Here is a 72089-nt window from a genome sequence, read left to right as displayed (position 1 = left end):
CTATGCATGTCAATCAATTTATGTGTTTAAACCTAAACTAAGCATGTGAATTTGAAAGAAATGATAGAGGGAGAGTATGCAAAAAACAATTTAAGGACATGATTAGGTGAATAATGAAAGAAACAAAACTCACATTCATAAAAAAATCAAAAGAAACAAGAGCATGTTTATGAAAAGAAAACAAGAACAGAATGAAATTATGAAGGAAGGAAACAAGGTAAAAAAATACCTGCATGAATATGTTCTTCAAGAGGGGAGTGTTTTAGAGGTCAAAGAAGATGAACCTCTTTGAGATCTAAAATAGTATCACTTAAAAAAAAGAAATTCCTAAAGTAGAGCTTCCAAAATTTCATTAACGTAAGGGAAAAGAGGGTGCTGAATTCTGAGTTTTCTCCTCTATTTATAGAGGTGTGTTTGCTTAAAAATAAGTTAAAGTTGCTTATAAAATTAGCAGATACGAATTAGGTCAGGTTTTATCCCTAAAAAATTGAATTTGATAGGCCTAAACCTGAGTTAATTATTGGGCTTAATTCATTACCTATGCCAATTGGCACTGTGGAAGTGCCGATTGGCCCACAGTGCCAATTGGCACTCCTCGTTGCATGACCCAATTTCATCTTTTAGTTCATTTTGAACTCTTTTTTTTTTTTTGGCATTTTCTAGGCCGGGAATTGTATTTGGACGTTTTTAAAATTTGTGTTCCTAATAAAATCCATTTTAACTTGATAATTAAATCTTTAGAAAATAATTATCTGAAAGATAAACAATTAAATCTTTAGAAGATAATTACTCTAAAGGCCTAATGATAAACAATTATGATATTATCAGATTATCCATTTTATTCCTATGCTACCAAACTTATTTTTAATCAAAATCAACAACCAATCACATAAATTATTTAATTGATTTTAATTATTTACTTATCAAAATTAATTTCAATTAATCACACGTGATCAGTATCACCCAACTGAATGCATGAAGATCATGAAAACTTGATCTTGTGATATCTTTCAATCTAACAGTCCGATTTGAGAATCGGGCATATCGTCGGGATCATTAGAATCTCAAGATCATTTTTATAATATGAGATGAATAATTTAATGCATGAAATGCAATTCTGATATATATATATATATATATATATATATTTTTTAAGAAAGTGCAATTATGATTTTTTGGTTACTTAGAATGATCATTTTGGTCATGTCCCAATATTAAATAATGGGTATAAAATTGAGTGTCTGTAGTCATATTACATTTCTATGGATACACCAGTAGTCATTTTCATTGAAAAAGCTAATTTAATGCACTAGTCACTTTGGTTAAAACAAGCGATGACGGACACAAATAATCACGAATTTGACCGAAATGAGTGACAAAAGATAGTTAAGCACAAAAGGTAGGAATAGTCAAATACATGATAAGATGTTGTTCACGATGTGTGATTTGGTAAGAAAGAAGAAAATTAAAAGTATAGAAGAGGAGATGATGGTTGTTAGGGCTTATCGATCAATGATGGTGAAAAAGATCAGTAATAATAATAATAATAATAAATAAATAAATAAAAGAAGAAGAAGACATATAACCATTTAGGCACATGCACTTTGCTTGGGTTAGATTGTTCAAATTTATCTTACGCTTCACCGCCTACTTGGTCAAAACTTCTCGGGACCTTTTGGTTGGATCAGGTTGGATGGCCTATGTTAGATTTAGTGGTTATTGCTCACCCTTAAAGTTGATGTTGCAAGCTTTTCAACAGTACCTAGCCTCATTCAAGCAAATCCAAGCTGGAGTCCAAGCCTCAAAATGAAGGTGAAAAGATTAATAGGAAAATTGAATTTCTATGTTTAAGCTTTTAGGGTTTGAAGAGTTTAAATTTAATAAGAATGTGGTGCAAGAGCAATCGCATCAAAGCTTGCAAAATGGAAAAAATGGTTAATTTTACACATTTTAACCAAAAAAACACCGGCATCAGTGCTTGCAAAAGTGTGTATATATCCAAAAGTGCTACAGTAATTATGCATATATACACGGTTACTGCAGCTTTCTATATATTATTTTAATATTTTTTCTCTCCCCTCTCATTCTCTCTCTTCCCCTGACTCTCTCTCTTCAAGCCATAATCTCTGCAACTGATAACCTAGCACCGCCAACCACACAGACCTAGAACTGCCACCCACATCACCTCAACCCAGCACCGCCAACCACCACCACCACCACCACAACCCAGCATCGTCTACACCACCACCACAACATGGACACACCATAATATCAACCAAAATCAAACAAACCCACACATGGACACACCACAAAATCAACCAAAAATTAAACACACCCACACACGGACACACCAATAGAGACAGAGAGAGCATTTTTGTGAACTTGTGGCTGTGGGTTGGTGCTTGGGTTGATTGGAATGGTGCTTGTGGATCGTGGATTGGTGCTAGTGGATCAATGTGGATCGTTGCTTGTGACCGTGAGGGAGGGAGGGAGAGGCGATTTCAACCAAGACGGGGAGAGGGAGAGGTGAGCTTCATCATAGAGGCGGTGGTGTGAATGGAGAGAGAGAGAGAGAGAGAGAGAGAGAGAGAGAGAGAGAGAGAGAGAGAGAGTTTCAGATGGGTTAAAAAGGGAGAGTTGATAAATAATAATAAAAAGTGAGGAAAATATTATTTAAATAAAATAGATGATAGAATAGACAAACTAATGTAAGTGTTTTGTAAAAATATGTGTAAAATAGAAAAAATATGTTTTTTTTTTTACAAAATTGACAGAAATTTTACATTCACTGATGTGGATGCTCTAAAAGCCCTTGTTTACACTCTCCAATAATAGGTTGCCACATTAAAATTTTGTGAATAAGAAAATAGGAATTGAAACACATAATCCCACTCTCTTTTTATATCCTATCACTATCAGGAAAATTAGGCCCAAATCAACTGAAAACTTTTTAATGAGGTACCAACTTTTTCAGGTCATAACTTTTTATCATCAATCCAAATGATTTCATTAGAAATTAGATTTCAAGGGCTCTACAACAACACTAAAATCGCCCAAAATAGAGGCTGCAGGAAGAGCTGTGAACGAATTATTCAAAGTTGAGGGAAAAATTAGTCAAAAAAGCTCGAAGCTGGCCTTTTGTGCAGGAAAAATACAATGTTGATCACACGCATCACTTTGTTTTTGTACTCAAGTTTAGGCATTACTAGGACTCTTTTCGTTTGGAGGTGGTGTTAAGAAAGCATTGTTTTGCACTTAATTAGTGTTAGCGGTTTGTGATTGCCCTTAATTAGAGTTTTGGTAGAGGCGATAAAAGAGTTTCATTCAAGCAATTGATCCAATTCAATCCAAGGTGGAAATTCATTAATGTGGTCTCAATTGGGTATATTTGAGGCTTTAGTTTTGTGAAAGTTTCGACAGTGACACTTATTTTCTGTTGCTGCTTTTGGATATATCATATATGTATAAGGTCACTCAAATCACGTGAATCTTCTATCGCCCTTTGAGATTGTTTTATTCTAGTCTTTACAATTTATGTCAACCAAGAGATATCAATTATTCAAGAAGAATTTCTCCATTGATAACTTATCAAACAACATATTTAAGTACATCAAACCCCATGTTCCATTACACACCTAAACAAACTTTTGCCAATTGATTAATGATAGTGAAGAAATAAATTATTTCCAATAGGAAAACAATAACTCTCAGTTAATGGAGTCATATTTTATCCAAGGCCATGATAGTGCTGAGATTCATGGGGCTCATGTAGTCAGTAGAGCCGGTCAGGATCTGCTGAACAATAACTCTGTTCGCCTTTTCAGATGGATGGAATGGATCCCAAAATGCATACAAGTCTCGGTTGGGGCACAAGTTGGAGAGTGATGTGCATAGTCCAATGCCGTTGTAAGGTCCTTGTCCACAACAAGCTATCCTTGAAGAACTAAACCCTGCCCAACCACAACATGCTCATGTTATGTCTTATTTTTTTACCAACAAATAATCCTACAATATCCATTGTATAGAAAATGTTCTTTGAGATAGGAAAATATTCTATCATTTGTGAAATTTTATTGTGTCCCTAACTTTATTGTTTGTGGTTATAATTAAGACAACGCAAATAAATAGTTAGACATTGAACCCAACATACCAAACGCTTGAGGGTTAGAAATGAAGTCAGTGTGCGTTTGTTGTGTATTAGCAGCAATGAACACATCTCTGCCAATTTTGTTATTCAGATCTCGTATCATTTGATTGAGTTGTGGGTTATACAAGGCAGCGGCTCTTTGGAGTTCAGCTGAGCATCCACCATTTGTATTTCGCATGGCTAATTCTGCCGGAACACAACCCAGTGGTCCGGTACCTGTCACAAGAACCCTACGTGCTCCAAGATCATATAGCTTCTGCAATGAGATCAAAAACATTGAAGGAAGCATTAATCATTTGGCAAGTGAATTTGCCTTTTTTTGGGGCGAATGAAAATGTATTTGGTATTTACTAGTAACTAGTGCATTTTTTTTTTCATACTTAGATTTTCTCTCAAATTTTTTATTCCAATTAAAGTTTATTGTCAAAAAATTTAAGATATTTTCATTATTTATTTTAAATTATTTTAATAATTTATTTTATATATATATATATATATTTGTTTTGAAAAGAACTCAATCTTTGGGCGTTTGGTAGATATATAATATAGAATAATTTTTGTTATTTCACACTTACTATCTATTTTAGTATTCAATTTTAATTAAAATCATTAAAATTTTATTCGACGTATGATTTTTATTTTATTAATACACTAACTGCTAAGGTATGACAACACTGATTTTCTCTAAAAAATGTATCACCCCAATGTCTAATTGTTCATGCACGAAAGAAAAACAGAAAACAAACGCACACTGCTTTTGGCCTGAGCAACCAGATGTCTCTACTTGGAGATGTTTTTTTTTTCTATCTTTAATTTTATTGGTTACTTTTTTCAGACTAGCTAGCGGTGCATTGCATGTAGAGCCAAACAAAAGCACAGTAAAGTTAATGGTAAATTACCTGTAAAAGTTTTTTGTATTCTGAGATGAGATACTTGACATAATCCGGAAGTCGGTATTGGCGAGACCTTGCAGAAAAGGGCACCAAGTAGTAGTTGTTTACAAAATCATTGCCACCGACAGTGATGAGGACAAGCGCTTCTTTCACTAGTCTCTTTGCTTGGTCACTTCCAATAAGATTACTTACTCTTTGCTGGTATTCTTGAAAGTATTCCAATTGTCTATACATTCTTATTATGTTTAGCTGCAAAAAAAATACAATTATATATAGGCCATTTCTTAGATTAGCCTTTGCATTTTGATAGTGCTTTCAAGTTTTTGAAAGAAAAAAAACTAATTGTTCGGGAGAGGCATATGATACAATTAATGTACGTATTAGAAATTCAGTATTTGTCATGAACCATGACATATATGGAGTAGTTTTATAAAATAGTGAGACATTAAAATAAAAGGCATTATCCAAACGAATTATAGAAAGATTAATTATGTGGTTGCAAACTAGAAAAATTAATTGTGTTAGAGAAAATTCGCATAGTAGGTTTAGCATCGTTGACATTATTTTTATCGTACACTAATAATATCAGATTGCGCCAATGATCATAAAAAGGAGAAAAAATGTGTGTTCCTAAACTTGTTGGTTAAACTTAAGATGGCCATTGATCACTTACAAACTGAATTCCAGTGTCATTGAGGATTCCAATGCCCGCTGAAGCAAAGTTGGCACCAACAAGGAGCTTTTGTCCTGTGAGCTCAGGACTCAAGTATGGCAATGTGGGCTCAGAGCCGAGCTGCTGACCTAAAAAAGCAAGCAATTCACTAAATACATATTTATATACATATTGATAGTCATGCACGTACAAAGTAGACTAGAGAGTAACTTCAAATAATGATTTGATAATTATTAAAGCAATAATGCAGATTGAAACCCAACTGATAAGGTCAGGGATGTTAAGGCCATTGGAGAAACGCCCTGTAGGACGATGAGTTGGATAATCAATGCCATAAGGAGGTGAATCGGCACGGGCAGTTGTAGCCAGGTAATTGTTGTTGCCATTGTCAACAAGTGAATCGCCAAAGACGAAGAAAGCCCTGGCATCTGTTGTGTGAACAATGTTTCCTATTGCTAATGCAAGACCCAAAATCATCCAAGAAATGAAAGTGGATGAGGCTTCCATTGTTGTGGTTTGAGTAACTGTTTAGAACTGCTTTTTGCTTTGTACTAAGAACTCCGTGTAGTTGGTGTAAGACTGGGGATGATCTAGGGTGTTTTATAGCTTGTGGATTCTAGTTACATTGTATGGATTGGACCCCCAAAAATAAAGCAGGGAGGACAGTGATAATTGTGTTAGCTAGGGGAACAGTTTCTACCAGCTTTGAAATTAATCAATGTCATGAAATATAGATATGCTGAAGACAGCTTTTGGTTCAAAATCTTTAATTCTTGCATGATTTCACTTACAATCTAATCTAAGAATTGAATCATGACAGTTGTATATTATTGAAACTTTAAACTTACAATTTGAATTTGTATTGCATTTTAAACAAAACTATATTTATAGAATATAAATTTTGGTGTTTAAGATAATCCTATACAACTTGGCCATTAGTAACTAAATAATTGATAACTTTGATAATTATCGATAAATTTTTAAATAACCAATACCTTGAAAATTAATAAATATATTTTGTTTTTCTATCTAGCATTTCAAAAGAAAAAAAAAATATTTTGGATAAAAATAAGTATTTAATTTTCTAAAATTAACTTGTATAGTTATTTTAAGGGAAAGAAGTGAAAATTTTATTTTGATTGGAAATTAAAGTCCCGTAACTTTTGAGAATTGAGATGTTTATAAGAATTGTAATTCTTGAAACGCTCAAAAACTCATGAAATGAACAACTACATTTGGACTTTTAAGAATTAACAATTGTTAGGGTCAATAGATTGATTTTTGGCAAAATATGAACAAATCCTTGAGTCTTGTTAAGTCTATAATGTGTTTTTTTTTAAGTCCAAGTCGACCAATTAAAGACATCAAGCTCAACACGTCCTTGATTAATTGAGACAAGATCAACTGCAAGCTCCATAGTAGTTGATCATTAAAGAATTGCAGATTATTTTTTACTATGATGCAATTTGTATTATGGTGGTTGTAAAAGTGGGTTTTGTAACCCTAATTAGAGAACTTAAATAAAAGCACAACCTTTCATAAGGTTGTAGAGGTAGAAACTCTAAGGGATTTAGAGGGGGGAAAAAAATGCCTAAAGCCTGTAGCCTCCACCTATTCAACCTGTGTTTTTAGAAGCAAACTAAGAACCATCATTAACGGTGCTTTAATGCTATAGTGCATATCAAATCTTAAGCCACAGAGTCTAGTAATTCCTACTGTAAGTAACAATACTAGGATCTGGATATTGTTGTATTATGTACTTCCATTTTATTATTGTAAATTCTTTTGTTGGGTGGTTATCGGTAAACCCCTAGAGGGTTTTATTGTCAAAGTTTCATTTTGCAACCATATCGCATGTGTCTTTTATTTTTATGCCACTTACTCTTTGCAATATGGTTCTATGCATAGTTAACCCAATTAGAACTCAGCAGTATAATTGATTAATTAATCAAGTTGGCATAAATTGAGTTAAAATCAATCAAATAGCGACTAAATTTCCTATCACTAATTTTTAGTGGAAATATAATTTAGAGTACGTACACCATCCATTTAATCCAGATTGCATGGTTAATTAATCCTAAATGGAGAACGCCGAAATATCCTAGTCTTTCAACATCGATCAGAATGAACCAAAATCCATGCATGTGAGAAGGTTCAATAAGGACCGGTTCACATCAACGTATCAAATTCTAAACGTGAGCCCTGATCTTTAAAGGGAAAAGAAAATTCCTGATCCAAAACTCAGTACGACTCAAGGTTACCGTGTCTTTCAAAAAGCAAGAATCACTACTTCTTCTCTTTTTGTTGATAGTGATATTAATTATATTGTATAAATTAGTTAGGAATTTTGTGCAACATTTTTTTGGTATAAGTTAAGAGAATTTCATTTCAAAACGATTTCTTTTTTCGTGTAACATTGTGAAAATAGGGTTTATAGTCTCAAGTCATTTTAAATATTAAATAATATAACACTACATACAGATATCGAGGTTTTATATTAATATTTAGTTTAAACCATTTTGGACTAATTAAAGATTTTAATGAAATTTTTTCTACTGCTAGTGACTAAATATTTCATTGATATGATGTAGGGTCAGCCGCACAATTAATAGAAAGCTTTGAATCCTTTGATTAAAAAAAAGAAGAAAAAGAAACCCCATAGGTCAACTTTTAGGTTAGCTTTCAATTAAAACATTGTCATGAAAGGAAGAAGCTACGAGGCCATTTTTCTCTTGTGCCATGTGATATGCATAAATGGGATGGGCTTGTTGGATGGAGCTGCACACTAATTTACTCTCACCGCTCAAACCCATGACAAATTGGAACAATGAATTATTGGCCCTTTTGAACACTTTTACCAAAAAAACTGTCTTTTTTATTTTTTTTTATATTTAAAGAATTCACATTAGTTTTTGCAAAAATTTTCTTCTATTTTATTATAATTTTTTTTAACACAATCACATCAAATTATCTATTTTACATTATATTCAATAAAATATTTATTTTTTATTTAATTTTTTACTATTGTTTGTCCATTTTTTTCTGTTGGTTTCCCTTTGTGAGAGAGAAAAAGATAAATGAAAAAAAATATTGATATATATGCACATAAACAGTAGTTATGTTTATTTACATAATTACTGTGGCTAGAGATAAAATTCTATTTTGTACAATTTTGTATAAACTAATGTGGATAATTTTTAAAGTTAAATGTGCAAATTTTACTTCTTAAATTATTGTGCATTGAGTTTCAGTTAACTCAATTGGTAAAAATTTTAATGGTTGAATAAGAGATTTTGAATTCAATTTCTGTCTATGCCAAAAATTGATTAATGCTTGATCTGATTGGTGTATTAGTTTGATAATAAAGAGTTATCATCAAGAGTGGATATCATAGGTTGAAAACTATCTAAAAAATAATTATTATTATGCATTGTTTCCCTCAAAAAAAAAAAAAAAAATTATGCATTGACTCTATAGTGTATAGCCAATTTGCTTTTTTTTTTTTTTTGCAGAATAAATGCTCAGTACTATTAGTCGGTGAGAAGGAATGAATGCTATATACCTAAGTTTGCGGTGTGACTTGAAGCACTGCCAAAACTGATAGCATATATCTTTGCTAATTTCCTACTATCTACTCTCAGAACTGAAAATCTACTATATATTAGACTGGTATTTATTAGGTTCTATTTTTAGTTCGGCATTGGATTTGGTTTTATTTTTCTATTTTTAATTTGGAATTGGATTTGGGTGTTTTTTTTTTTGTCAATACAAATAAGAGAACAAATAACAAAATACTCAAAAATAAAATTTAAATAATACATAAAATTTTAAATTTACTTTACAAAATCTAAAGTTTACTAATAATATCATCACTATAAAAGAACAAAAATACTAAATGTCGTGGACCACGTCAAGTGTGTGATAGTAACGTGTAAAAATTGATATGATGAGATCCAAGAGTGAGATTGAGAAGCAGAAACAAAGATAATGACATTACAAATGTTGAGGTTTAGGGGCTGTTTGGATTTTTTTTTGGTCATCACTCATCACTCCTCACTCAATTTTCGTCACTCATCACTTAAAATACCCTGATTTCCCCAAACCCACCCAAATGGCACTCATCACTCAGTTATGCCGTTACTTTTTGTTTCCAAAAAAAAAAAAACTAAAAAGTCAAGATATGCGACTGAACAGTGAGAGATATGCAGCTGAACTTTGTTTCAAAAAAAAAAAAAAAAACCCAAAAGTCAAGCATTGCGGTTGATCAGTGAGAGAGTTGTGAGTTTAATTACGAAAATACCATTGGAAACTGAAAATACCTAAAATATGTTTTCAGTTTCCATAACTCATAACTTAAAAATCAGAGAATTGAGCAATTGAAACAAAAACTAGAAACAAAAGGTGTTTTCAGTTTCCATAACTCATAACTCAAAAATCAGAGAATTAAGTAATGGAAACAAAAACTAGAAACAAAATCCAAACGGACTTCTCAGTCATGGGTCTCACTATTTTTGAGTTATGAGTTATAAAAACAGCAAATTCAAATAGCCCCTTAGTTTTAAGGTTTTTTTTTTTTTTTTTTTTTTTCAAATTTAATAATGGTTAGGCATACTAAACTATTAGGCTAGCGTATCAAAGAAATCACACTTTGTGAATGTGATGTGAATTGTCAATTGTGAATTGTCCCATTTAGCCATTTTGTCTGACTTTATTTATATAAAAAATTCCCTAAATAAACGGGTCAACCCAGTTGACCCGTGGGCTGATCCGACCTAACCTAGAAATTAATTGGGTTGGGTTGGTTTGTTTTTATTCCAGGTAAAAAATTCTTGGGTTGTGTTGGGTATTTTTCATCTGGTTTGGATCAGATAAATAAGTTTAATTTGCCAAATCTAAGTATATTACTTACACTTAAATTTTTGGGTGTATTTCAGTGTACAATTGTTCTCTTTTCTTTTTTATTTATTTTTGAAGTCTACAACGTCTTCATTTTACATACATGTTATGCATATGAGCAAATGATAAAGGCATATTTTACATAAAAGGCGTATTTTACACATAGATTATATGCATATATATGAGCAAATGATATCTATAAGGGTACTAATTGCACATTCTTGTTAATTTATATAATCTGTATGTTAAATGTGGATATTGTTCGTGAAATTGGGAACATTTGTGTATACAGAGTGCATGTTAATAAGTAGGTAAGAATATTTTTCCCATATATGTGAGATGTGAGATAGAAGTGTTACACAAAAGATGACGGAATTATTCTCCAAAAGTAGGGACAAACAAAACTTGGTTCTTGATTTAACAAGTTGGTATGTTCAGAATCTTCAGATAGTTGTCGGTAACAGATTGTATACGTATATAAAGCTTAACGTAGCAGGAGAAACATTTCAGCAAGCAAATTAAAACCCCACTAAATAGGTGAGTATTGTATCTTCTAGCAATCTTCTGGTTCCTTGTTTCTCTCTTTGCTGGTAGGGTTTCTTTTAAATGTAACAATATTATGCAAACTTGAATTTTCAGGCTCTTCAATTTACGACTGGGCTTTACAATAATGAATTTTGCAACCCTATCATAATTACTTATATCACAGAAAGTACAAGGGGTATGGGTTCTTTCTGGTGGGCAAGTAAATGCTCACATGAAACTTGCTAAGTAAAACTGGCTTGCTAATAAAATTTGTGGCTTAAAAGTGCAACCATTCATCATTTTCATTTTGTATAGGTTCTAATATAATGCTCATGGCTTGCACAGTTCCAACCGGATTTTTTAAAGAACATCAAATGCCATTAAATCTACTGCCACATGCACTGTCCAAATGTTTAAACACATACAAATGGGAAATTACCAGAGTTCATCAAGAATTTTTTTTGTGAAGGTGATAAATGACTAATTATCACAAATGTAGATCCAGATGTGAGAAATTGTTGAATTAATAATTTATTCCTGCACTTATCCAATCCGTAGGCTCCAATGCTGCTTCTTTTTCCCCTCATGTGTATTCCAAGTATGTATCTTCCAACTCCGAAAATACCAATTTTCCAAATAGCAAGGTTGAAATAATATTTTTTCACAACTGCATTACCAAAAGTAACAAGTTTTAATTGAAATAAAATTATTTTTACATGTATTCATTATTAACATTTTTTTTTCTTTTGTTTTTAATGTATCGTTTACAATATGTTATATCAATAGCTATGAAAAAAAGTTCACATTATTTTCTGAAAGTTTGAGGTGGTAAATTTATCTATTTTTAATAGTCTCTTCAAATTCTAAAAGTACGTAATGAATACAAACCTTTGACTAAAAAAAAATAAAAGACAAAATAATCACCTACGGGTTTTCAACTATCTCAAATGTAATGTTGTTAACGTGACATGAGTGAATTTTGTCAATTTTATGTGTTTGTTATGTCACATAGGGCTAGTTTGGATGGAATGGAAGTAGAGTGATTTGGCCGGAAATTAGCCCTCCATCCAAACTAGCCAATAGGTGCATTACAGAAGTTGAACCCTTGCGACCTTTATTTGGTTGGGAATACATCTTCTTACCACTTCTAATCATACAGTGAGGTAACATACTCATGCACATCCTAATTTCTTTGATATATGGTATTTTTGGTAATTTATTTGCTAAATATGTGACAAAAAAAAAACACAGTTTTTGATAGCTTTTATGCTAAATATGTTACAAAAAGATAAAAATTAGCATTTTAAAAAAATAATTTTATTTATATATATATACATTTTTTTTAAAGCATATGCAAAAAAAAAAAAAACATAAAAAAGCTTTTTGTGAAATGCACATCTGATCATATCATGGATTTCATAAACTTCATCAATTTGAATTCTAATTTTCCTCCAAATATAAGTACAAAAAATAAAACCCAACATTTTTATCTAGCATGAGATTAGCAGTTAGCACAACTTTGATAATTACTGGAACCCAATATTAAACTTTTCATTGGTTTTAATTACTGAACCACACTATGTTACACAAAAGATGGGCCTAAAATGAATTAATTATTTGGTCAATGGGTTAATTAAGATTTGTAATTGTGACGTTCTGTTTTTCTTTTCTTCTTTTGTAGAATTATTAAACTAGTGAACCATTGAATTTAATTATTAGACATTAAACTTAAAAATAATGTATTATCCAAATATGTTTTTTTACTTGAAGTGTCTTTGTTATTTGTATTGAAAGAATGATTATAAACATGTTATAAAATACGTTCATGTTTCTTTCTTTTTATTATGTGAGAATTAATGTGAATCAGAAGGGATTGGCCTGACCTATATGAGTAAGATTCTTAAGAATAGTAATCCATTATAGACCTCCATACCCAATTTCTTACCTGACTTGTTCACCATGAAGAATTTGCAAGGGGTTTTCCTAGAGACATAAAAACATTTTAATTTTGTAACTTATGCAAATTTTAAAAATTGGTATGTACTCTCTCTCTCTCTCTCTCTCTCTCTCCTAGGTTAGCTAATAATGGGTACAACAAGAGAAGGCCTATTTGTGGTGGTATAACAATGGCTTGGGGGAGGTTGATAGGTTCCACTTGATGAAACTTGCCATGAACAAGACGTCAAAATGAAGCGCAAGATATTGTTTGTATCGATTGGAAATTAATTCCTGTTTCAAAAGCAGATGGAGAGGAGTCTTTTCTTATTATTCGATACATCACACTCTTCTCTTAGAAGTGGCAAGGGAGTGACTTTTATGTTTTTTATTGTTTGTATCAACTGAATACTAAATCCTGTTTCGAAAGCAAATTGAGAATTACTTAACATACGATACATCACATTCTTTCAAGTGGAAAGGGATTGGCTTTTATGTTTTAGAACAGAAAAGATTAGTGCTAAACTAAACATATCACAATTATGAATTTCCAAAACAAGTTTTCATAGCATTAACCAACCCTTGATCGATAATAGCAGCGGCATTAATGATCCAAATGCTAGTTCTTATCTTTGTTTTCCAATCGGCTTCAGTGTTTGGTACATCCGATTCCTGTCTTCCCATCAAAGTCATCATTAATACTAAGTAAACTACTTTCCTACCAATTTTAATACCTATCAACGTAGTGTCTCTTCATTATGATCATGACAACTGATTTTAGAACAAGCGACAATTTTTTACTACCGACAGATAATGTAGGTTCTAAAACAAACTTATTAAAAAGAGCAATTAAAAAGCTCCAAATTTTTGTTTTCTTTTTTGACTTTCTTCTTCTTGTGACAAAGCGTGTCGGCATTTAATAGTTTATAAGCAATAAAAGAAAGGAATATATAAATTAAGTTATAAACTAAAATCTTTGTCAGTGCATGGGGGTTTAGGAGGGAAATGATTCGAGCTGTGGGGTTAGCAGCATATTGTAATTATCTCTTAAAAAAAAAACTAAAATATTTGTCTTTAAATAAACTTTGTTCAAAATTTTAGTTTTGTTCCTGAATTAAGTATTGTTTGGAGCATTTTAATATTAATTAATTAAAATGAATTTATATGACCATATAAATGTATAGATGTGAGAATTAATGTGGAAGATGATAAGTAAATGAAAATGTTTAATTCCATATTGAAAATGAGAGAGATTATTTTATTCTTTTTAATTATGGTGATTATTGGGCTAATATGAATTGATTCAAATATTGGGCTAGACATGTACACATGGGGGTGAAAGGAGGAAGTGTTAAAAATAGAAATCAGCCTCTTGAATCTCCTTAAAGAGAGCAAATCGTGTCTCAGTCCTTAAAGAAAGCGAATGCCATGTCTCAGTCTAAATATTGTTGTGTATTTATGTTAGTTTAAATTTTGTTCCCGAATAATTTAACCTCACTACTTCTCTTTTAAAAATGAGCTGATTGTTGTAAAATTGGTGATTTTTTCTATAACTAACTTTAATCCTTACTGATATATATGAGGTCAAAAATTCAAAAGAAAGCAAAAATTGCACATCTGTTTGGTTTAGCAATGATATCATTAATCATTGTTCATGGCAAGTTTCATCAATTGGAACCTACCCCCAAGCCATTGTTATACCACCACCTACTCTTGTTGTACCCATTATTAGCTATCACATTAATTATGAGCAAATCTAGGAGAGAGAGAGAGAGAGAGAGACAGAGTCTGAATGAAAATTGATTTTGTAATCAATGTTGTTATTAAACAGATTGAAAATCTGGTTAATGCTTATTCATCAACCAATTATTCAAACTAACTTTTGAAGATCACGCTACATTGGAAATAAATTCTATGACACGTACAACACAACTTCTTTTTTTTTTTTGAGAATCACGTACAACACAACTTGAATTGTAATAATACATAATAATAAATTACTAACTTATAAAACATATTCTGTATTCCAATGCAAGCAAGACAATTTATTAGGTCATGGTCATAGAGTCCAAGGCCAAGGCGGTGCTGAGATTCATGGGGTACATCATCTCGTTAGAGCCACTCAGGATTTGTTGAACTATTATCTTGTTTGCCTTTTCAGAGGGATGGAATGGATCCCAAAATGCATATTGGTCTCTGTTTGTGCACAAGTTTGATGCTACTGTGCAAAGTCCCAGACCATTATTGGGTCCTTGCCCACAACATGCCATCTTGGATGTGGTAAATCCTGTTCAGGAATAACAATGCTGGTCAATTTCATTTTCAACAATTAAGGACAAGTCTTTTTCAGAAGTTTGAATCAATATTGTTTAAAATTTATACCAAAAAAAAAAAAAAAAAAGTTGAATAAAGAAAAAGTGAGGGACCAGACCAGGCTGTATATATTCATATATCTTTCTAAGACGAATTAAAACCATCCAAATCTAACACAAACTAAACTATTGAATGGGGTGTCACAGATAAAACCATAAAGGGGTATACGTTGTTCCAACATAAAAATAATCGGGTAGGTTGTTCCATTAAGATACCAATTGAATAGGGTAGTTTTAATAAATGCAAATCGATCACTTTTTATTAAAATTTTGTTTTTGTGTGAATAATCCAACTACCACGTTGTGTATTAGATTCCACACTTGCATGTCACAAAAAAAAAAACACATTAGTGAATCAGTCAATTCACTAGAAGATTAGGCATGTTACACCTAACTTTCTTTCCCTTTCAAATTAATTGCTTCCCAAAAAAATAATCCTAAAGGTTGAAAACAATGTAAAGTAATTTGACCAGTATTCTTAAGACATTTATTAATTGATCATTTTAGAAAAATTTTAGTATTATTCTCATAAAAATATAAAAAGTTGTCAAAAAAAGTCAGTTGTGATTTTCTTTTTTTATAAAAAATTTCTAAAAAAATTTCTTAAATTGATGTTTTTAAGACATTCGTTAACATTTCCTAAATGGAAAGACATACCATATGCTTGAGGATTACTTATGAAATCATTGTGCATCAACGCAGTATTAGCAGCAATAAAAACATTGGAACCGATCTTGCTGTTGAGACCTTGAACCATCTGAACAAGTTGTGGGTTGTACAAGGCGGCAGCTCTTTGCAGTTCAGCTGAGCATCCACCATTGGTGCTTCGCATGGCAAGCTCTGCTGGAACACAACCTAGTGGTCCAGTTCCTGTCACAAGGACCCTACGTGCTCCAAGATCATATATTTTCTGAAATCACATTAACTTGTGATATTAGCTTTAAAAAAAAAAGTCTGCTTTTTGACTCAAAATTTAAGCCATTTAGCTTGATAAGAAATCTAATGATTAATGATAAGTCTAACGACATAATAAATTTTGCATCTGTTGCGGTGATGTTAATGGTGGTTTAAGTGAAAATGATGTTATGCTAATCACAATTTATTGTTTCAATTATTTGTTTTTTTTTTTGTTTTTTTTGTTTTTTTGTTTTTTTGTCTTTGTGACACTTTTAAATAATTAATTACATTGATTAGAAGCAAATAATTAGCAACTTTATCAAGATATGATAGGTTATTTCTCTAAACAAAAGATTAGGCATGTTACCCTTTTTAAGTACACATGTAGACTATACATATATATTGGTACGTATTGCACGTAGCACATTGTGTGTAATTGTGCATGTAAAACCAGAAAGGTAGCTAGCCAAGGTAATAAATAGGATTTACCTGTAGAAGTTTTTCGTACTCAGAAATGAGGTACGTAACATAATTCGGGAGATTGTATTGGCGAGATCTGGCAGAGAAAGGCACCAAGTAGTAGTTGTTAACAAAGTCATTGCCACCAACAGTGATGAGGACGAGTGCTTCATTAACACGTCGCTTTGCCTGCTCAGCTCCAATTTCAGCAGCTAGTCGTCGCTGATATTCTTCAAAGTATTCAAATTGTCTGAACATTCTGATAATGTTCACCTGCAAGAGGTAACATATATTAATTTAAGCCTTGCATGATTCGGATTAAATTTAACAAATCTAAAAATGTATCCAAGGTCGTGGCATTTAAAATGTGGCAATTTGTAAGAAATAAAATCTTAACCGTGAAATGGGTCTCGCAATATAAATAAATTGAGACACATGTTAGACTTACGAACTGGACTCCAGTGTCATTGAGAATTCCGATTCCAGCAGAAGCAAAGTTTGCACCAACAAGTAGTTTTTGTCCAGTGAGCTGTGGGCTCAAGTATGGTAACAATAGGTCCGTGCCAAGTTGCTGACCTGAATGTACATTTTTTTGTGTTAATCAATCGTACAAGACTCATAAACAATTACAAATTAATGAATAGAAGGTTGGAATTTTAGCATGAAAAATAATGAGAAAAAGGAATGTAACCCAACTGATAAAATCTGGAATGTTGTAGCCATTAGAGAATCGGCCAGTAGGTCGATGGGTGGGGGCGAAATCAATGCCATAAGGAGGAGAGTCTGCTCGGGCAGTGGTTGCCAAGTAGTTGTTGTTGCCATTATCAACCAGTGAATCTCCAAAGACGAAGAAAGCCCGAGCAGCCTCGCTTTGAGTACTAAGAGTTCCCAATGCCATGACCATGAAAATGATCCATGAACAAAAAACCAATGAGCTAGCCATGGAATTGAAGGTAGAAGAGGAAAAACAAAGGAAATGATATATGAGAAAGACTGCAAGTAGCTCTATTTGTGTGCACTGCACAGTGCACAATCAACTCTGGTGTTGGTATGTGAATTCAAGAATAGGGATAAGCTTTATATAGGTAGGGGTTCTCGTTGTTTGGAGTATATGAAGGCCCAGTAAAGACAATAATCACAAAAGCAAGGTAGTACAGGTAGTTGTGCATTGCAATGCCGTGAGGTCAGCACTGATCACAGTGTTGTCAAATCCAAAAATCTTGTGGGTTTTTTTTTTTTTTTTAATCCAAGCTTAATTTACCTGCCTTTCCAAATCAATCATTGCGTAACTGAGTAAGAATAGCATTGAACATTGTTAGTGTATATTGTGTGTAACGACATTGCTTCATAGCTAGAGATAGCATGGTTGTGTTTATAAGTTAAGCACTTTCAATAGGTCAAATTCAGTCAAAACTCAAAGTTACGTATCCAATACGAAATAAACCTAAATTGTGTTATTATTTCGGATACCAATAATATGCATGATAGGTCTATGAGATGGTGACTCAACCAAACATGGATCATAACAAGAGTAATTAACACTGGATTAAGACAGTCCTAATCAGTGCACCTTAAAACTTTCTAAGTATTCATAACTCATCCCTAGTCACACCTTAAAAGAGTGGCGGAAGTAGGATTTCACTTTAGGGGGCATGTTCGGAGGACAATAATGATAAATAATAATTAAAAAATAAATAAAAATAATAATCAATATTACTAATAATAGTATAAATAATGATAATTGTTATAAAAAATATATTACAATTTAAACAACTGTAAAATAAATAAACAATCATAAAACAACTAATTCATAGTTACTAACAATTAAAGTAAGAGATTAATCTATATTAAAGTAAGAGATTAATCTATATATACAAATTTTAGAAATCTAATTTGATTCCATGTAATAATTTGAGAAAATAAATTTCCAACTTTCATTCTATATTTTTCTAATTATTTAAATTTTAGATTTAAGGTAAAAAATCAAAATTTGAAAATATGAAAAAAAAAAAAGAAAAAGAAAAAAAAAAAGATAGAGGTTAAAAAAGAAGAAGGATGCTTTACTGTTTTAATACCACAATGACATTATATTATTATTATTATTATTATTTTGTGTAAAATTTGAGTTCCTCGGGCAGTACCTGAAGTGAAAGAAAGGAATTTGGATAAGTGAAAAAAAAAAAAAAAAAAAAAAAAAAAAAAACATTGAATATCGGTCAAAGTGCACACAAGCTTTAACTTAAAAAACAAAGGTGATAGTTGGTGGGCATTTATTTCAATGTCAGGCTAATTAATAAAAGTTGGGGTAATTCTTTTAGTAACCCCACAAAATTTCATTGTATTTTAAAGTAAAAATGTAAAATTGACATTTTTATTCTCTTTTTTATTTTTTTTATTTTTTTTATTTCAGTCATTTAACTTTCAATTTTATCAATTCAGTTCTCTAACTTTCAATTTTTATCAATATTGAATTCCGTTAAAACTCAATTATGGGTTACTGTTAATGTCACTGAAACGACACTATTTTCCTTTTTTTTTTCTTTTTCTTTTTAAAATTTTTTGGAATTAAAAAAAATTTGTAAAAAAAAAAAAAATTAAGGGGAACACGTTTTTGAAATTTTTTTTTGAATTTTTAATTTAGCATCTTTATTATTTTTGCTGTTGGGTAGATGGTTCATCAAATTGTAGATCTCACCATAATGTAGCAACAGAGAGATTAAAAATTAGAGGCCTAAATTGACAAAATTAAAAGTTAGAGGACCGAAATGAAAAATAGTAAAAGTTAGAAAGTCAATTTTGTATTTTTGCCATATTTTTACAATAAATTAAGGTATTAGTATATTGTAGGTAAAAAAAAAAAACAGAATAATTTGTTCTAAAATCCATCCCAACTAAAAACACAAGTATTGTAATAATATTATGAAATTTTATTGTGCTTTTAGACTTTCTTAAATGAAAAATGTGTTTATTTATTTATTTTTTCATGTTATGGTACAGTCTGTATCCAGAGAAAATATTTCTTTGTTTTACTATTGCCGCGTCAGAAGGGCAAAAAAGAAAAAACAACTCTAATAGGACAATAAAGTTTTTTTTTTTTAAATCAACTATATGTTTGGGTGGGGTCAAGGGGACAGGTGTCCCCCTCAGTCTCCGCCCCTGATTAAAAATCATTGTATTTTTATTTTTTATTTTTGAGAGATAAAATCATTGTATTTATTCCTACCTACCAGGACCCGATGAGGGCTGCATGGACGACAGCTGATTAATTACACACATGTTGCAGGTTTTGGTACAAATTTAAGATGACTGTGTAACAAGGCCCAAGATTATGTGGCATCTCTTTCAACCAAAAAAAAAAAAAAAGATTATGTGGCATCCTCCTCTTTTTTGTAACATTAATATAACATCCACTTATTATATATTTGTTAACTTTAGTGCAAAATAACCGGGATGATATATATAGGAACAAGACATGTAATAAACGCGTTTATCAAAAAAAAGAAAAAAAAGACATATAATAAACGCACCAAGCCAAAAAAAAAAAAAAATCTCGTGATATAAGAGAGAGATGTACTATGTCTACAATATTTTTATAACAAATCATAGATAGTTAGTTGTTATTGGTTCAAATTTTAAATTAATGTTAAGATTACTTTTTTGCCCTAACAATAACAATTTACTACTTAAAATTTATTATAAAAATATTATAAACATATCATTTCTAAAAGAACATCCATAATATCCCGCCAAGCTTGGCCCAAGCCCATTGTTTGGTGAGTCTTGAGTTGCTAAGCAAGTTTCAGTCCTCTCTTTTTTATATTTATTTTTAACATTCGATGATTACAATTAAATTTACATTTTTTTTTTTGGTAGAAGAAATTAAATTTACATATAGATATAATCTGAGTCTTGAAGAGATTTTCGTCATGGCTTTAATTCTTTGTGACAGACGGTCACCAACTTTAGTACTCTCAAAAAAAAAAAAAAAATCACAATTTTAGTTGGTAGCAATTATTGTTTATTTAACACCGTTGGAAGCTGATTATAGGCTCAAGTGTGAGAAGCATATCAATGGGTATGAGATTTTAATAAACCTAACTGTGTACAGCCAAAAGAAAACGTGGAGGCAAGTTCATCAAGTTGAACAACTTTAGACATTAACTATTAACATAGATTTGGCCGATTTAGTAATTTGATTATGTTTTTCTTATCCAAAAAGCAGCCTGTATATTATTCTCTCATTTTTAAAAAGTAGAAAATAAATATGCTAAAAATGTTTGTGATAACAGATTTGGTGAAGCAAATTTTAGGGAGTCCTTATTTACTTTGTTGCTTCTGAAAAAGGGCAGTCCTGACTCCCGATAGAAACAAGTCTGCAGGAAAGAATCAATGTCGAAAATTACGTTCCAAAAAGATAAAATTGTGTCATACAATAAATCAATAATTGTAGAAGTATTCATGAATCAGAAACCAGTGTGGATACGTTTACCAAGATTGTATGACTTGTCCACAAGTCTAATTAATTGATCAATTAAATTTCGGTTTTTAATATATAGTATATCATATTTACAAGTTGGTTTGACAAAAAAATAAAGTCATCTAGAACATGAAATATATGATTTAATAAAAAAAAAATGATAAAGAAAGAAGAAGGGCAACATAATAAGATTTATAACACGAAGAAAAAAAAAACGTTATTGAAAGAAAATGACACCATCAACCCTTTTTCTAGAATAAAGTTTGGGTCTAGTACCTTCAGTACATTGAACTTTCTTACTAAATGGGCGCTAAGATTGTATGACTTGTCCACTAGTCTAATTAATTGATCAATCAAATTTTGGTTTTTAATATATCGATATATCACATTCACAAGTTGGTTCATCAAAAAAAATAAAGTCATCTAGAACATAAAATATATGAATAACTAAAAGAAAGATAAAGAAAGAAGAAGAGCAACATAATAAGATTTATAAAACGAAGAAAAAAAAAAGCATTATTGAAAGAAAATGACACCTTCAACCCTGAACTCTCTTACTAAACGGGCGCTAAGATTGTATGACTTGTCCACTAGTCTAATTAATTGATCAATCAAATTTTGGTTTTTAATATATCGATATATCACATTCACAAGTTGGTTCATAAAAAAAAATAAAGTCATCTAGAACATAAAATATATGAATAACTAAAAGAAAGATAAAGAAAGAAGAAGAGCAACATAATAATATTTGTAAAACGAAGAAAAAAAAAAGCATTATTGAAAGAAAATGACACCTTCAACCCTTTTTTTAGAATAAAATTTGGGTCCAATACCTTTAATACACTGAACCTGTTGCAATAATAACACATGTTTTGTTAAAACTCGTGTATCGGATCTAAGCCAAATCTGTCCTTTAATGTGGACTTATCTCACAGGGCAATTAAAGAAAAACATAAATATAGATCATTAGCACTACCATGTGATCAACATAAATGGACATGCATGCAGAAATAAGAAATCCCAATATCCCATCCATGGTTAAAATCAAAATTAAAGTGCTCTAAAACTGAATTGTAAGTTGCAAGATTATTAGCTAGGCCAACGACCTTTACAGCATTAGTAAATTGCCGATTCTGCGAGAAAATTGGTAGCATTATAAAGACAGTCAGAATTTTGATGGTACCTGCTTGACAGTAAAAATTATGATATTATAAAGGCAGAATATATTTTGAACATTAAACCAAGGCTTGAATTGGGGTCCATAAAAATAATCCTAAGAACTTGTGGACCACTAGATGAAGTAATTTGTGATTGAAATGAAGCATGAATGAGCTGTATGAGGTTTTATAATACCAACTACTCTGCACCAATTTCCTTGATATAGCATAATTTTGCCGTAGAAAACGGTTCAACTAACAAGTTTTTCCATGGATATTGAAGTTCATTCAACTCTCATTTCTCAACCTACTTTGTAGGCTCTTTAATTCCCTAGCTAGCGAAGGCATAGACTCTATAGTCATGTCCCATTAATCTCTGCCGTGTGATATGCAAAAACAATGAAACTGTCTGAATTGACGGTGCAGCTGTAATGGTTTGCTCTGGTATAGTTATTATTCATAGTTCACCTCCAATGAAGTTGAATTGCAGCTACATTGCTGAGAAGAATGGGTACAGTGACACTTATAGAACGATTATGTTGAAGTTTTGCACATCAAATTTTTTGTGGGGATAGGAATTACTTAAATAGATGGTCAAAGCTGTAGTAACATATATTTATGTAAATCTAATATGGAATAGGACCCTTATCGTTTGGCTGGAAATAGAAAGAGTTTTACTTCATTGTGGAGCCAAATATAAACAGAGGATCTTTTTCCTACAAGCTACAATAGCATCTCCAAACAGTAGGTTAATTGGTTGAATTTTCAGTTGAGAGTCGAGAGCAATTTTAGGAGAGAAAGGATGGGGTGTTGAAATTCACTGATTATATTTATTGTCACATTAAGTTATAAAACTAGTTTGTAACCCCATGCATATGTATGAATATACTTAAAGATATACAATAAGATGTATAATATAATTCATATATATATAATTTAAATATTATTGAAAATCATTTTTATATTTTTTTAACTCTTTAAAAAAAACTGTAAGAATATTATTATGTATAAAATATAAATTGTCCATGTTTATTTATTATTGTGAAGTATTTTTTTTTTTTTTTACAATTCATTTATTCTAGGCACTTTGATTTTTGTACTTAATAACTCATTAGAATGTATATTTATGATGTGGTCTCACATTTTATTCTAAAATTAAGAAATAAAACTCTTTAAAAATAAATAATTTAGGACACATGGCACAAAATTGAAACTCTAATTTGAAATTTTAATTTGATTTTCTCTCAGTTTCACCTACTATTATTATTATTATTATTATTATATAGATTTATGTAATATCATAGTATCACTTTTTTCTGAAAAGTTAGAGCTCAATGTTCTGGTTTGATGCCATGTAAGTGGTTTGCAGGGGATTGCATCTACCCTAGGGATTAATTTCAATGCTAATAGGTCAAAGCACTGTGTTACTTAAAAAGAAGAAACAAAAAAACATGTTTAACAAATGATCATCTGATCAAGTCGAACAATATGAAAATTTGGAGTTATCTTCCACTATATATTCTTACGTTTTTGTTTTTTTTTTTAATATTAAAAAAATTTGGACTAACTTGAACTCTTGCATAGTCTAACACATATTTCTAGAAATCATGCTGCACAAAAGATTTGTAAATATCATAATCAGAGCATCCACACTGGTACTTCAAAAATATTTCGTCTATTTTACCATAAAAACTTACTTTTTCTATTTTACAATATCATTTTTCCAAAACATCCACATCAGTTTATCTATTATACACTCTGATTTATTTAAATAATATTTTTTATTCTTTTATTATTATTATTTTATTAATATCTACATCTTTCTTTAATGTACATCTCTTTCTTAGTATATCAACATTGCCGTTTCTCAGTTTATCTAACATCCACACCAATCCTCCCTCAACTCTCTTCCTCTCTCATATCTCAAACCCAACACTCACAAACGGCGGCAACAGTAGCAACAGAAGATCCGGCGGCAGCTCTAGCAACAGCAACGACAAATTCGATAGGTTTGGGTTGTTTTTGAGTTGGGCTTTCCTAAGGATTTTGGTGGATTTTAGTTTTTCTTGATTTTGAGTTGGGTTTTTTGATGTTTTGGTTTGATTTTTTGTTGATTTTGGGTTGATTTTATGGTGGATTATCAATTGTTGAAATGGGTTGGAGGGGTGGTGATTGGGTTGTAATGGTGGCTGGGTGGTGCTTGGTTAGTGGTGGGGTGGTTCTCCCCTTCCTTTTTTCTTCTTCAATTTTCTTCATTTTTCTTCTACTAATGGGTTGTTGTGGCGTTGGGAAAGAGAAGGAATTTGACCAATGAGAGAGAAAAAAATAATAAACTATTATTATACGAACCTACAGTATGCACGGTTACTGTAAATGCACAATTTCACACCCACTGATGTGGGTGTTTTTTGGGTCAAAATGTGCCAAATGAGTAACTTTTTTATTATGCACAGTTACTGTAAATGCACAATTTCACACCCACTGTGTGGGTGTTTTTTGGGTCAAAATGTGCCAAATGAGTAACTTTTTTATTATGCAAGACATTGCATCCACTGATGTGAATGTTCTCAGGTTATTATAATTATTTTGAATGAGGGATTTCAAAAACAGGAAAGGTATTATGAATACTTGACATCATTTGAACAAGACAAACATATCAATAAACCTATATGCATACTAGTCGCTAACTTATGTGATGCACTAAATAGTTAGCAAATGTTAAATATCTTCACTTTTTTCAATATTACAATGAGTTAAAAACAAATGAAAATCAATAATTCTAGATCAAAATAAAGGTTGAAAATAAATACAAAAAAATTGGTTTTATATACAGCGGTCATCTGAAATATACTTTGAGAATAAACTTTTTTTATAAAACGATAAAAAGGCACACTACTTATATTTCCATGCAATAAAAATTGATAGACATTTACAACATAAGGGAAGACATGATAAACAAAATTATCTCCTACTAGACATCAAATTTCAAAAAGGAAATATACATGATATACATGATACACATTTATATATGCATATTTTCTACCAAGTTTGAGCGTAACTGGTATATGTGTATCAGAAGCTTTTATACATATATATATATATATATATATATATATATATATATATCAAGATACTTTAGTGTCAAACATGAGAATAAAAATATCAAGATACTTTGAAGGTATCCATTGCCTCTAACTTTCTTTTAGCATTTAGTCCAATTGTAATTTGCAAAGAAATTTCAACCATGTTGCCACAATCCATTCTTTTATAATATGCATATATATAATCATATAAAATTTCAGTCAGGTTCATATGGCTGAATGTATGATCAAATGGCTCGAAACTACACAAAAATAATTGAGATATCATTATACATAGAGTATAAGAACTAGCTCCAATTTTGGATTTGGTAAATAGTTTCTCTCTCTCTCTCTCTCTCTCTCTCTCTCTCTCTCTCTCTCTCTCTCTCTCTCTCTCTCTCTCTCTCTCTCTCTCTATATATATATATATATATATATTCATCCATCTATCTATCTATTTTGTATAAGGACTAGATTGCACACATTTATGAGAAAATATTATTAAGTACTCTATATATATGAAAATACATATTACCGTTACCTTTGAAGATTTATTGTAATGTGAGTAATTTACACTACAAAAAAATGGGGCTATCCCAGTGTTTTCAAAATCGCTGGGATAGCCTCAAAAAGCGCTGGAATAGGGTCAAAATTCCTATCCCGACATTTTTTTTTTTTTCTGGCACTTCAAACTGCCACATTTGGATTGTTGGTATAGGGTCGTCGGACCTATACCAGCGCTTTTCAAAAGCGCCGGGAAAGTCATACGCCCTATACCAGTGCTTTTGAAAGCGCTGGTATAGGCCTTTTAAATTATATTCATTTAAGACCTATACTAGTGCTTTTGAAAGTGTTGGCATAGGCAACACCTATTCTAGCGTTCTCAAAAGCGCTGGTATAGGTCTTGAATGGATATAATTTAAAATGCCTATACCAGCACTTTTGAAAGCACTGGCATAAGCTGTACCTATTCCAACATTCTCAAAAGCGCTAGTATAGGTTTTGAATGAATATAATTTAAAAGGCCTATGCCAGCGCTTTCAAAAGCGCTGGAATAGGTCCCTTTTTTTTTTTTTTATTTTATTTTTTTTAGCACCTGTAATGTACCTAAAATACATGTTTTTCAATACCTATTTTATAGCAACTGTAATGAACCACAATTCATATTGTCCAATAGCAAATACAATACCACAGTAAATCAAGAAACTAAATATATTTAATTACACCATATCAATAATTACATCCCAAATGTCTAGAATTTTATACACAAAATAATACATCTCAAGTGTCTAGAATGTTATGAACAAAATAATACATTCTAAACAACTATGTACAAATTCCTACACAAAAGAATACATTCTAATTGTCTAGAATGTTATAATAAAGTTTCCAACTATAATGTGTATATATATATCAAAGTTTGAAACTTTATTATTAATATCAAAATGTCATAGTAACTACTCCAAAATAGGTGCCCAAAGTATCACCGCGTATCATCAAATGATAAGCGTTGAGCACCAGGAGACTAGATATCCACTGTAGAATCACCATCACCATCCTATGAATTAAGAAACACACAATGGATTAGTGTACTAAACAACAGAGTTAGTAGCTGAATGACACAATAGCACTAGTATTACTACTAAGTGCCACATTAGCAATAAAAACACACTCAAAATTTGAGATTTCAGTTAAGCATTCAAACATTCTATTCCTTCAAAAACTCTCAAATTTATTTTCCTCCAAATGGTCCATAAAAGGCAAGTCAGAGTAGCTCCCCACTAAGTAAATCAAGTCTTTTCACCAAACAGTCCAGACCAAATAATGAGCAGGTCTGGCACCAAACACAGCCTTGAATTGCAGTAAGGTACTTAGACTAGTGTGGTAAAAAGTGTAGAGAAAAGGTTTTGTTAGGTTCTAAAGACTTAGGTTCTTATTTATTTAGAACTCTAATGTGTATTGTTGGCAAATGATGATGCCGAAAAAATCACCAATAGGTCACACAGTACTCGCACACTTAAAATAGCACTTGCACAACAAAAAGAGAAGACCTAACAGAGAGCACCAGTGTGGTGCCGGCCAAAAACCCTTCGATGGTCAAGTTAGTACTATTCTCACAACTCTAGAGTGCTAGAGGGGGTAAATTATGTGTACCTTGATTTGTGAGAGTATTGGGGCTTTTATAGTAGTAGAAGGCTGGCACCTCTTCCTTGGCGTTGAATTCTTTTCCTTATAGGACTCTACTTGAATAGTTCCAAACGTGGTGAGCAAGATCTTTCCTTGTAGAGTAGATCTTCCTTCGGCACACGTATCTTCTGGAATTCCTTTTGCACTAGGACTTCTATTTCTTTAGGATTCTAGGATGATTCAAGTGTAGGCTGCAAGTACTCTTCATCCAGGGTTTTTACTATATCTATCCATGATGGGCCTTGGCGCAAGTTGGGCTAGCTCTTCGTCGGCCCAAGGACCCGGATCCGTCAAGCCCATTAAGTTAGGCCCGTCAAGCCATATTTTATCCTCTTCAGCAAACCATGATCAAAACAAGATGTTTAGTCGTGTTTAGACTTGCTCAAAGTTATTTCATTTATGTAAAGTTGGATTTAAGTTGATGCAGATTTATTATAGCATTTCGGCTTGGTTTAATCGATTGAAGCTTAGGCTCGATCAATTGAAATTCGGGCAGAATATGTTTTTAGCAGAATTCCAACTTAGCCCTAGTTTATTTAAAACATTTAAGGTTTTGTATTTTTGCCCTAGGTATATAAGGCAAACCCTACTCACGTTTTAGTGTTGCTCATATTGCTGTTTGTGTAAATCTTTTGTGAGATCTGTAAGGAGCTTTCCTTTACACAAGTTTAGAATTATCAAGAAAGAGATTCGTTCAAGAACTTCATGATTGTTCAGTTGCTTCCATAAGAACTTAAAGAAACACAAGTAGGTGTGCTTGTACTTGCTGGAGAATCCAAGAAAGAAGGAGTCCGTGGTTTTGGAGTTTGCACGTGGTCGTGTCAGTAAGTTTCTACTGGTGGGTAGCAATAGGATGTTAGTGATCTAAGTCCTGTTGAACAACTTCGATTCTTTCATAGTGGATTCAGGTTTACCTTGAGGATAGTTAAGTTAAACCCTCCCCAGGTTTTTACCGGTTTGGTTTCCTAGGTGATCATATCATTGTGTTATTCATCTTTCCGCTGCTTTGTATGATATGATTGTTTGATTGTGATAACCTAGATTTGTAATTTGAACTAAGTAACAACTTGGCCAATTACCTAGGTTAATCCAATTGTGTTTTTAAGGGGTCTAAAAACTATCAAGTGGTATCAGAGCGGGTTGCTCTTTTGTTTTAGATCTTTTGGTCTGAGAGCTGATCCTTGATTCCTGTTGTCATGGATAATTTGAAATGTCTTTCTAATCATGTTTCTGCTCATACTTCTGTTGATTTTATTGATGCTTGTGAAACTCTTCGTAAGGAATTATTGAAATCTATGAAAATTGTTAAGAAATTCAAGGAAGAGTTAAAATTGGCTAATCTTGAAAAAGAGGAATTGGTTGTTAGATTAGATGAATCTAATAAAAAGAATGAATTTTTGAGAAATCAAATTTCCTCTCAAGATGAGAAGATGAAAAGCTTGGAACAATAGTTAGTTAAATCTAAAGCTAAAATTGAAAGTTTAACTAGTACCAAGCCTGCTGTTGATAACAGAAGTGTTTCTGTTTCTCTTAAACCTAAAACTGAGAAAGTTTATATCCCTACTTTCAAGAGGAATAATAAAGAAAATACTTATTTTGCTAGGTTAGACAAAGGTAAAAGTTCTAATGTAGACGTTGAAGTTTCTAAACTTAAATCTAAACCTACTGTTAGAGAGCATAATAAATCTGTTTTTGTGGCTACTTGTCACCTTTGTGGTGTTGTTGGTCATATTAGACCAAATTGCTCTTTGTTGAGGCAAAAACCAAAATCTGAGACTAGATTTGTTGTTAGGAATATTGATGTTCCTAAATTTGTTCCTGTTTGTCACTTTTGTGGTGTCTCCGGTCACATTCGTTCTAATTATCATAAACTGAAATTTAAGCATTCTGTGTTTCAGTTTAGGATTTGTGATGATATTTATCCTGCCATAAGTCCATATAAATTGTTTCATATTTTTTTGAAAAATTTGAGCTTGTTGGCTTGCGAAAGGAATTTGCAAGATTTTAGTCTTTCTCAGAAGATTGGTGTAATCCCTCAAATACACTCTGCTTCACATGGATTTTCACCTACAAAGTTGAAGACTAGTGCTAGATGGGTGAGAAAAGATTCTCTAAGGTGAGTGTTGCTGACTTGTCCCTGATTTAATTCTTTCAATTGTTGGTGAACGTGTTTTGTTTCTGTTTTTGGTTGTTTTGGTTTTTTTAAGTTTTTTTTTTAAAAAAAAAAATCCAAAAAACATTGAAAATTTTCAAAAAGATAAAAATATTTTATTTTGTGTCTAGATTTATTTTTCTTGAGGATTACATGAGATATGATTTCTCTCTCTTGATTTAGAACATGCTTGACATTGTGAAGAAACTTGAATAATATGTATTATATAAATGCTAAGCTATTTATAATTTTGTATGAGTATGTACTTGTTTGTACATGTACTCATGGGTTAATTAAGAAATTAATATTTCTTGGTTGTGTACCCTCTATAGCTTAGTTAAGCACTGTCATGCATTGCATTTGTAGTGTTCATTTAGCATAATGTGTGCTTTTTATTTTTGGTCACAAATTTTTTAAAACTAAAATGAATTTTGTGTTTTGTATTTCACATCTTGGATTTATAATCAAGGTTTGACCATATTATCTTTACATAACATGTTTATGTACCTTGTTTAGCTTGGATGAACTTCTTTTATTGCACTTTAGTAGTTTGAGCTTTGTAGTGCATGTTGTGTGGGAGATGTTTATAGTTTTTGATCACTTTGTCTTGATCTTGAAGTCACATGTCTTTGATTGTCGGACTTGAACTAATTGAGAAAAACATAAATAACCATCTCACCACTGTTTACTAGTCAATCATGAACACCTTAATGCATATCGTAAGATTTTGTGCTCAAAAAAGTGTAACACATGCACAAAAAGAATATAAGGTGTAACTTCGGTTTAAATGTTAAAATTGGTGTGTACATTATCCCGACTATTTTAATAAGTTTCTGATCAAATAGAAATTGGTGTGTACAATATGAGGCAAATCAAGAAACTTACATGATTGCAAGCTTATTTTCTAGGAGATATGAGAGTTATATGATGTAAATCTTTTGGTGATAGTCTCTTTCAAATTCTATGTGATGAATTTCGTAGAAATTGTGATTGATTTTTATTTACATATCATCTCACATGCTTTTCAAATTTTTGCTAGTTACACACACTACACAAATTACACTTTGCTAAACTTGGTATATTATATTATATGTGTTCTTGTTGTGGCCATCCAAGATTACATGTTCCTGGATTTTGATGCAAAATGTCTTTAATATTTGAGTTTTGGAGACAAATTGGTTGAAAATCTTGTTTTTGGAAGATCTGGGTTAAATTCTAGTGTTTTTGAAAAACTTTTAATCTCATACTCATGCATTTTATTCATAAAACAATGTACTTTGAGGAGTTTCTGCATTAACTTGCTTTGTTTTTCAAATTTTCACTTTTCCAGATTTTCAATTGATCGAAGCTGTTTCTCGACCGATCGAAATTGCGATTAAAAATTTTGGTGCTTGACTCGATTGGCATTCGATCGATGCTCGATCGATTGAAACTAAAATTTTTTCAGTTTTTAAGTTTTTGACCAAATTTTTTTCATGTATCATTTATGTTTAGGATTCACATGCATTGCATTGTTTTCTGTATCCATCTTGCAATTTTGCAGTCATATCTCTCATTATTTTCACACATAACATGCATACACTTTGCTAAATTGGGTACTCAACTTGATTTAAAAATTGATTGATTAATTTTTGAGTTATGTACTTTTTTGTGTATGCTATTTTTATGTGTGAACTGGATAAAATATTTTTCTTAAGAGCTATGATGGATAATCAATGTGCAAATATTTTCTCTACTCATGCAACTTTTTTATGGGTCACATAGTGTCAAGCTTGCATCTATTAACAGAAAGAATATTTTTCTTCTTCTGTATCCTCAACTTATTTTTTTTAAGTTAGGTTTATGTGTCTTTATTTTCCCCACCTCCTAAATTTTCCCCAAAATTGTTTTTCCCAACACTTGTTTTGTGTTTCCTATGTTTATAGGGGGAGAAGCTTGTTTTTCACATTTGTTGTTCATAGGAGGAGTTGTCTCTATTTTCTATAGAGTTGAATTGTTTTGTGTTTCTTTGATTGTCTACTTTCTCTTGACCTTTGTTACTCTTTGTTTGAGTAATCTTTGTCAATTCGTGACAAAAAGGGGGAGATTTAGATGAAATGTGGGAATTTGTGTGGAAAATACAAGAATGTTCTGTTTAGGGGGAGTTAACATTGATTTTGATGTATCTAACTCTGGGGGAGAGTTAGTTTGCATATTTGTTGATTTATTGTTTTTGTTTTTTTGTCACACATGCGGTTATGCATTTTGTTTAGTATTTCAGGAAATATATAGGTTGATTCAACTGAGCTGCTGTCTACACTTGCAATTGATGGATAGTAGTTAGGATTGGATTTGTTTTTATGAGTACTTTTATGTAAAGGGCTTTTCTTTGTAAACTTTGAGTTTTTAGTTGTGTTTTGTCACGGATTGCCAAAGGGGGAGTTTGTTAGGTTCTAAAAACTTAGGATCTTATTTATTTAGAACTCTAATGTGTATTGTTGGCAAAACATGATCAAAACAAGATGTTTAGTCATGTTTAGACTTGCTCAAAGTTGGTTCATTTATATAAAGTTGGATATAAGTTGATGCATATTTATTATAGCATTTCGGCCTGGTTCGATCGATCGAAGCTTAGGCTCGATCAATCGAAATTCGGGCAGAATGCATTTTCTACAGAATTCTAACTCAGCCTTAATTTATTTAAAACGTTTAGGGTTTTGTATTTTTTCCCTAGGTATATAAGGCAAACCCTAGTCACATTTTAGTGTTGCTCATATTACTGTTTGTGTAAATCTCTTGTGAGATTTGTATGGAGCTTTCCTTTACACAAGCTTAGGATTATCAAGAAGGAGATTCGTTTAAGAACTTGATGATCGTTCAGTTGCTGCCATAAGAACTTAAAGAAACACAAGCGGGTGTGCTTGTACTTGCTGAAGAATCCAAGAAAAAAGGAGTCCGTGATTTCGGAGCTTGCACGTGGTCGTGTCAGTAAGTTTCTACTGGTAGGTAGCAATAGGATGTTAGCAGTCTAAGTCTTGTTGAATAACTTCGATTCTTTCATAGTGGATTCAGGTTTACCTTGAGGATAGCTAGGTTAAATCCTCTCTAGGTTTTTACCGGTTTGGTTTCCTGGGTGATCATATCATTGTGTTATTTATCTTTCCGCTGCTTTGCATGATATGATTATTTGATTGTGATAACCTAGATTTGGAATTTGGACTAAGTTACAACTTGGCTAATTACCTAGGTTAATCCAATTGTGTTTTTAAGGGGTCTAAAAATTATCAGGTTCAAACCTTAACTCTAACTCTCCTAAAAAGACCCAAGCAATACATAAAGTTATATGAGAAACATGTTTTAGATATCATATTCTATATTAGCAAAACCCTTAAATAAGTTCAATTAAATAAGCTACATCTTTCAAACTTATTTCCTTCAATTGGGCACTCTCATGTTGCCCTATCCAACTTATTTAGTTCACTCATAAAGTCACTCATAATTAACAAACTAAAAACTGCTTAGCAAAAGTGACACCACTCTTCAACTAGTACATAAAAGCAAACTTCCCTAGTATTAATCAATTTATCACACATCACATTTATAGGCTTTTGATGTGCATGTTTGTGACTCATTTTACTAACAAATTTTGACAATTCTATGTTAATAGAAATGTGAAAATTCCACCACAGAAGTGTCAAAAAGTTTAGCTTTCATATCCAATTTCTTAGACTTTCTAATGCCAAAAATGGTGCATGTTTGCCTGGAAAACCCTAATGCCATTTTGGTGATAGAATGGTGATCTAAGCCTGAGGAAATTAGCAAATATAGGACTGCTGAATGCAAAGATCAACAACTTGTTTGCATAAGCATGCAATTATTAGATTTGACAAATTGAACCACAACTAATGTCCTTGGGGGTCTAGCACCATATTTTAACCCTAAAATATGGTGCATCTTATTATTTACTTATTTGTCCAACATAACAACAAAAAAAAAAAAGAAAAGAAAATATTTATTATTTGTCATGTCTACTGGTTTTCCATTATTTTTTTTCCAACAACAATGTCATTACATTCAGAAAAATAGAGTGACGGTGTTGAAACACATTTACTTCTACTTTAAAATGCAAAATGATTTAAGTTTGATTATTTTTTGGCATGTTACTAATATATAATTTTAATTCTTACAAGGAGATCAACCATTTGGGCATAGCTTTTGGAAACACAAGTATGTATCTCATGCTTCTCAATTATTGCCAAATGGCCTTTTGGCCACTTTTACAAATCATATTTTCCATGAAAGTCATAAAACAAGCACAAAATAAAAATTCAATCTATACCCAACTAAGAACACATTTTAAAGAAATAACAATCAACACTCCCAATAATAAAAAGTAGACCACCTTATATCACCATCCAAGCCACCCGCTTATGTAGTAGATTTTATTCATCCTTTAGCAACTCATTGCCCGCCTCATGAAAAGAGGAACCCAAACTTACAACAAGCTGCTAATCCTGCAAAAGCTAAGTCTAAATTATAAACTACTAAGATAACCAGTGCATAAAGATAAAGTAAAGAAGGTATGAATAGGATGCATCAATTTACTTCCTCAACAACAAAAGTCTATAGTGAGAATAATAATTATCATCATCATCATAATTTTTTTTTTTTTTTGGTGGTTTTTTATTTTTAGTATATTAGGCTAGGAAGTGTTGACCAAATTATAGAGCCCACATCAGCCATGAACAATATAACATATAATTGATTTAATCTTTTTTATTCAATGAATTAATCCCAACTTAGATTTTTCCCACCATCCAAGCTTCAAGGGGCAAACAAACAACACCGAAACCAGAATTTAACTTTGGTTGAAACAAAAACCGTATAGAATAAACCCACTTTAAACCTACCATAGAAATTATTTCATTTTATCCCTGTGCTAAGTTCCAAAATAAAGAGCAAATTGACTTTGGAAGTTCATAGTACATAGACTTCCACATAAAATGAGTTGCACTCACACAACATAAATTGTAGCAAGACTAATCCTCTATCATTCCTTAAACGTGGATATATAATGCAAATAAAATATATATATATATATATATATAAAAAAAAAAAAACTAGAAACTTGGTTTTATTGCAAATAAAATCACAACTACATTTTTTTTTTTCCATACTCAAACCAGTTTTTATATTTGAGAACAAAATCTAAAAACAAATATTGTAAAAGATGAGAAAGTTGAAAAGGAATGAGGATAGAAAGGAAGTAGTAGTTCATGAGCTACTTAGTAATGCTAGGATAAATATCAAATTAATGGGAAATAATGAAAGTAGATTACTAGGATATATATATATATATATATATATATATATAGAGACTTACAATTTCACAATTTCCTTTATTAAACCACATCAATCCTTGATCTCTTTTTTTTTTTTTTTTTTTGAGAATCAATCCTTGATCTCCTTGATTGGCTTAGATTTAAATCCACACTTAAAACACCAATGGTTAATTACATCTTAAGTACTTAATTAAAACACCAACAACTATATATCTAATAACTTAACCACCTAATAGCCACATATATTGCTTTGTACTTAGTATATAATCATAATACAATTAGCCATTCACTTACTTATACATATATGTAGTCAATTATGCATATCAATTAAAGCTTAGTTTTTAGTTTTAATCTAATCTATGATCACTGGTTTTATTGCAAATAAAATCACAAGTACATTTTTTTTTCCATACTCAAACGAGTTTTTATATTTGAGAACAAAATCTACAAAAAAAGATTGTAAAAGATGAGAAATTTGAAAATGAATGATGATAGAGAGGAAGTAGTAGTTCATGAGTTACTTAGTAATGCTAGGATAAATATCAAAATAAAACCAAACAGGATGTTCACAGCCAGAAATACATAATGACCAATTAAAAGAATTTGACCTACCTCAAGTCTTTAAAACTAGTAGTTTTACCTTGGATTGACCATATCCATCTTTACCTCTGCACCCTCTTGGAAGTAACAATCCCTGAACCAAATAGATGGACTTTTAATCTTTTCTCCAACTAGAAAAGAAAAAAGGAATAATGAACATGAGGTTAATAGGTTCTTATGACGCTCAAAACTAACCCATGATTTAAGGATATGTCTTGCATCAATACATACATATACTAACTACCTAACATAAAAAATAAAAATAAAAATAAAAAAATAGAAAGGATTTGGTGCAAATGTCACATAAGAAAATTTATTGTTTGAACTCTTTTTTTTTTTAATCAAAACGGTAGGAATTGTTTGAACTCTTTTATAAAGGCAAATCTCATTGCACTTTAAATTTAAAGATGATAGGATGTATGGTCCCCATTTCTTATTGAATTACAAGTCAAGGAGATCCAATACAAGCAACCATTAATAGGTGTTCAAGCACCCATACCATCAATGTTCAACTAAACCTCATAATTAAAAGGGCCTACTTATCCAGCAAAACTTTAGTTTACCATCAGCTAAGCATCTTAATTCTTTCAACAATAGCACCTTAAATTAAGAGATCAAAAAAAAAAAAAAAAAAAAAAAAAATCCGGAAGAAGAAATGAAGTGCACAATTATAAACATCCACCTGTTGGGCAAACAATATGAAAAGAAATCAAGAAACAGCTACCCCCCCCCCCCCCCCACGGATCCACCCAAAAAAAAAAAGGCTTCTCTCAAAAATTATGCCATTAAGCATATATTTTCTGAACTTACTATTTTCCTAAAATTAATTTACAATCAAGAATTTTTTTTCACATTCTTTGACATTTCACAAAAAGCCATCAACTATCCAAATTTCTGAACTTACAAGCAGGGGTCATTGTTATGACATGTATAGCAGGAGCAGTTCTAAATATCTATAATCCTATTAGGAGGCTATTTGATGGCACAGTTTGTCACTAGTTGCCTTGAGATAGTATACTATCAACTTTTGATTAGGTATGGATTTCATTTCAACCTCTTATATGGAAAGAAAATTCAATAGAAATGGACCTAGTGAAATTGCCTCTTTGCCACTTCCATAGATCCTTCAATGAATTTATTATTATTTTCATAACCAGCCTAGTAATGGTTGTTTATTTATTTTATTTTTTTGTTGATAAAAATTTTTTTATTTAGAAAAAAATAAACAGATAAAGGTAAGAACTCATGCCAAATGAAAATGACCCTAGTAAACACACACAAAATTTGGAGAATTAATTACCCTCTTATAGTCTTCTCATAATTCCACCAATTCCCAGTGTTTAAGACCAACACATCTGCATCTCTCCACTTCACAGAGTTCCAATCCATTTTATCCAACTTCAAGGTTGTCCTCACCTTTTGTGGAGCTCTTGCAGGAGGGCGGCTCTGCAATACAAGAAATGGGGACTTGTAGTACTCCACCGTGCAATGAAATTCATCCCTCCAAGTAATTTTTGCTCAGTAACAACACAAACAACTTGGCAAAGTCATTAATCTGGAACCTGCTCTATATCAAATACCACACAAGACTCTTAACTACAACCAATATATTGGACCTTATAAATGAAAATTTCTAGGTATATTCAACTTTTTCCATGTGAATAGGGTTGTTAATGATGCACCTACTTCTATAGCATATACCACCAAATTACAGAGCTAAACTAACGCTTTAGCTATTAATTATTTTTGGTAGAAAATTCACTACACAAAAATGGCAAGTTGATAAATGCATCAATGACTATTCAATACTAATCGATAAATGCATTTTCATAATTTTCAAACAATCCTTAATTTACAAAAATCTAAATAGAACACAATAAATAATGAAGTTAACATCATAAAACAGTTATTGATAATCAATATTACTCGAAAGTCAAAGCACAATTATTCCAAATAAAACTATACTATAATAAATAATATTGTGGGCCATATAAAAAAATGTAACAAGTTCTTACTTTATCTAAAATATAGGTCATATAGGTTGGAAAATTAATAAAATTCGTGATGGGTCACATAATCAGATAGTAAATAATAATTAAAAAAATCAACATTAAAGAGTTTCCATCATTACTAGCATGTTTATGATATATTTTCATGCCATTGTATGTACTATGAACATATTCACTCCAAATTCTATCCACTAATTAAAAATCCTTTTTTTATAGGTATGACTATCTTCAATACAGTTTATAACAACATATACTTAAAATTACATTGGATGAAACTCTACCATTTTTGTCCATTGCAAGAATATCTCATTCTGAAAGAAATTTAATTTTAAGGGAAGCTAAATAAGTTTGTCATTTTCATGGAACAGTAGAGTACTTTAGCTCGATAATCAGGTCCATTAGCCATGGACACTACTATCACAAGTGGTTAAAATTTAAATTCCAAAATAGAGCAAATTTTTGTTAGCATTACTGCCATTTACAGTTCCTCTAAAATAGAGCAAACTTTAACCAAAATCAAAAATAAAAAGCCACAAAATCAACTAAACTTTAACCAAAACCAAAACTAAAACCCACACAATCAACCAACAATTACACAAAAATATACACATAACCTAAACCAAACTTCAACAAAAATCAAAACTAAAAAACCAGAAATTTAACAACAAATATATATACAAATATTGCTACAAAATAGAAATGAGAGCTAGGGAGACTTACCTTGCTTTGGGTAGGGTTTGTGGTTTTGGTTGGTATTTTTGTGTTTGAAATTTTGGAAAATAAATGGTAGGTTTTGAGTAAAGAAGAAGAGAGGAGGAGGGGAAGTGGGTTAAGGAAGAGGGAGAGGGAGAGGGAGAGAAAATGTGGGTGAGAGGAAAACATCTGAAGTAAAGAAGTGGGAGACCAAAAATGAGAGGCCAAAGTGGTGGGAAGGTGAAAAAAATAAGTAGGAAGTTTGAAAATTTTTAAGTGGTACGAGGGACATATCCCAACGCTTTTGGAGAGACCTATCCCAGCGCTTTTGGAAGTGCTGGAATACGTGGACCCTATTCTAGTGTTTTCAAAAGCGCTCTGACAGGTCTATCCCCATAAGGGAATGAGTGATCCTATTCCGATGCTTTTGGAAGCACTGGAATAGGTGGACCTTATTCCAACGCTTTCAAAAAAGCTGGGACGAGTCCATTCCCTTATGGAGAGAGGCCTATACCAGCGCATTTTGAAGCACTGGAATAGGTGGACCCTATTCCAATGCTTTTAAAAGCGTTGGGATAGGTCTTTCCATTACCATTTTCTTGATTAATAGTAATATAAATAGTTCAAATTATAAATAGTAATATTTAATATTTTCTTGATTAATAAGATTGAATATAATACTTCAAATTAATAAAATATAATTTAACAGTACAAATTAATAAAATAAAATATATTAATTAATAAAAATATTTTTTAATAATTCAATTTAACAAAATTTAATTTAATTTAATACTTCAAACTAATTTAATATATTTTAATTTAATACTTCAAATTAATAAAATATAATTCCTCACTAAAAATTAGTAAAATATAATGTAATAGCTAAAAAAATGTAAGATGAGACTCGAGGACCAACAATATTAAAATATAATTTAATATTTTAATTAGGTTGGGTATATAAAACTTATTTATCCATTAAAACCCATTTAACTAATTGCTTTTAACCCAAACCCAACCTAACCCAATTATTATGGGTAAACCCCAACCCACCCAACTATCCAATTATCAAAATTACCAAAATGCCCCTAAAGTGTAAATGACCAAAATACTCTAAAATCTTCAAAAATGACCAAAATACCCCAAAACCTCAAAATTACCAAAATAACCACGAAACCTACAAAATAACCAAAATACTCCTGAAACCTAAAAAATGACCAAAATACCACTGAAACCTAAAAATTACCAAAATACCCCCAAAACCCATAAAATGACCAAAATAAACCCAAAACCAAAAAATGAACAAAATACCCCCGAAACCAAAATAAAATTACCAAAATACCCCCGAAACATAAAAAATGATGAAAATACCCATGAAACCCAAAAAATGATCAAAATACCGTTGAAACCAAAAAAATGACCAAAATACCCACCAAAACCCTAAAAAATGTCCAAAATACTTCCAAAACCCAAAAAATTACCAAAATACCTCCGAAACCTAAAAATTGGCCAAAATAACCTCGAAACCTAAAAATTAACCAAAATAACCCCAAAATCTAAAAATGACCAAAATACCTCCGAAACCTTAAAAATGGCCAAAATAACCCCGAAGCTTGAAAATTTACCAAAATAACCTAGAAATCTAAAAATGATCGAAATACACCTAAAATCTTAAAAATGGCCAAAATAACCCCAAAGCCTGAAAATTGACCAAAATAACCTAGAAACCTAAAAATGATCGAAATACCCTCAAAGCCTAAAAAATGATCGAAGTACCCTAAAAGCCTACAAATTAACTGAAATACCCCCTGAAACTTAAAAAATGACCAAAGTACCCCTGAAACCTATATATGACCAAAATAACCCCTAAACCTTAAAATGACCAAAATAACCCCTAAACCTTAAAATGACCAAAATATCCTTGAAACCTAGAAAACGACCAAAATACCCCCAAAATTATGAAATGACGAAAATGCCCCTTAAACCTGTAAGTCGATAAAAATACACCCTAAACCTAAAAAATTACCAAAATCCCCCCTAAAACTAAGGGATGACCAAAATACTCCCTAAACATAACAAATGATCAAAATACCCCCTAGACCCCTATTTTGGTAATTTTAGAGGTTTTGGGTGTATTTTGTTCATCTTATAGGATTAGTGGTATATTGGTCATTTTAGATATTTTGAGGGGTATTTTGGTCGTTTTATAGGTTTAGAGGTATTTTGGTCGTTTTAGGGGTTTTAGGGTATTTTTGGTAATTTTAGAGGTTTCAGGTTGTTTGTGGCTATTTTTGAGGTTTTGGGTTTATTTGGGTCATTTCAAAGGTTTAGGGGCAATTTCATCACTTTATAGGTTTGAGTGTATTTTGATCATTTTTTAGGTTTCAGGGGTATTCTGGATATTTTTTAGGTTTAAGGGGGCATTTTGGTCATTTTTAGGTTTTGGGATTATTTTTGTCAATTTTTAGGCTTCAGGATTATTTTGGTCATTTTTAGGTTTAAGGGTATTTTGATCAATTTTTAGGCTTCGGGGTTATTTTGGCCATTTTTTAGGTTTCGATGGTATTTTGGTCATTTTTTAGGTTTTGGGGGATATATGGGTGATTTTTTTGGATTTCAAGGGTATTTTCATAATTTTTAGGTTTCGGGAATATTTTGGTCATTTTATGGACTTCAGGGGTATTTTGGTAATTTTTAGGTTTTGGGGGATATTTTGCTCATTTTATCTATTTTAGGGGTATTTCGGTCATTTTCTTTGTGTTTTGGGGATATTTTGGTCATTTTTAGGTTCTGAGGTATTTTGGTCATTTTTTAGACTTTGGGAATATTTTGGTCATTTTTTGAACTTTGGGGGTATTTTGGTCATTTTTTGGGTTTCAAGGGGTATTTCAGTCATTTTTTTATGTTTCGGGGGTATTTTGGTAATTTTAGGTTTTGAAGGTATTTTTTAATTTTTGGGTTTCAGGGGATATTTTAGTCATTTTTTGGGTTTCGAGGTATTTTGGTCATTTTGTAGGTTTTGGGGTTATTTTGGTCTTTTTTTGGGTTTTGGGGGAATTTTGGTCATTTTTTAGGTTTAAGCGGGTATTTTGGTAATTTTAGTGGTTTTGGGGTATTTTAAAGTTTGTTGATTTGTAGAAATAATACTTGGATCATAATTGGGTCTAATTGGGTACCCATTTAAAACCCAATAAACATTAATGTTAATTGGGTTAATACCCATTTATCCCAATTAATAATTGAGTGGGTTTGGGTGAGCAAATGGATTTGGATTGATTTTACCACCCCTAGTGTTATTCAAGTAATCAAGGGGTTTTCCACCTTTTTTATGCATGGTGGGGTGCTTTTGTCATTTTCTAGCTTTTAGGATTCATTTCGATGTTTTGGGGATATTTCTGTCATTTTTTATGTTTCGGGGATGTATCAATCCTTTTCTGGGTGTCAAGTGTGATTTGGACATTTTTTGTCTTTCTAGGGGCATTTTAGTCATTTTTCAGACTTATATGGGTATTTTGGCTAGTTTTAGACACAAGGGGTACTCCAGTCATTTTCGATGCCTTAGGGGGTGTTTAGGTCATTTTTGATGTTTTGGGGGGTATTTTAGTCATTTATTAGGTTTCAAGGGTATATTGATCTTTTTCTAGGTATCGGGGTGTTTTTGCTCTTTTTTGATGTTTTAGGGGGTACTTTGGTCTTTTTTTAGGTTTAGGAGAGTATTGGTCATTTGATAATTAACAAATCCCTCCACAAGTATAAGTGCTTGTGGGGTGTGAAGGGCAAGCGCCGGGGTTCAAGTCTCTAGGAGGGAGTTTCATACACATATACAATTAGATTAGGCTATAGTAGAAATTCTATTTTGTGTAAAAAAATTTAAAAAAAAAATCCCTATAGGTGACCTATCCTAGCGCTTTTGGAAGTGCTGGGATAGGATCACTCCATTCCGTAATGAAGAAAGACCTGTCCCAGCGCTATTAGAAGTGCTGGAATAGGGTAACCTATTCCAACGCTTTCAAAAGCGTTGGAACAGATCCCCCCATTCCTTTATTGAGAAAGACCTATCCCAGCGCTTTTTGGAGCGCTGGAATAGGTTAACCCTATTCTAGCACTTCCAAAAGCATTGGGATAGGCCTCTCTTCATAAGGGAATGGAAAGACCTATCCCAACGCTTTTAATAGAGTTGGAATATGGTCCACCTATTCTAGCGCTTTCAAAAGTGCTGGGACAAGTCCCCCCATTCTCTTATGGAGAAAGACCTATCCCAGCACTTTTTGAAGCGTTGGAATAGGGTCAACCTATTCCAGCTCTCCAAAAACAGACTTATTAGTGTTGTCCAAGACTATATTATTTAAGTATGAAAACATATTTTAGTGGAAAATTTGTTTATTGATGGACCTATGTTTGGTGTTGCTAGGTTCTAATTCTACTGATCTATTGTGACTTAAGGGTGGTTGATTTCATTTTTGCAACTAAGAGGTAAGTGGTGTTTACTAATTTTGGTGGGTTTTCCCAAAATAGTTTTGATTATCAAACTATCTTTATAAAAAAGAAATATGTTAATATTCTATAAATATATTGATATCCTATAAATGTTTGATGTTCATATTATATGGAAACATTGACTATTTGTTATATGAAAAACTTGTGGGACAACCTAAACTTATTTAAATTGTTTGTGTGGAGAAATATTTGTATTTTTGAGTATTATGATTGGATTATTTGTTGTGAGCATCTTGAATTTGTTTTGAATCCTATGGCAAGTCGTGATTAAAAGCTCAATATTGTATTAATACTTAACAAGGGACAATCATACTGTAACTAATCATTAGCAAGAGACAGTCCCTACAGAGGACAGTGCAAAATTGGTAGCTCCTTAGCAAGGGAGTATACCATTAATGCTATGAAAATGGAGCTCCTTAGTAAGGGAGTGCACTTTTAGATTCCAAAGGAACTACTCGTAAGACATGGGATGAAAAGGGAGTTCCAGTCCAAAAAGGGGACATAACAACCCTGTCAATAGGGCATAAATGTTGACCACAAGAAAAGCCTAGGAAATTATTTGTATAATGGTGTGGTAAATAAAAATGGCTCACAATACAATGATATTTTTATATGAAATACTTGATGTTAAAATATTGATGGGTTACAAGTTATAACTTTGTTGTATGAATCATTTATTTAAAAAGGTTTGTTCCCATACTCCAATGTTAGTAGATTCCACTTATTGAGTTATCTCATCCACCCTCTTATTCCCCCTTACAAATATATTAGAGGGATCATGGGAGTAGAGATTCTTGAAAGACAACAGTTACAAATTATTTTATGAAACTGGGGATTTCATTATTATTTTAATGGTATTGAATATTGTACTAGAGAATTATTTTGAGGATATTTTATCTTTGGTGGAATTAGAACTCTGACAATTGTGATGAGATTTTAGGTTTTTGGTTACATTTATTTAATATTTTTATGGATTATTTAGATTGAATAGACATTTATTATTTATGTTTTTGGGGCATTACATCTCTCATCCTGCATTTTTTAAACAATGCTTTAGCAAGGTCCTAAGACTTGCAGAAAGATTACTTGTCACTTGCCTTTAGGTTTGATTACTTAGCTAGAAAAGTAAAAGGGATGTCAAATGTGTAATCTAATTATTTGGATTGTTTCTAGCTTTAACATATTGATATTCAAGAAAATCTGAAGAATTCTACTTTTTAAAATGCATTCAACGTGTTTTTAAATCCACAATTAGATAGAATATAAAAATAATAATTTCATATATCTTTATCAATATGCAATAAATTTTGGATTCCAGCATCCTTTTTTTAAAATTTAAATATCTTAAAAGTGGCTTACTTATTTGAACTTTTTCTCAAAATTTTGGTGGTATCTATCAAAACTATGAGCATTTTATATTCATAGACTTTGGCTTGACTTGAGTTAGCAAGCATTTTGAACAAGGGACACTTAGATTGCTGATTGGAGGCTTCCAAGTTCTGTTTAGATCTGTGTTTCATGATTGGCACTTGGGCTAGCTAACTTGTTTTGACTTCCTTTTAGGTTGTTCTACCTTTTTTGGGGTTCTTAACACGTTTTATTGACCTACTATTTAAATTAAGATTAAGGAGGTGATCAATGTATAATATCATTCTTAAATAAACATAGTGTGTCATCATATTTTTTGTTTCTTGGTCAAATGTTTGGTATGTGTGAATTTATTATTAAATAAAATAAAAATATTGATAATTTCATTTAAATAAAGACTATAAAGGTTTAGTGTTGGTTTTGCAAAAATGAGGAAAGTAAATTCAAAATTATAATTTTTGCAAACTTGTAAATTAAGTAGGAAACATAATTTGGGTGACCTTTTGAAAAAAAAACCTTGGTTTTATAATTCCCTTTCTTAAGAAATCAATTAATTTTGTTATTCTTTTATATAAATATATATATATATATATATATATAAATTGTTTAGAAAACTATTTCTCATTTCCCTATTCTAACTTATGATATTGGAGAAAATTGTGGTAATTATGAAATCTATACCAATTATTTCCTTAATGATTTTAGTTATATGGACAAGCTGATCCATCTCATCTTGAATGCATAGTTTTAGAATGGAGTTCCAATATATATTGATTTGATATATAATAATTTTATCAATTTTTGGGTAATTAATACACATACTTCTTCTTCTTCTTCTTTTTTATTTTTTTTTTATTTTTTTTTTCTCATGAAAAACATATTTTTCTTATGCACTAATCATTTTCTTTTATAGACAAAGTTTAGCTACAAAAATCTAGTCGTTGGATTACATATTTTTTACGCTTTTAATACACATATCAAATTTTGTTCTAATTGAATATTATTTACTATATGATCTATAAGATTATATTTTATGCATAATTTTAAATTATAAAAACTTACAATTTAAATAATTTATTGATGACATAGCTATTGATCTTTAATTTTTTAGAAATTTTGGAAGTATGGAGAATATTAGAAGAAAATGTAATTCAATGGTAGATTTGTCAAAATTTACTTCCAATAAAAAGATATTGATTAAGGTTATAGCCTTAAGTTACAACTAATTTTATAGCTAAAATTTGTTCTTTCTTTTATACAACATCCTACATTTTTTTTCTTGATAACTTTGCGTACTTGGTGACACCATAAACTAAATAATCTTTTACAATATATTAGTTCCTTTTTGTGTATTAAATCTTTTTTTTTTTAAATGATTTGTCTCCTACTTTTTTTAATAGAGGAATTGAATGTTCTTTTTTATCTACACTAATTATTAATGTGTATCACATTTTGGTGTTATATACTTTCAGGTTCGATTGGAGGAATCTTAGGGTTGGTGCAGTCTTTGCAGTTGATTCTCAAAGTGTCCTTTGTTTTCTATTATGTCGATTTGAGTCTTGTAATAATAGTATTTTTTTTTAAAAAATGTTACATCATTATATATTGTGGTATAATTGAGCAACCTATGTTGTTTGAGGTATTTCTGAACTAAACTGATGTTGTGTGGAATTTCAATTTCATGTTATATTATCTTGATTTGGATTTTTTTTGGTTTATTGCCGCTATCCTATTTTGACCTCCTAGTTTTGTCAAACATTTCTTGCAATTTTTTTTTCTTTTTTTCTTTTTTTTAAGGAAGAACATTTCTTGCAATCTCAGCATCTTAAAATTGCCATTTTTACAAAATTGCCTGAAAATCAAGGTTATATCAAGATAAATTAAAGCCTATCTACCCTTATTAGACATCGTAATATTGGATTACACAAATTAATGGTTAAACCCTAAATTTAGCCAAGTTTAACAATGTTTGATTGCTTTTAAACAAAAATCTAATAGTCTGGTTAAAGTAAATATGGTTCTTTTTTATTGAACTTGAGATTCCCTTTAACTATTTGCATAAAGTATATGTAACTGATGTTTCATCTTTTATCGTAAATCAAATATGTGACAATTGACTTGTAGCTTAATAATATTGATTGATCTCTTTTATTAGGACAACAAAAGTTCAAACTCAATGATGATGCCAAAATCATCAGTTGGATCACTTGTCAAATCCGGAGCTTTAGACGATCTTGTAGGACCTGCAAGATAAAGAGAGTTGATCGAAAAGACCACCGGATTGTGCCTAGTGGGGGAGCCTCCAATACTTAAGTTAGTAACAGCCCATATCTTTTGTATATAGATAGTATTTTGTAGTGGTTTTTGACATACCTTAGCTAGTGAGACTGATTGTCCCTTTTATAGATGACTTAGGTAGCTGTTGTACATAAATTAAGGTGATTATTACCTTGATTGTAACGTTTTTTGTCTTGATGAAAGTTTAAGACCTTTGATAGTTGTTATTGAATATGTTGAGCGGTTATCTTTGATGGTCTATTAATGATGCAAGGTCGTCCATATTAACGGATGAACTTAATGATTTTTCTAGATTCATCACTCTCCACCCTCATTTGTAGTATGGCACGAATTATTATTAAAATTGCACTAATATATGTGTTTTAAGCTTCAAGCAATCACCATGGCATATTTATGTAAATAGCCTAAAATACAAATTTAAAACTATCCAAATATATAAGCATTAAAAAATAATCAAAATTAAAAATAGAAATCACTATAACTCTCTCTCTCTCTCTCTCTCTCTCTCTCTCATACATACATGAAAAAGCCAGAATTCAATAATTAAAAAGAATCCAAAAAACAATAGAAAGCAAAGTTAAGTAAAGAAAGACTCATGATAATCAAATTAATCGATGCAACTAGATAAGTTGTCCTTGAAAGTAGGCAAGTGAACTCAGGTGAGTTTCACACAATAAGAAAAATAGAGGATATATAAACTTGAATAAATTTCATTAAATAAGGGATTTCAAATTGTTATGAAGTTAAGATTTTTAATCAACTTAAGGACTCAAATTTTATCCTTTGTTGATAATAGAGTCATCAAATGTCTGTTGTAATTGATTTTATCTCTACTCTTCCATGATTGGCAAATGATATCAATTGTTTTGCTATTCAAACTAAGGTTTTTCCATAGGTTGTAATTTCATGGCACTTGCCAAGACATAAGGTGCTTAACAAGAAACGTAACTTATAATAATAATAATAATAATAAAGGATGAAGAAGAAAAAGAAGAAAAGGGAAGCATGAAAGTTGAAACTAGGAAAAAGGGGGGAAAAAGTGTAAAAGAAAAAACAAAAAAAAAAGTACTAATAGTGGCGTAATACTAAACGCCCATTTAGGAAAAAATATTTTAACAGTACCATTTGAGTAGTAGAGTAATGTTGCACTGTTAACTACAATTTGAGCAGTAGAGTAATCCAATAAGAATAATTAAATATATAAAAATAATAATAAGAACAAAAGACTCGTGTGTTAATCTTTTTTTGTCGAATGAGAGATCATAAATATAAGTTCTTATGGGGTTGGGGGCAAGAGTCGGGATTTAAATCTACGATAGGGAGCTTCACATACATATACATTTAGATTAAACTAGAATAGATTTCTATCTAAACTAAATAAAAATAAAAAGAATAAAGAAAAACCTCTCCTTATTTTTGTATTTACGCATACCTGCTAATTAAAAACACACGCACACACACTCACGGATCTACTAACATATAGGCCATACATCACAGCCCCTCCACTCAACCATCATATTTGCAAATCAGACACTAGCCCCAAAATCCAAGCTTCCCCATCCCAAGAAAAGCCCATTTTATGTCATTCAAACCCGTACCAAACCAAATGAGCCAATACCCATTAAAGAACCAAGCCCAATTCAGTTCTACCCAAAAAAACCAAGTTCAGCTCCTTTTGTTTTTTTTTTTTTTTCTGAGCTCGATATGAACCTACATGAAGCCCAAAATCCATTATCAACCTAACTCAATAAACCCATTTGAGCCGACATGGTTTAACCCATTGATTCTATAAACCTTTAGAACACAAGCCTAATTTCTTTAGCCCAAGTAATCCTAAACCTGTGTAATTAATCCAATCCATACCAAAAGCAAAGCCCAACCCCAAAGCCCACTAGAACAAAAACTTCACAAAAATTACAACTTTGCAATACACTTCGCTGAAATGACAAATAGGCCCATATACTTCACATAATTCATTATTATGTCCTTAAACTTCAGGTTAATTATATGTATGCCCCTATACTTTATTAAAATTAAAGATATATCCTTCAACTTCACAGAAATAGATAAAACACCTCAATTGCCAAAGCACCAAAATCACCAAACCAACCTGAAACTTCATCATAATAGCCGAAATAACCCCAAGACCACAAAAATACCAAATCAACCTACTAAAGTTAAACAAAATGACCAAAAATAATTTCAAACCATAAATGTTTAATTTAAAAATAGCATTATCCAAAAGGCATATAGAAATCAACCATAAGGATGTAATCTTCTAATTAATCAATAAGTAACATTTTGTAGGGCAGTTCAGTACAAACAGAACACTTAATACACCAGCACTGAAGACTTGCTTATTTTCCAAAGCCGATAAACCGGCCTTAAATTTCCATGACAATAAGAAAAATAATTGACTGCTTAAACATGAACATATATAACTAAGACGAGTTGATCATCAAGAAGTGCAGAAGATTATCAAGCCTTGGAGTCCAAAGCCATAATGGTGCTGAGATTCATTGGGTGCATGTACTTTGTGGATCCAATCATAAATTGTTGTACTATCAGTCTGTTGGCCCTTTCAGATGGATGGAAGGGATCCCAAAATACATAAACATCTCTGTTCGGGCACAAATTTGATAAAGGTGTGCATAGTCCAATTCCATTGTATGGTCCTTGTCCACAACATGCTACCTTTGATGTAACAAATCCTGCAAAACCATGACACTCATATTAATTACTTCTCTCTTTTTAGCTTTAAGACTTCAGAGTATTTTTAATCACAGGAAAATCCTACTTCTGCAGAAAGTGGACTTAGATTATATTATTTGAAGCCGCAGTTACTCAAAATGTTGTCTAGTTAGTGCATAGCATTATTAGCATTTAATCACATTTCACCAAAATTTTCAAGTAATATAGAGAAAATAAAACAAAAAATTCGGTTAATTTGTTGACATCTTAAATATTTTTATATAATTCACGGTTTGTTATTAAATCCAGGTAGAAGTTATAACAATAATTGAAGAATTAATTATATCTCTATATCATAAAAACATTGATAGATTACTATAATTTTTTTTCACAATTGGGAGATATCTCTTTCAACAAGGTGATATAAGGGGACCCGAGTATATAAGACTGCCCTATCTTATTATGATATTTACTCCCAGTGGTCCCATGAATTTTCTATTGAATATTGTTGCCTTTCTGTCTGGTCACCAAATTAACGGCCATGGGTTGTTGCAACTACCATTCCTGAATGACGTTTCATTAAATACATGGATAAAGTTGAAGTGTTCCTAAACATTTCCCTCGATTTCGTATCCAAACTATAGTATCTAGTATCATATGTAAATTAAAGATAATCTTTCAATAATATAATTACTAAAATGAATTTTCAAATAATAGATTAAAAATAATTTTAAATTACAAAACAAAGGTAGATCATGTAAATCTAAGTTCTAACCAACTTCAAAAATAATAATAGATTATAGAATAATTGAAAAATAAATAATAATATATCATTTTTTTTATACAAGATAGAATTCTACTCTAACCTAATCTAAGTGTATATGTGTGTGAAATATATCATTTAAATACCTTGAAACTTTTGGTTTTTGAGGTTTAATTAGGGTTTGATAGTATTTAATTTTTTTAAAGACTTTGGAAATAGAGTTTCCCTTAAAGTAACTATGTTAATAATTTTACTTATGTTTTATGTGACTTGTAATACTTATATTGAGACACATTGTCATGTAACTTATAATATTTATATTGAGTTGCATAGTGCACACGTTGTGTATATGCAACCCAACTTTTATATTAAAAGATAAAATTATGGTAGATTATTTAAAAATATGAATAGATAATAAAACTTATTTTAAATATTTAGATGCTTTGTTCGTATAATATTAATTGGGTAGATTTTTTTTATTAAAAAAAAAAAAAAAAAAAAAAAAAAAAAAAAAAAACTTTGAGACTATAGTTTCCCATTGTTTTCAATGAGGTATTATAGTTTCACTTACAAAAATTCTTTATTTTAATACTTCATACTCATAGTAGCTAGGTTATATGACTTTAAGGAGAGAAGAGAAGAAATAATTAAAAATTAAGAGGGCATCCACTTGGAAATTGGTACAATCAAAGTGTGTAGGACGCCGTCTTTATTACATAGTGTATGAAAACTCATAGTAGAATATGTTTTTGATATTTTGAAGTTTGTGAAACAACTTTTCTAGAAAGTATGATAAATTGTTAATAACTTTTCTGAAAACTATAATAATTTATTCATGGAGGTTGACATACCATATGCTTGAGGATCATTGATGAAATCCATTTTCATTTCGAAAGCATTTGCAGAAACAAAGACATCTGAACCAATCTCACTATTAAGTTGATTAAGCATTTGAACGAGTTGTGGGTTGAACAATGCCGCAGCTCTTTGTAGCTCAGCTGAGCACTCGCCATTTCTGCTACGCTGGGCCAATTCTGCTGGTACACAACCCAATGGTCCAGTACCAGTCACCAAAACCCGCCGTGCTCCCAACTCATATAGCCTCTGCATGCATTATTTTTATATATAAGTCTATTTTTTCTTTGATAATTCAATAGTTGGAATGGGGAGATTTAAACCCTGAATGTATTTAGTGAAAATATTATAAGGTATCAATAGAATTATACAACTGCCAGTAACTTAAACTTGTGTTTAGTGCAAGGAAAGGTAGTATTTTGTCGTAAAAGGAATTGCATGACATTAATGATACAAGGAGTGGCTATTCAATTCCTTTAGCAAGGAGAGAGAGAGTCCTATCACACTCTATTATGTTTGGTTCCTTAAAAGAGCTTTAATTAGCGCAATTTTGAATCATTATTTGTCTCCATAAAAGCATTCATGAAAATAACAAGCACAATTATACTTATTGGCCTCACCAACCAAAGTCATATAATAACTCGATATGCCACCTATGCCTCACACAAATCTTTATCATAAATAATTCGTTTATACGTCCCCTTCACCATTATTTTCTTCCTAATTTCCTGTGATTCTTGTCTCGACATTGTGTTATTTATGGTGTAAACATGTGCATGCAGCAATACTTAAATCACATATATAATTCATCAAACAGGTAACAGCGTTTTAAAAAAAAAGAGAAAAAAAGATAAAGCTAGGAAAATTTAGGTACACTATCATAAATGTACTGCAATAGGTTTTTCTATTAAATTCAGTTACATATTTGCAATAAATAAGAATTATTCTTGAAAAAATATAAAAATGTTTTTTTTTATTGGTCTATGTCACTGATGATAAAATAATGCAGTGATTATGACATCAAAAAATTCTAAGAGTACTAAGACATATATTTATGAAAACGGAGTTGAAGTTCACAAATCATTTTCAATGTCACAACCATTTTTAGCATGTTAAAATTACTAATAGAGAAAAGGAACAGGAAGTTACCCTTAGAACTTTTTGATACTCGGAAATGAGATAGACAACATAGTCTGGGAGAGAAAACTGGCGAGACCTTGCAGAGAAGGGCACTAAGTAATAGTTGTTGACGAAATCGTTTCCTCCTAGAGTAATGAGGACGAGAGCCTGATTCACAAGTTGCTCAGTCTGCTCAGCCCCAATAAGAGCACTCACCCGTTGTTGGTATTGTTGAAAGTAATCCAATTGTTTGCAAATTCGGATTATGTTTATCTGCAAAGTTAAATAAAGCAAGTTTGGACACAAAGTATTAGTTACATTATTCATCAATCCTTTTGCTCTCTCTAATTTAGCTACATCTTAAAAGAATATAACTCAACATAAGTTATTCTAGTTTCAAATGTAAGATAAATACTTGCACTTTTCCTTACTTGAAAAAGAAAATAATTATAATACTTCTAACCACAATAGTAGTAGTAGTACATAATATGAACAATAATAGTAACAATAACATTAACAATAACAACAAAAAATTTGTTTTGAATGTAAAATAATAACAAATTGAATATCGTTCTTCGACTTACAAATTGAATTCCGGTGTCATTGAGAATTCCAATCCCAGCAGAAGCAAAGTTGGCACCAACAAGTAGTCTCTCATCTTTGAGCTCAGGGCTCAAATATGGCAAAGTGGGTTCTGACCCAATTTGCTCACCTAATGACAAATGCAACATTTTTAATGTATATAACTATAAATACTAAAATCAAACCCCACATACAAGATTATGTTATATTAGTAAACAAGAAACGGTTTAAAGAAGTAAATTATAAATAACTACAATAAACATAACACAAACATAAAAACCCTACTGATAATGTCAGGGATGTTAAGGCCATTAGAGAAACGGCCAGTGGGTCTGTGAGTTGGATAGTCAATGCCATAAGGGGGTGAGTCGGCACGAGCAGTGGTGGCAAGGTAGTCATTGTTGCCACTATCGACTAGTGAGTCTCCAAAAACAAAGAAAGCTCGAGCCTCAGCTTGAGAGGAAATAAGACTCAATGTGATTACCAGACCTACTACACTAAACAAAAAGCGGTCCATAGAGATTGTTTTGTTAGAAACTCAAGGACTGCTCTTATGTGTGTACACTACCACATGTGAATGAGTCAGTAGGGCTAGCTTTATATAAGGTTCATGCTCTGGTTTTTCACTTTTCATATCACATTAAATTGCTTGTTTCTACCACCATTGGGTACAGACAAAGGGACCACCTTTAAGCTAGTTTACAGTGGTTTCGTTTTCTCGATAGACAGAATATTAACATTATTAAACTTTAAACCCGTTGTGCTTATAAGCTGCTTGTCTTGAATTTAGCCAAAAAAAAAAAAAAAAAAGCTGCTTGTCTTGAATTGTCCATTTCGATATAACTAACAGTCTGGCATGGCAGGACATGTACTATATCTGTATGACAAAATTTTTTATAATACTCCTATTGTCTTACATAATTTATTTATTTATTTATTTATTTTTCTTCTTTTTGTTGTTCGAAAATAAATAAAACTTTCTGAAAGTAAAAGATTATATTCTTATATTAAACTTGTCTTAAGGTGGAAAAAAAAAATTCTCATTAAAAATCATGTTAATTCTTTATTTTATTTTATTTTTCAATTCAATAGTCACAATAAGATAATAGAGATTTGAACCCTAATTTTTTTATAACTTTTGAATCTTTGAACTCTTCAACCATGTGAATGTTCCATGGATAATGCACCTGGGCTTCACGACTGAAACTTCCAACCAACTTCAAGAACCTCTTAGAGATTTGATTTATCACAAAGACACATTAGGATTCGCGCACTAAGGCAGTAACAATATCATATATAGAAGATACCTCTACAGGCTCTTTATACTGGTTGAAAAGATGGCAGCTTTGATATTCTCTCTAAATATGTCTTAAAAATATGCCTTACAACCATAAGGAAGTTGTCCATAATAGTCCTGTACCTAGGAGACTTCAATTAAAATGCATCAACAAAATTGAATCCAAAATTTTTTATTGCTCTTCGATTGATTGTACGCCAGTTAAAGATCAGTTGAATGTTTTTACTAACATTCGAACATTAGTTGAAATTATAGATTCTACATTCTTTTAATATACTTCTTGGACAATTCATCTTGAACTAATGATGATTCAATACAAACTTAATCAAGATTACATTGTTACATAATTTGCCAACTCTAAACCTTACAATGTCAATTTTAAGTTTCTTAGCTACTATTATTTGTTTCGAGGTATAAAAATTTGATGGAATTCTAGGTATAAAAATTTGATGGAACTCTTTATGTAGTAACTCTAAATTATTGATGTCATAATCCAACAACAATTGGATTTTTCTTTGGAATACAAACTTGCAAAGATATATTTACAAAGGTAGTCACTGGGTCATGTTCCAAAACTGCTTGGACTTGATCAATATATATCATGTTTGAGCACATTTGAGTATGCTTGACGACTATAGGTGCATTTGGAGTGTAGCTTGAGGTGATTTGCACTTCTATTTGTTGGTCTCTAAATTCGCTTGGCACCTAAGGCATTTGTGGCTTAATAGAAGTCTATCCAAGATGGAGATCCGTTAAGGATTTGTATTTGGCGGCTCATCTCATACTAAGGTGGATAGTAATTTTGTAAGCTTTGGTGGTCTATAAATTCTTCCAATGTGGAAAATTGTTGCAAAGGTTGGTTCAATTTGTGACTTTTTCCTTTTAAGTTAAGGTGGAACTTCAATGAAAGAGGAAATATTTTGGTTAAAGTGGAGATTTATTTGATATTATCTCAAATTTCTATATATATATATATATATATATATAGATATGGTAAAAATCAAGTTACACCTAATGTAACATTACTTAAATGTTACTTTAGACAATGTTACATTACATAATAATTTTTTATTGAATTAATATTTGAAAATTCTACTACTATTTGATAATATGTTCACTATGTTCTCAATATGCATGGCAATTTTGTGTCAATCAAATATTATTTAGTATTTAATTTGTAAACTCATTTATTATACATAATTTTAGCTTATAATAACTTGAAATTTAAATAATTATAGACTAGATAATTATTGATCACTTATTATCTTGAAATTTTGTAAACATAAAGAATATAAGAAAAAAAATGTAATGCAAATGTGGATTTGTTAAATTTGCATTTAATTTAAAAATATTTAGTAGTGTAGTGTAATATTGTTTAAAGTTACATGAATGTAACCCCCATGTGTGTGTGTTTAATTTTTTCTTGGATTAATATTTTGAATATCTCGTCGTTAGATTATATATTCTTTATATTTTTAAAATGTATGTTATATAAATTTCATGTCAATCATATGCTATTTACTATTCAATTAAGAAACTCATCTTTTATGTATGATTTTAAAATACAAGAACTTAAATCAAAACATTTGATAGATCGCATAGTTATTAATTTTTAATTATTTTGAAAATTTGAAACAATTTAGAGTATATTAAGAAAAAAAAAAAAAATATATATATATATATATATATAAATATATAATCTAACAATAAACTTTTTAAAATTTGCACTAAGAGAAAAATATTGCTTATTAATTTTTAATCATTTTGAAATTTTGCAAACATTTAGAGTATATTAATAATATATATATATATATATATATATAAAATCTAACATTAAACTTTTCAAAATTCGCATCAACAGAAAAATATTAAATGGTGTAATATTGATTTTATAATAATAATAATGAATTCAAAAGTTTTTTTTATATGATAAATTCAATGCTTAACCTTTCTTTTTCTTTTTTTTTTAAATTTGCTAAATACTAATATAAGCTAACGCTTAAGAATGCACCGTGTATCTATCTTTAAAAAGCCTAGGATTACACGTTTAAAACTTCCAGAAGAATAGAGATAGCAAATGCCAAAAATGACAGGATTTCGATTTTTTGGAAGACTTCTTCTTCTTTTAATGATAGGAAAAAATCCCTATAAAAAGAAATGATAGCCCAAAATTTAACGCTATTTTGGGCTAGCTTTAAATTCCACAACACTTTTGAGTCAAAATTTAACGATAGTTCAAAATAGAGTTAGAAAATGCCAAAAATGACATATTTATATTGTTATGTTTACAATATATTTATAACATTTTCATTATAATTTTTTTTATAGGATTTCACTACAAATCTTAAGTAGTAAATTTATTATTGATCATATACGAAAAAAGCAATTTCAACGGTGATTTCAAATTAAAACCGATAATAATTTCTTCTTTTTTTAATGAAAAAAATCAATAATAACTTATCTCTTAGAATTTGTTCTAAAAATATTGTGAAAATATCACTCTTTTGAATGAATTCATTTGCAGGAAGATTAACATGGTCAACCACCACTTTTGGAGACTTTAAAATTTGTACATTGGTAAGTCTATCATGAAGCATCTCATTAACATTCTCACAGCATCAACTTACACAATTTGTATTATTTGGATAATTAATGGAAGCATTAATTCAATCCGTGCACATTGTATATGATATGGTTATACCTTTCCTCTAATATTTAAGACGCGATGTGACAGATACAGATAGATTGGGTTGGACTTTAAATGTTTCCAAAATCACGCCCACCATCTCAGATAAAAAAATAAAAATAAAAATAAAAATAAATTTACATCAAGTAACTAAGAAATAACTCATTCTATCGATTTCTATATTTGGGTTTGTCAAATGACAATAATTGTGCTCATAAAATGGGATTTAGATCCGGAGTAATGTTACATGCATAAACTATTTTACAATATTTTTACAAACTATTAATGTGGTAAATTCTTATTAGTTCTAATCTGAACCATCATTAATATTATATTTTTATTTACCAATAATTATTTGGTAAATGCTCAACCACATTAACAGTTTTTAAAAATCTTGTAAAATAGTTTGTGTCTGTAGCATTACTCTTAGATCTCGTATCCTCTCAAAACATTTTTTTTTCTTTTCCTTATTTTTTATAAGGTCATGCTAACGAGTGTCCTTAGGGTATTGGTTAATAATCCAGTTAAAAAAAAAAGTTTTTATGAAAAAAAAAAAAAAAACAATTAATGTTTTAACAGTTTTTTTCATTTCTCATAAAAGTGATGTCAAAACTTTTTTAAAATAAATTGTTAACCAATGTTTTAAGAACACTCATTAGCATTTTCTTTTTTTATATTCAATAATTTTACAACTTTAAATTTCAATCATTCATATTAAAATATTGTATCTGATCACAATCCTATCAACGAAACAGTTCTTAAAATTCAATCCATCCTCCCTTCCGATAAAATCTTGCAGTTCGAGGTCAGACTTTTTTATTTTTTTTTCTGAATTTTTTTATTGATTGATTCGTATTATTATTTTTTCTGAATGTTGGAGCTGCAGATTTTGTCGTATCTATAATTTAATGCTTTTTTTTTTTTTAACAATTAATCATTCTAACTTTTTTATAGTTAATAATTCTAATTCTGTGACTTACTATATAGTTGATAATTTGATATTGTTCAGCAAAATAATATGTAGACTAATTTATTTGTCGACATAGTCCCTAAAAAAAAAAAAAAAAATTATTTGTCGACATATAATCATGGAGCATAAATGCAGCACTTACTCACGTTTCTTTTTGCAATAAATTCGTTAAAGCGATCACCGATATTGTTCTCTTTTTTAACTCTTTGGTTCTTCTTTTGGGAACCGAACAATAGTGTTTTTAGTAAATAACTTTTTGCAGTAAAGCGATCGCAATAACTTTTTGCAGTAAATACTTACTCTTTAGTAAGAATTAATAATGTTTTTATTTCATTCCATGCTCAAAATTTTATGGCTGTGAAAAAATTGCAGGGATTGATGTTAAGAGGTGGAAGCAAGATAGAGAACACAAGGGAATTAATTATGTGGTTAGATTATCTAACGCTCTACGTTTACAGGATAAAATCCGTAGTCCTATATAAGCTGTATTCTTAAGTATTATTTACAATAAACCTTATATAGCCTATATATAGGCTATAGGAGTTAGGGTTAGCCCAGCATAAGCTTACAACATAATTTGGTCTATTGGGTGATTACACATATTAAATAAACTAGCATCTTTAATATTTTCCCTCAAACTTACAGTAGGGTGAAACCATGAGTTTGGAATATAATGTGAAGGTCTCTCGAAGATGCCATAATCTATACTTCAACAACAACTATCAGGGTCATATTTTCTATGTTTTGGCTTATTCTTTGACAAAATGTATTTTATTTATAATTAAGTAGATCTAAGATGAGTTTAATATATCAAAATTTATGTAACTCCTACATAATAATTGGTATCATTAAAGACATGAAAATTGAACCAAGAAATAAGTGAAGAAAAGCTGATTTAGTGAAACTCAACACTAGCATCTATCGAGATTTAATGAAGGATTCTTGACATAAGCTCGACACCTCTCGATCTATTGAGCTCTGTGATTTCATAATTTTCATATCTGAATTTCGGCCCATGATGACTTAAATTGCTAGGATTTCATGCACTAAATCTCTAGACCATATAAAAACTTTATTTTAAAGTCATTAAATATACAGAGATTCAATTAGAGAACTCATACACTTTGTGAGAAGCTATTGCATTTTTTGTGTGTCTTAGGGTTGTGTAACTAAGTGCTTTCAGATCTTCAACGTGCTTTGAAGTGAAGAATTTTGCATCCAATAACAATCAATTAGTTGTTGGGAAGTCAAACATGTACTGGGGATTGGAGTAAAGGTTCAACTGTAAATTGGTATTTTGGGATAATCTATGGTAGTAGTAAGTTTCTTTATACTTGTAACCACATGTTCTTGATTAGTAGATTTTTAGAAGTGGTGACCTAAAAATCACCCAGTAGAGTTTTTGCCTTACGAGAGGTTTTCCCCATTTGTTAACAAATTAGTGTGTTTATTTTATTTCCGCTGTACTTAGTTTATTTGATGATTTGTTAGTATCTCCACAATTTACATGTAATTTGACATAATTAATCAATTTAGATAATTAAATGAATTAATTAACTGGGGTCAATCTATAACCCAACGACAACAAGATTAGATGAAAGATGCGGCGAGCACAATGTGAAATGAGTTTATGAGTCGGATGACAAATTTTGTATCAATGAATAGTACTAAAAAGTACAATAAAACCTAAAAATAGTACTAAAAATTAAATAAGTTGAAGGAAATAAGCTCATCCCAAACTCATCCGAAGTCACCTCCACCATATAAAAACACACAGTAATCCATACCATCATAATCAGATGATTTTTCTAACATACAAGATGTCTGTGTCTTTCGAATGCTTTATTTAGAAAATGAATAACTTCAAGTCTTTAAGACAAATAAAGTTTGTACTGGGTCGTTGTGGCAAGAAGGACGTCATGTCTTAGCCAGAAGAGAACTTTGTTTGTACTAATTTGTTACTTTTATGTGGACTGCTAGAGTGACTGAAGTTGCCAACACATTTTCAACTGGTCAAGCACATGTGATGCGTATTATTGAGCCCTCATTTCATCTCAATCTCATTAATGAATGGCTGGCCGCCGGGAGGGGGCGCGCAAATCAATAGATGGGAGAAGTTGACAGCATGTGACCAACATAAATGGGTGGGGTTGAATGTTAACTACTTTTAATTTTACCCTACAATTTTTAAATTAAATTTTCAATTATGCAAGTGAAATGTATTGCAAAATAAAATCTCTTTAGGAATGATAAACCATCTCACACACGACTCAACTGGTTAGTTTAGAAAGATGTATTTGAATAGAATGATTTTAATTTTAATTTTTTAGTTTAAATAACTTGAATAATGTAAAAAAAAAATTATATTCTTCCATAGATAAAATTTATGAATAGATTTCATTATTAATCTATGCAATTGAAATTATCAATTTTTTTTAGAAACAAAATAAAGTTAATTTTATCCTAAATAAATTAATTTTTAAGGATATAATTGAATTTTTTTTAAAATTTAAACATATAATATCTGCTTCTGATAATTGCGCTCTTTGTCATTAGATCAAGACACTGATCGGTTTTTGGTATTGGCAAAGATTTAATCTCAGATCTTTTATTTAACTATCAGAGACTTTATCGGTTGAGATAAATCCACATATTATCAAATATAAAATGTCATTTTAAATTCATAATGTCATAAATATTATAACTTGTGCAAAATATCCAAAGCTCAAATCCTAATAATCATTTTTAAAATTCCTAAATTATGAATCCTTAAATCCAAACTCAATCCACAAGTTTTCAATTTAAGTAGGTTAGTTCAATAATAAGCAAGAGGTAAATATTGATTAAATGAACTTAGAACAATACTAGAGATATAAATTATTTTACAAAAAAATTTACATACTGTTGATGTGATGAACAATTATTGATAAATAAAAATGTGATATTAATTGTGAGTCTAAATAAAAACCAATAAAAGATTGACTACATCAACATTTTGTAAAAATGTTGAAAAATAATTTATGATTGTAGCATTAATCAATGACTTTACCCCCTCTTAAAGTTAAGAGTGAAAATATTTTTTTGGAATTTCAACTCTATTGGGGGAATTAAATTCAGTAGTGTTGAACTAGATAAATGACGTATTTATGAGCTGTACAAAATTCAATAACCCCAACTACTTTTGCAACAAATCCATTCACATAATTACACGGTACCCAGATGAAATAAATATGTATCATAAGAAACAGTTCATCAAAAAAATGTATCATAAGAAACAACCACCAGCGCAGCAACAGATGTTACAGATCCCAACCCAGGAGGCTGAAATATTACTTCAAGCCTATATTTTCAGGCTCTTAAATTCCCATCTAAAACAGTACATAGGGAATTGATCATTGAACCTCATTTTTTCCTAAACTTTCGGATTCACTGACATAGTACAATAACTATTTTCCTATTCTTGATATACAAGTACAATGTTTCTCTGGAACTCATAAACCAATATAATACACAGAAAATGTGAATGGACCCTAAAGTTATTTGATAGTAAATTATTTAAGAAAAGTTTTTATAAGAAAAAAAAAATCATGTTTTAGCAGTTTTTTATATTTCTCATAAAATTAGTGTCAAAATTTTCTTAAAATAACTTGTTAAAATTGTTTTAAAGACACTTGTTAACAGGACTTTTATACTAAAGGTGTTTATTGTAAATTAAAATAGGAACAAAATAACCATAGTCATCAAACCAAGATCACAATTCAGTTATATATGGTTCTCTGTCTTTTTTTCCCTTTTCCGTTTAATTATGAAAGATGTTGAATTGAGTTTGACAATGAAATCAAGAACATAGATGAAAAGCTTTTCCATTTGGCTTCGAATACATAAATTTTGGCGGTTAAGTTACATCTTACAAATCATAATCAAATGTATCTTAAGAACAATGGAACATATTCAATTCAATCACTTTCATATCTAGGTAACATCCAATTATGGTTTGGGCAAAACACATGCATTTGTATGCGTAGCTAACTGCCATCTGGATTGGTTGACAATGATCATTGCCATTGAATTTCGATAACACTTTCTTCAATTCAGTTATAAAAAGCACTTCAATGAGTGACAAATATGTGCCATTTTAAGCGGTCCGTTTTCAGCCATCTGATTTAATTTTATTGTTGGTAGAAATAGTATTGATTGCTACGAATACATGTTTGGTGCATAAAACATAGGGGCTAATTCAATCAAGCTATGATGACAATGATGTCTATTTATTTGCTTGCTTTAATTTGTTAGTAGATATGCTATAGAAATTATAGGGTTGCGAAGAGACCACCACACATGACCGCTTCAAAAGGTAGTTTATCCAAAAGAATTCAATTTCATTTGAATTTGAATTTTTTTTTTTTTAAAGACCTATCACTTATGTTAATAGTTTTAAAGAAAATATAAAATAAAAACAAAAAGTTCTTTTAATTTAATTGATTAACTCCATTATTGATAGAGTAAGATAGTCTATAATCTACCAAGTATGATGGGGCTTCTAAAAAAAATACTTTATCTTATTTTTAGTATTCCATTTTATACTCCAGCAGCATGTCACGTGTTCTTTTTTCTCTTCTCTTATAAAATTATTAAAGTTTAAAATGAAAAAAAAAAAAAAAAAAAAAAAAAAAAAACAACGTGGAAATTTATGATGGATAGAATATAAAATAAAACACAAATTAGAAAAGAAATTTTATATTCATGATTTTTTTTTTTTAGAATTTTCTATTCTTGACCTTTGATTTAGTTAATTAAACATGAAACACACCTCTTTTTTTTTTGAGGACGAAAGGTGTAATTAAACCTATATATATATATATATATATATATACGAAAGATTTTGTTTTTATAAAAAAATAATTCCCAAGGCTTCAACGACCACACCACCAATCCCATTTCCCTTAATCAAACATGGGATTGGTGAATTATTCATACTTGTAGCAAAGATATTAAATCTAACCAAATTTGACAAGAGGTTAACCAAAAATCCAGCTATACAAAGTTCAAACAAGGACGAAGCTGCATATGGGCCCAAGAGGGCCATGGCCCCCTTAGGCCCAAGTGTTTTTTTTTTAAAATGATTTTTATATTTTTTCGTTAAATTCAAAATTTTTTAATAGTTTGGCCACCTGAAAAGATATGAATCCCCCCCCCCCCCTAATTTGTGGAACTCAAAAGACAAGTGATAAAATAATAGTATCTCATAAAAAAAATAATAAGATTACAAATAGATTATTCCAATGGTATAAAAATCACACTCAAATACGTAGTGTTTTTTTGTGAAAATAATACACGGCTATTCATTCTAAATTCTAAGATAAAATGCATATTTGCTATGAGTAATAAAATCTTGTCTAAAAGTTTTAAGTTTTGTTAACCTAGTTCTAACTATTAACATGTATTAGGGTATGTGGGTTTTAGGCCCACCTTATTTACTTGTATAGCACACTTACTTGTACTACACACTCTGCCTCCTATATAAAGGCACTTATGTATATTTTATTACTGAATGAAATACAATACAATTATTTTGTATTTCTAGCATGGTATCAGAGCCACTGCTCTAATCCTTTGGTGTGCCGCTCCTAAGCAGTCTTGTCTTCTTGGGTGTCCTCTGCAGTCGTTTTTGTGAGCAGCACCGCTGCCTTCACCGCAACTCCAGTACATCAAAGACCACTGCCTTGCCGCCACCACCGCTTCCGCTTCTCCGATCAGACCACAGATAGCATCATTGGAAAGTAGTCTCTCCGATTTGCCTTTCTGTGAAATTTCGTCTTCATCGGACCTTCCACGCGCCTCCACGCGCCACCAGAACTCTCGACGTCACTAGCACGCGCCTCCACGCGCCGCCAAAACGTGTCACGCGTTGCCACGCGCCTCCTATCTCAGTCACGCGCCGTCACGAGCTACCATGCGCCGGAACTTGTTCGCTGACGTCATCATCCTGCCTGCTTACATCAGCCCTAGCTGACGTCACCTGCTTACGTCAGCACCACATCATTTGCTAACGTAATCACCTGTCAGCCTGCCGACATCATCCGTTGACTTTGACCAGGTTGACCGTTGACTTTTTTTACCAGAGTTGACTTTTTGCAGTCCGGGTCCTCCTTATCTAGTTTTTCGCGTAGATTTCATTTTTGCGCTCCATTTGTGCATATTTTGCTTCTAAATGAGAAATAAGGACAGGTCTTCTTCTTGTTACAATAATCGTCGCCAACAATCCAACAAACGTCTTTGCAGTTTTGGCAAACGTTTTGGCTACAATATTGAGACTTGCTATCGTCGCAACAAATCAGCTGTGTCTATATCTGCTGCTACTGTTGCTAACACTGAGAGTGTCCAACCAATGGCTCCCGTCCCTGCACAATCTAAGTCTTCAGGACGCACTTTCACCATGTCCACAGATGACCTTAAAAATATCATCGCCAATGTCATTCGTATGGTTGGTAATGCATCTTATTCCTCTTCTCTCTCAGCTTTATCTAGTATGTCTCCTTCCTCTTGGCTTATGGATTCTGCTTGTTACAATCACATGACTCCTCACTCGTCCTTATTTTCTGAACTTAAACCTGCATCACACCCTCTTAATATTCACACAACAAATGGTTCCACTATGTTTGGTCATAATATAGGTTCCGTTTCAACCTCCAATCTCTCAGTTCCTAGTGTCTTTAATGTTCCTGACCTTTCTTACAATTTATTTTCTGTGGGCCAATTAGCTGAGTTAGGTTATCGCATTATCTTTGATTATTCTGGGTGTATTGTGCAGGATCCAAGGACGGGACAGGAGCTTGGGACTGGTCCTAGAGTTGGGCGTATGTTTCCCGTGGACAACCTTCATCTTCCACTTGTTGCTCCTGTTTCTGTTGTTGCAGCTGCTGCAGTTTCTTCTACTCCTTCCCTTGCACTTTGGCATGCTTGACTTGGTCACGCATCTTCCTCTCGTGTACAACAATTAGCTTCTAGAGGTTTGTTAGGTTCAGTGTCTACAGAAAATTTTGATTGTGTTTCATGTCAGTTAAGAAAACAACCAGCTTTGCCTTTCAATACTAGTGAATCAATATCTACTGATATCTTTGACCTTATTCATTCTAATGTTTGGGGGCCTTCCTCTGTCTCTAGTATTGGTGGGTCTCGATATTTTGTTGTATTTGTTGATGATTACTCTCGCTATAGCTGGATTTTTAATATGAAACATCGTTCTGAGTTATTGCAAGTATATTCTAATTTTGCAAAAATGGTTGAAACTCAATTTTCAAAACGTATCAAAATTTTTCGATCTGATAATGTTCTTGAGTACACTCAATATGCCTTCCAAGCTGTTTTGCATTCCTATGGCACTGTTCATCAACTAACTTGTCCAGGTACCTCTCAGCAAAATGGTAGAGCCGAACGAAAACTTCGTCATATTCTTGACACTGTTCGTGCTCTTCTTCTCTCTGCCAAAGTTCCTGCTCCTTTTTGGGGTGAAGCTGCCCTTCATGCTGTTCATGCTATTAATCGCATTCCAAGTCCTGTTATTCAAAATCAAACACCATATGAGCGCCTTTTTGGGTCACCTCCAGACTATCACCACCTTCGCTCCTTCAGTTTTGCTTGTTTCGTTCTTCTTCAGCCACATGAGCATAACAAACTTGAGTCTCGGTCAAGGTTTTGTTGTTTTCTTGGCTATGGTGAAACTCAAAAGGGGTATCGGTGTTATGATCCTGTCTCTCATCATCTTCGTATCTCTCACAATGTTGTCTTTTGGGAACATCGCTCCTTTGTCGAGCTCTCTCACTTCCGTGCCTCCCTATCTTCCTTCTCTGTTTTAGATCTTTTTCCAGATGAGGCACATATTCCTTCTGTAACTACTCCTGATCCTCTTATAGTTGCTCCTGATCCTCCTATAGACTTCTCTATCCAACCACCAGATACCTTTGATCCTTTTCCTAGTTCACCCTTTAATGAACAGGTGGAAGATGCCCCTGCTCCTGCTCCGCGTGAAGATCTTGTACAAGACATTCCACCTCGTCACTCAACTCGGGTAAGATCCATTCCTACACTTTTACTTGATTATCATTGTTACACTGCCCTTGCTACATTGCATGAGCCTCACACCTATCGTGAGGCTTCCACTGACTCTTTATGGCAGATTGCAATGAAAGAGGAACTTGATGCATTATCTAAAAACCATACTTGGGATTTGGTGAATCTCCCCCCTGGGAAATCTGTGGTTGGTTGTAAATGGATCTACAAGATTAAAACTCGCTCTGATGGGTCCATTGAGCGCTACAAAGCTCGTCTTGTTGCAAAAGGTTTTACAGAGGAGTATGGGATTGATTATGAAGAGACCTTTGCTCCAGTTGCTCGTATCTCATCTGTTCGAGCTCTCTTAGCTGTTGTTGTTGCCAGAAAATTGGACATTTTTCAGATGGATGTCAAAAATGCATTCCTTAATGGGGATTTAAGTGAAGAAGTTTATATGCAACTTCCTCCTGGTCTCTCTGTTGAATCAAATAAGGTTTGTTACCTTTGGCGTGCTCTTTATGGCCTTAAACAAGCTCCCTGAGCTTGGTTTGCCAAATTCAGCTCTACCATCTCTCGCTTAGGTTACATGGCCAGTCATTATGATTCTGCCTTATTTCTTCGTCGCACTGACAAAGGCACTATTTTACTTCTCCTGTATGTGGATGATATGATCATAACTGGTGATGACCTCAGTTGCATTCAAGAACTCAAGGATTTTCCCAGTCAGCAGTTTGAGATGAAAGATCTTGGCCATCTCAGCTACTTCTTAGGTCTTGAAATCACTAATTCTACAGATGGACTTTATGTTACTCAAGCCAAGTATGCCTCTGAACTCTTGTCTCGAGCTGGACTCACTGATAGCAAGACTGTTGACACTCTAGTTGAGCTTAATGCGCAACTGACTCCGTCAGGGGGGAAACCGTTGTCTAATCCCTCTCTTTACAGACGCTTGGTTGGTAGCCTAGTTTATCTCACTATCACTCGTCCAGACATTTCCTATGCTGTTCATTAGGTGAGTCAGTATCTATCTGCTCCAAGATCGACTCACTATGCTGCTGTTTTGCGTATTCTTCGATACCTAAAGGGCACTCTCTTCCATGGTCTTTTCTACTCTGCTCAGTCTCCTCTTGTTCTCCGTGCATTTTCTAATGCTGATTGGGCAGGAGATCCCACTGATCGCAGGTCCACCACTGGTTATTGCTTTCTTCTTGGTTTTTCTTTGATTTCTTGGCGAAGCAAGAAACAAACTCATGTGGCCCGCTCCAGTACTGAAGCAGAATATCGTGCCCTTGCTGATACCACATCTGAGCTCCTTTGGCTGCGGTGGCTTCTCAAAGACTTAGGTGTATCCACATCCTCCGCTACTCCTCTTTATTGTGACAACCAGAGTGCCATTCATATTGCTCACAATGATGTCTTCCATGAACGGACTAAACACATCGAGATCGATTGTCATTTTATCCGTTATCATCTTGTCCATGGTGCTCTCAAGCTGATCTCAGTTTCTTCTAAAGATCAACTTGCAGATATCTTCACCAAGTCACATCCTAAGGGATGTCTTCGCACTTTGGTTGACAACCTCAAGTTGGTCTCACATCCACCTTGAGTTTGAGGGGGGCTGTTAACGTGTATTAGGATATGTGGGCTTTAGGCCCACCTTGTTTACTTATATAGTACACTTACTTGTACTACACACTCTGCCTCCTATATAAAGGCACTTATGTATATCTATTACTGAATGAAATACAATACAATTATTCTGTATTTTTAGCACTAACAATGCAGTTTTTGGACTATGTATCAATAATTTGCTGGAATTTTAATTTCCAAAATTAATTGGCGTGTTGTTTTGTTATTTGTGGGTAGAATAATTGTTATATATGCTAGCCATCTAGTGTATTCTACAAATTTGCTAGTATTGTGAGTGAAAAATGATTTTTTTTTTTTTTGGAGAATGTTTTGAAGTTAAAGTTGAAACGTGTAAAAGTTTCACTAAAACAAAAACTATCTAATAGTACAAGAATACAACTAAAAATATATTACAAATGCAACGTACGTAAGTGCTCAATTTAGTTTTTTTTTTTTTTTTTTATAAAACTTTTTCAAACTATAATAACATATGACTTATTCAATTTTATATGAAATAAATTAGTATATAAAAGAATTTTATAATATCAAAACATCTAAAAATAGAAACCAAACTAAAATATTTTTTACTGTATAATTAAGTTAAGTTCTCTCGCAAAATGTAGCTTACCGTTTCAAAGAAAATAGCTAAAGCATACATAACTACGTACAAGCGTATGCGTAAGTGTGTATTTCATAACATGATATGAGCTTTTATAACATCATTTTGGCCTTAAAATTGCCCCATTTCTAGCTCCATCACTGCATACAAAAGAACTAGATGTGGCTTTATCTTAAAGAACATGAACTTCCCTTTCATTTAACTATATATTCAAGGACCAAAATAGAGCTGGGAATGAGTAAAGATATCTTAAAAACAAGAAAAATAGTTTGACTCTAATTTGGTTCTCGGTCAATTGATTTCGTATCCACATGAATGATATATTATTGGAAAGGGTATCATACTAGCTTAAATTTGAGAGGCTATGAGGATGGAAATTAATTCGAAGCGAATAACTTGAACTCACAAAAGTAAGAAAATTTAACCCAAAAGTGTATGAGTTGCAAAGTTCCTGAACCTTCTCAAATTGGAAATTAAAATAATGGTGCAAGGTTGATATGAATTTAACATTGGCACTAGAAGTTTACTAATAGTACCTCATTTGGATTAATTCATGGTAGGGAAAATCGTCAGCTGAAGACGAGAAAGTTGAAAGTTTTGTTGGAATTCTTGGATTTTTGTTCGAAATCTACTTAATTGTCGTGCCAACTTTACGTCCAAATGTGCTGTAAAGTGTAAACCACACATAGGTAATTCATAAAGCAATGGGTTTCTTAAACTACGCAAGAGCTAAAATTTGTTTGAGCCAATATTTTCTAGGAAAGTCTGGATTGTCTGGAAATTTGTGCCAAGTAGAAAGAAATCCTCATATAAATTTTTTGGCAAAATTTGTCATATTAACTTCCCTACTTTTGAGGGTTATAATTAACCTTGTAAATGCTATATATGCTAAAATGTACATAGCTGACATTGAAAAGTAGGTTTCAAGAGGTTTCTAAAAGCAATGAGGAACATCTAAATCAGGGATCAAGAAGGCCCCGACGAAGCCCTAGAAGTTGGTGTTGGAACTTGGAACATTCACGTTTGAAGGGTGTAGACGTGTAGTTATTAAGTAGTCAAAGTCATATATATGAATAATTATGCAAGTCTAAGTATTTTTTTTATTATGAAAAATGTTAAAGTCACCAAACATTTTACAAATTACTGATATAGTAAATGATTATTGATAAGTGAAAAAATAAAATTAGCAGTAGATTAGATAAAAATCACCACATCAATTATTTATAAAATTGTAAAATAATTTATAACTATAATATTACTCTTTTAAAATAAATATATGCAATACTATAGATGCACTAAATTAAATTTTCTATTTAAATTCAAACTAGGCAATAACCTTGCGCATTGTGCGGTAAATTATTAAACAAAAATATTTATTTATTTTAAATAATAAAAGTCTTTTAAATATCTATTACATAAATATTTATTTATTTTAAATAATAAAAGTCTTTTAAATATCTATTATTCATTACAAACTGAAACAAAAAGAGATGCATATTTACAATTTTAATTTGAATGTGAAAAATACAATCCATATGGAATGTATATGCAGAAAAATCTTGATTTTGATGGACATCAATTTAATTAAAAACACTGGAGAGTGCCTCAATAGCTAAGAGATTTGTACCTCAATTGACACATCATAGTCTTTCCTACATATACAATTAAAGTTCAAATCCTCGTTCTACGACTATTGAATGAGAGAAAAAAACAATAGTTATTAACATTGTTCCTTACTGTTAAAATAATAGTTGCATGATGATATGAATTGTGGCACTATAAATTGAAAAATGAATTCAACAAAGTTAAAAAAGTGTCATAAATATCCACTTGTATAAACTTTATTGACATGATTCTCTTCTAAAGAGAGAATGGTAAGGGATGGAGGCTTTGCTAATAACGCTTTATTGACATAAATCTCTTTTAAAGAGAGAATGGTAAGGGATGGAGGCTTTGCTAATAACGCTTTATTGACATAAATCTCTTTTAAAGAGAGAATGGTAAGGGATGGAGGCTTTGCTAATACGTCTTTGGTCTGACGACACCTCTCTAGGTACTAGGAGAGAAGGGGTCTGTGGTTCAAGACCCACCCGCCACGCCTGCTAGAAGGTGGGCTAAATTTAGGGTATGTTTCTAAGTTCTATTCATAATTTATATATTAAAAAAAAAAAAAAAAAAAAAAAAAAAAAAAAAAAAAAGAGGCTCTTTTGCGCTCTTCAAATTCTTTCTATCAACATTTTATTTAGGGTAATGTTTATTCACATAAACACTTACATTTTTTGCTGAAAACTTCATTACATGTGTTTCTCATTAGTTTCTTCCAATGAAGAGACATAAGATGATAAAATTATAATAGTAAACAAATCACTTTTACTAATCTCACTTTTATTATTAGCCAAAAATGGTGGAATGTAAAAGAGTTTGACATATTTTTATATCCCTAAACCATTTTTTTTTTTTTTTAGAATAGAAAAGTAAATTACTTATTTTAGTTAATTAACCGACAAAGAAAAAAATAAATAAATAAAAACGAAAGGAAAAAAAAAAAATGCTTCTGTAATTTACTTATTTTACAGTCTGAGAGTAGTGAAAACTCTTCAACGTAGAAACTAGAAAGTAGTCTACAATCTACACGCCAACAAGACAAGAAAAACTATCTAATCCACGAAAACCTTACAAGCTCCATGGAACCTGCAAGTGCAAGGTATCCCAGTCCAAAAACTCTCCCTCATCCATTAAACCACTCATGGGATCCCCACTATCATTCACCTCCAGAAAATTGTTTCCAGCCAACAACTCATCAATCAAACCCGGAACCGATGACCCTTCCCATAAACTCTCTCTAGACACATCTCCCATGAATGTCCTCTCCTCTTCTTTAACCGAACCATTATCACTCCCACAAGAGCCCGAAGATGATGAGTTGTTCCCCATAGATAAGCTCGTGACTGCTGGCTCGCTCGAGCGAGGTGATGATGAGTGGTCTGGCAAGTTGAGTTTGGCTGAGGGGCCATAGAGCTTGCGAGCAGCACCATCATAAGCAAGTGCAGCTTCTATGGAAGTGTTGAAAGTGCCTAACCAAAGACGAGCCCCGCGGTTTGGTTCTCGGATTTCAGCCACCCATTTGCCCCAAGTTCTTTGCCTAACTCCTCTGTAATTGCAAAGAGCATTTTCTGGCCCTCCTTTCCCTCTCATACACCCTTTTCTTGATCTTCCCATTGACGGTTCCTTTGCCACTTTTCTTGCTTCATTCTCCATGTTAAAACTTTCAATACTAACTCCAACTCTAGCTCTCTTTTCTCTCACACAATGGCCACTGGTCATTGTCTATATAGTGCCAAATAAGCAAGGCCAACACTAGAGAACTGGGTGATTGACACGTGTAAAGTGAGACGTGGTTTTTTGCTTCTGCATGGTTTTGTAGCCGACACTTGTAAAAAGAGCAAAAACACTTGTCTTGATTATTGGAAGGTACTTCAGCTCGAAGGATGTGAATTTTACATATGAATTATATTCCATACTATCTTCTTTTCTTATTCTCATGCTGAAGTTGGACACGTGTGTGTAATGCATGAAAAAATCAATAGGAAATTGGACAGGTGTGTGTAATTTGTAGGGGCTGGGTGTCACTGCTAGAGAGAAACAGAGGCACATACATGTTGTAGGTTAAGCAGAAAACGAGGAATTTCGAAGAAAAAACAGCCCGTAGCTTCATGAAAATAAAACGTGTAGTTGTTCAACACTGGTTATGCTTACACCGGGAAAATAAAAATAAAAAATAATAATTGGTGCCGTGTCATAATCTGGTGGAGAAGTGTTTTATGACAATTAATGAAGCTACCAAATATGACATAATAATGCTAAAATGTATTATAAAATTTTCCTAGATAAATCTTATAATTTATGGCAATGAATGTATTTGTTGGATCCGGATCCAAATCTGTATTTGTTGGGCTAAAAACGTGGCCCCAGACGGATTAAAGCCGCATTTTTAAAAAACATGCTTAAAGAAAAAACAAAAGTTGTGTTTTAAACGCGGGGTCATAGAATGGTTCTGAAGCCACATTTTTTTGAGCTGTAGTCGCATTTTTGGGGGTAGAGCTATGGTTGCGTTTAAAACACACGGTTATAGGACCTTCGTATTTAATTTTTTTTAGCAAACCATTTTTTTCCCTTAACTGTGGCCGCATTTA

At 31.6% G+C, this 72089-nt stretch overlaps 4 protein-coding genes and 1 long non-coding RNA gene across 5 annotated transcripts; all 5 read right to left on the bottom strand.

The window, feature by feature from the left end:
• Nucleotides 1-3484: 3484 nt before the first annotated feature.
• Nucleotides 3485-6296, bottom strand: LOC115979008 (GDSL esterase/lipase At5g33370-like). Its single transcript, XM_031100946.1, has 5 exons — nucleotides 5977-6296; nucleotides 5714-5841; nucleotides 5047-5289; nucleotides 4151-4403; nucleotides 3485-3950 (listed from the first exon to the last, which is right to left on the bottom strand). The coding sequence occupies exons 1-5, from the start codon at nucleotides 6218-6220 to the stop codon at nucleotides 3721-3723; spliced, it is 1098 nt and encodes a 365-aa protein (XP_030956806.1). The 5' UTR covers nucleotides 6221-6296; the 3' UTR covers nucleotides 3485-3720.
• Nucleotides 6297-14862: 8566 nt separating this feature from the next.
• On the bottom strand, nucleotides 14863-17861 carry LOC115982286 (GDSL esterase/lipase At5g33370-like). Its single transcript, XM_031104849.1, has 5 exons — nucleotides 17494-17861; nucleotides 17246-17373; nucleotides 16828-17070; nucleotides 16099-16351; nucleotides 14863-15356 (listed from the first exon to the last, which is right to left on the bottom strand). Exons 1-5 carry the CDS (start codon nucleotides 17738-17740, stop codon nucleotides 15118-15120), a joined length of 1110 nt encoding a protein of 369 aa, XP_030960709.1. The 5' UTR covers nucleotides 17741-17861; the 3' UTR covers nucleotides 14863-15117.
• A 16246-nt stretch (nucleotides 17862-34107) lies between these two features.
• On the bottom strand, nucleotides 34108-37213 carry LOC115979613. The gene is made up of 3 exons (XR_004089113.1): nucleotides 37072-37213; nucleotides 35812-35865; nucleotides 34108-34343 (listed from the first exon to the last, which is right to left on the bottom strand). It is a non-coding gene; the product is annotated as an uncharacterized LOC115979613 (long non-coding RNA).
• An 11620-nt stretch (nucleotides 37214-48833) lies between these two features.
• LOC115978830 (GDSL esterase/lipase At5g33370-like) lies at nucleotides 48834-53228 on the bottom strand. The gene is made up of 5 exons (XM_031100708.1): nucleotides 52929-53228; nucleotides 52646-52773; nucleotides 52092-52334; nucleotides 50939-51191; nucleotides 48834-49344 (listed from the first exon to the last, which is right to left on the bottom strand). Exons 1-5 carry the CDS (start codon nucleotides 53158-53160, stop codon nucleotides 49112-49114), a joined length of 1089 nt encoding a protein of 362 aa, XP_030956568.1. The 5' UTR covers nucleotides 53161-53228; the 3' UTR covers nucleotides 48834-49111.
• A 17226-nt stretch (nucleotides 53229-70454) lies between these two features.
• Nucleotides 70455-71195, bottom strand: LOC115979380 (dehydration-responsive element-binding protein 2D-like). Its single transcript, XM_031101405.1, has one exon. It carries the CDS (start codon nucleotides 71152-71154, stop codon nucleotides 70570-70572), a length of 585 nt encoding a protein of 194 aa, XP_030957265.1. The 5' UTR covers nucleotides 71155-71195; the 3' UTR covers nucleotides 70455-70569.
• Between the last annotated feature and the right edge of the window lie 894 nt (nucleotides 71196-72089).

This window comes from Quercus lobata, chromosome 3 (genome assembly GCF_001633185.2).
Source record: "Quercus lobata isolate SW786 chromosome 3, ValleyOak3.0 Primary Assembly, whole genome shotgun sequence".
Classification (NCBI taxonomy): Eukaryota; Viridiplantae; Streptophyta; class Magnoliopsida; order Fagales; family Fagaceae; genus Quercus; species Quercus lobata.
This window is presented reverse-complemented; position numbering and strand designations above follow the sequence as displayed.

Coding starts and splice junctions, on each gene's coding strand:
- LOC115979008 (XM_031100946.1), bottom strand. CDS start 6,220: ATGGAAGCCTCATCCACTTTCATTTCTTGGATGATTTTGGGTCTTGCA. Junction 5,842..5,976: donor TAACATCCCTGACCTTATCA/GTTGGGTTTCAA, acceptor TTGCTTTTTTAG/GTCAGCAGCTCGGCTCTGAG. Junction 4,404..5,046: donor AATACAAAAAACTTTTACAG/GTAATTTACCAT, acceptor ATCTCATTGCAG/AAGCTATATGATCTTGGAGC.
- LOC115982286 (XM_031104849.1), bottom strand. CDS start 17,740: ATGGCTAGCTCATTGGTTTTTTGTTCATGGATCATTTTCATGGTCATG. Junction 17,071..17,245: donor ATGACACTGGAGTCCAGTTC/GTAAGTCTAACA, acceptor TACCTCTTGCAG/GTGAACATTATCAGAATGTT. Junction 15,357..16,098: donor AAGTAATCCTCAAGCATATG/GTATGTCTTTCC, acceptor ATTCCTGAACAG/GATTTACCACATCCAAGATG.
- LOC115978830 (XM_031100708.1), bottom strand. CDS start 53,160: ATGGACCGCTTTTTGTTTAGTGTAGTAGGTCTGGTAATCACATTGAGT. Junction 52,335..52,645: donor ATGACACCGGAATTCAATTT/GTAAGTCGAAGA, acceptor TTAACTTTGCAG/ATAAACATAATCCGAATTTG. Junction 49,345..50,938: donor CAATGATCCTCAAGCATATG/GTATGTCAACCT, acceptor ATGGTTTTGCAG/GATTTGTTACATCAAAGGTA.
- LOC115979380 (XM_031101405.1), bottom strand. CDS start 71,154: ATGGAGAATGAAGCAAGAAAAGTGGCAAAGGAACCGTCAATGGGAAGA.